This window comes from Salvelinus namaycush, chromosome 2, assembly GCF_016432855.1.
Source record: "Salvelinus namaycush isolate Seneca chromosome 2, SaNama_1.0, whole genome shotgun sequence".
In the NCBI taxonomy this organism is placed as follows: domain Eukaryota; kingdom Metazoa; phylum Chordata; class Actinopteri; order Salmoniformes; family Salmonidae; genus Salvelinus; species Salvelinus namaycush.
This window is the reverse complement of record NC_052308.1, coordinates 6148775-6220863: the sequence shown is the minus strand read 5'-3', so window position 1 is coordinate 6220863 and position 72089 is coordinate 6148775. Positions and strand designations below refer to the sequence as shown.

The following is a 72089-nucleotide window of genomic DNA, read 5'->3' as shown; positions in this document are numbered from 1 at the left end:
CTAGTGATACTGTTATGTTTGTGAGCCAGGTCGTGGAGGACAGACAGACAGGTCGTGGAGGACAGACAGACAGGTCGTGGAGGACAGACAGACAGGTCGTGGAGGACAGACAGACAGACAGGTAGTGGAGGACAGACAGACAGGTCATGGAGGACAGACAGACAGGTCGTGGAGGACAGACAGACAGGTAGTGGAGGACAGACAGACAGACAGGTAGTGGAGGACAGACAGACAGGTCATGGAGGACAGACAGACAGGTCGTGGAGGACAGACAGACAGGTCGTGGAGGACAGACAGACAGGTCGTGGAGGACAGACAGACAGGTCGTGGAGGACAGACAGACAGGTCGTGGAGGACAGACAGACAGACAGACAGGTAGTGGAGGACAGACAGACAGGTCGTGGAGGACAGACAGACAGGTCGTGGAGGACAGACAGACAGGTCGTGGAGGACAGACAGACAGGTAGTGGAGGACAAACAGACAGGTCGTGGAGGACAGACAGACAGGTCGTTGAGGACAGACAGACAGGTCGTGGAGGACAGACAGACAGGTCGTGGAGGACAGACAGACAGGTAGCGGAGCCCTTTCAGAGACAGTAGAGCTGCCAAGCCAGGCAACATTTCTGTTATTATGAACAAACTCCACCAATGGCTGTGTTGTATTTGATACGCAGTTCAGAAACTGCCCTACATTTCACACTGAGAAATGTTGTTTTTGTTTAATGGTGTGATATTGTTGTTGTGTAAAGGTGGTTGTTGTGCTGATTATGTTTTCACTTTGAATCTGGGTCATCTTGGATATCAGGGGTCGGCAGGATAGCCTAGTGGTTAACGCGTTGGACTAGCAACCGGAAGTATGCTGGATTGAATCCCCGAGCTGACAAGGTACAAATCTGTAGTTCTGCCCCCTGAACAAGGCAGTTAACCCACTGTTCCCTGGTAGGCCGTCATTGTAAATAAGAATTTGTTCTTAACTGACTTGCCTAGTTAAATAAACGTCAGTGTCAATTACCTATCTAGCCTCGGCTTCATTAGCATTGAGTAAACTCTCTCTACTCCCTAGAAACCGTCTTAATGGTCAATATCACCAATACTGAACATGGTGGAAAACCTAGTCAGGGCTGGGTCTCCTGTTCTTCAGCTATATACTGTCAGAATAAGGCCTTGGTAATTGTCTACGCCCCAGAGACAGAGCTGTGTCTCTCTTTGTTCACTGTATAGACATGCGTGCGGTAAGAGTCTGGATGGACTCGCGGGCGCCCGCCAGCAGCATGGGAGGTAGAGACGTGGTGAATATGAAGCCTGCAGCGTAGCTACGGACCGTGTCCACCAGGGCATCGGTACTGGCGATGTAGCCTCCAACACAGCCAAACGCCTTGCCTGGAAGAACATATCATTAACACTAATTAGGACAAAATAAACACACTTTTTGGGGGGAGGGGAAGGGGGCGTTATTGGATGTTAAAGGAGACTTTCTGTCACGCCCTGACCATAGAGAGCCCTCGTGGTGACGGTCCACGGCCCGGAGTTCTCTATGGTGTTTTAGGTCAAGGCGTGACTAGGGGGGGTTCTAGGTGTTATGTTTCTATGTTGGTGTGTGTGTGTATGGTTCCCATTTGGAGGCAGATGAATATCGTTACCTCTAATTGGGGATCATACTTAGTGTGTCCTTTTGCCCACCTGCATTGTGGGATATTGTTTTGTATGAGTGCCTATGTGCGCTACGTGTTTCACGATCGTTATATCTTTGTTGTTTTGGAAGTTTCACTATCATTAAAATGTGGAACTCTAGTCACGCTGCGCCTTGGTCCAATTATTCATACGACGGTCGTAACACTTTCTAGTCCATTAGAAAGTCCCCAGCGTGGTGTTCACCAGCTGTTCTGTCTGGTCATCTTGCTTCTATTCCAACAGACAAAGACCTCACCAGATTGTCCCAGTGTGTGATGATTGGTCTCCCAGCAGTCCCCAGGCTAAGAGGAAATGTAAGAAGCACCGTGGTCTCCTAGCAACAGGTCGTGAACAGATCCTAGTTCCTGTTTCTCCAGTGTCCCAAGGAGCGCTAAGCAACAACCTCAACCACCTGTATTCGAGCCCAGACATCTGCTTCATCTCAGTCGCCACCATGGCCTTTTTTTTGCCTTCACCTCCCTTATCTCACCTCACTTGCTCACATTGTATATAGACTTATTTTTCTATTGTGTTATTGACGGTACGTTTGTTTATTCCATTTGTAACTCTGTGTTGTTGTTTGTGTTGCACTGCTTTGCTTTATCTTGGCCAGGTCGCAGTTGTAAATGAGAACTTGTTCTCAACTTGCCTACCTGGTTAAATAAAGGTGAAATAAATAAATAAAAATCTCAGGGTTTCAGATAAACAAAGACGGGTTCGGCCCCACCGCGTGCACCTCGTTTACAAAGTGATGGCTCCAAACTCATGGGCCACATCACACAACTCATCCAGAGGACACACCGCTCCTTTAAGACAAGATACACAGTATTATATTTCAACAGGAGGCATTTTAAACAAGATTACAGTAGGACACAACTCTCCTTTAAGAGGCAAACGATTAATATCATATAATCCGTTTCATAGAGGTTGGAGAGTATAGAAGCACATTATCTAAACATTATATAAACAGGGCAGTCTTCATTTTTAAACATATTTTAGAAGTCGTTTTAGTCTTAAAATATATATAAACTCAGCAAAATAAGAAACGGCCCTTTTTCAGGACCCTGTCTTTCAAAGATAATTCGTACCAATCCAAATAACTTCACAGATCTTCATTGTGAAGGGTTTAAACACGGTTTCCCGTGCTTGTTCAATTAACCATAAACAATTAAGACACTAACAGCTTACAGACGGTTAGCAATTATGGTCACAGTTATGAAAACTTACGACACTAAAGAGGCCTTTCTACTGACTCCGAAAAACACCAAAAGAAAGATGCCCAGGGTCCCTGCTAATCCGCGTGCTTGTGCCTTAGGCATGCTGCAAGGAGGCATGAGGACTGCAGATGTGGCCAAGGCAATAAATTGCAATGTCCGTACTGTGAGACGCCTAAGACAGCGCTACAGGGAGACAGGACGGACAGCTGAATGTCCTCACAGTGGCAGACCACGTGTAACAACACCTGCACAGGATCGGTACATCCGAACATCACACCTGCGGGACAGGTACAGGATGGCTACAACAACTACACCAGGAACGCACAATCCCTCCATCAGTGCTCAGACTGTCCGCTATAGGCTGAGAGAGGCTGGACTGAGGGCTTGTAGGCCTGTTGTAAGGCAGGTCCTCACCAGACATCACTGGCAACAACGTCGCCTATGGGCACAAACCCATCGTCGCTGGACCAGACAGGACTGGCAAAAAGTGCTCTTCTCTGACGAATCGCGGTTTTGTCTCACCAGGGGCGATGGTCGGATTCGCATTTATCATCGAAGGAATGAGTATTACTTTAAAGCCTGTACTCTGGAGAGGGATCGATGGAGATGGAGGGTCCGTCATGGTCTGGGGCGGTGTGTCACAGCGTCATCGGACTGAGCTTGTTGTCATTGCAGGCAATCTCAACGCTGTGCGTTACGGGGAAGACATCCTTCTCCTTCATGTGGTACCCTTCCTGCAGGCTCATCCTGACATGACCCTTCAGCATGACAATGCCACCAGCCATACTACTCATTCTGTGCGTGATTTCCTGCAAGACAGGAATGTCAGTGTTCTGCCATGGCCAGCGAAGTGCCCGGATCTCAATCCCATTGAGCGCATCTGGGACCTGTTGGATCGGAGGGTGAGGGCTAGGGTCATTCAGAAATATCCGGGAACTTGCAGGTGCCTTGATGGAAGAGTGAGGTATCAAATCAAATCAAATCAAGTTGATTTTATATAGCCCTTCGTACATCAGCTAATATCTCGAAGTGCTGTACAGAAACCCAGCCTAAAACCCCAAACAGCAAGCAATGCAGGTGTAGAAGCACGGTGGCTAGGAAAAACTCCCTAGAAAGGCCAAAACCTAGGAAGAAACCTAGAGAGGAACCAGGCTATGAGGGGTGGCCAGTCCTCTTCTGGCTGTGCCGGGTGGTAACATCTCATAGCAAGATCTGGCAAATCTGGTGCAGTCAATGAGGAGGAGATGCACTGCAGTACTTAGTATCTGGTGTGGCCACCAGCTGCATTGACTGTTACTTTGATTTTGACCCCCCCCCCTTTGTTCAGGGACACATTATTCCATTTCTGTTAGTCACATGTCTGTGGAACTTGTTCAGTTTATGTCTCAGTTGTTGAATCTTGTTATGTTCATACAAATATTTACACGTTAAGTTTGCTGAAAATAAACACAGTTGACAGTGAGAGGACATTTCTTTCTTTGCTGAGTTTATATATATATATATACACTACCGTTCAAAAGTTTGGGGTCACTTAGAAATGTCCTTGTAGCCTCCCGGGTGGTGCAGTGGTCTAGGGCACTGCATCGCAGTGCTAGCTGCGCCACCAGAGTCTCTGGGTTCGCGCCCAGGCTCTGTCGCAGCCGGCCGCGACCGGGAGGTCCGTGGGGCGACGCACAATTGGCATAGCGTCGTCCGGGTTAGGGAGGGTTTGGCCGGTAGGGATATCCTTGTCTCATCGCGCTCCAGCGACTCCTGTGGCGGGCCGGGCGCAGTGCGCGCTAACCGAGGGGGGCGGGTGCACGGTGTTTCCTCCGACACATTGGTGCAGCTGGCTTCCGGGTTGGAGGCGCGCTGTGTTAAGAAGCAGTGCGGCTTGGTTGGGTTGTGCTTCGGAGGACGCATGGCTTTCGACCTTCGTCTCTCCCGAGCCCGTACGGGAGTTGTAGCGATGAGACAAGATAGTAATTACTAGCGATTGGATACCATGAAAATTGGGGAGAAAATGGGATAAAATAAAATAAAAAATAATAATAATAAAAAAAAAGAAATGTCCTTGTTTTGGAAAGAAAGATTTTGAAAGAAATTACTATTGTAGCTGGAAACGGCTGATTTTTAATGGAATATCTACATAGGCGTACAGAGGTCCATTATCAGCAACCATCACTCCTGTGTTCCAATGGTACGTTGTGTTAGCTAATCCAAATTCATCATTTTAAAAGGCTAATTGATCATTAGAAAACCCTTTTGCAATTATGTTAGGACAGCTGAAAACTGTTGTCCTGATTAAAGAAGCAATAAAACTGGCCTTCTTTAGACTAGTTGAGTATCTGGAGCATCAACATTTGTGGGTTCGATTACAGGCTCAAAATGGACAGAAACAAATAACTTTCTTCTGAAACTCATCAGTCTATTCTTGATCTGAGAAATGAAGGCTATTCCATGCGAGAAATTGACAAGAAACTGAAGATCTCGTACAACACTGTGTACTACTCCCTTCACAGAACAGAGCAAACTGTCTCTAACCAGAATAGAAAGATGAGTGGGAGGCCACGGTGCACAACTGAGCAAGTGGACAAGTACATTAGAGTGTCTAGTTTGAGAAACAGATGCCACACAAGTCCTCAACTGGCAGCTTCATTAAAAAGTACCCGCAAAACACCAGTCTCAACGTCAACAGAGAAGAGGAGACTCCGGATGCTGGCCTTCTAGGCAGAGTTCGTCTGTCCAGTGTCTGTGTTCTTTTGCCCATCTTAATCTTTTCTTTTTATTGGCCAGTCTGAGATATGGCTTTTTCTTTGCAACTCTGCCTAGACGGCCAGCATCCCGGAGTCGCCTTTTGACTGTCTTTCATTCTGTGTTTGAAATTCACTTCTCGACTGAAGGACCTTACAGATAATTGTATGTATGCGGTACAGAGATGAGGTAATCATTAACATAATTATTTTGAATCACCATTATTGCACACAGAGTGAGTTCATGCAATTTATCAGACCTGATAAGCAAATGTTCACTGCTGAACTTATTTAGGCTTTCCATAACAAAGGGGTAGAATACTTGACAAGACATTTCAGCTTTTTATTTGTTATAAATACATTTAATAAATACACTTTGACATTATGGGTTATTGTGTTCAGATCAGTGACACAAAAATCTCGATTTTAGGCTGTAACATCAAAATATGGAAACAGTAAAGGGGTGTGAATACTTTGAAGGCTCTGTAATACAGGGAGTTGTCACGCCCTGACCTTAGTTCCTTTTTTATGTCTCTATTTTGGTTTGGTCAGGGCGTGAGTTGGGGTGGGCATTCTGTCTGGTGTTCTATGTTGTCTATTTCTGTGTGTTTGGCCGAGTGTGGTTCTCAATCAGAGGCAGCTGTCTATCGTTGTCTCTGATTGAGAACCATACTTAGGTAGCCTGTTCCCACCTGGGTTTGTGGGTAGTTGTTTTCTGTGTTTTCACCATACAGAACTGCTTCGTTTATTCGTTCGTGCTCTTTGTTATTTTGTTCAATTGATTTATTAAAATACATATTATGGACACTTACCACGCTGCGTATTGGTCCGATCCTTCCTCCTCATCCTCAGTTCTATTCCCAGGACGAGAATCGTTACAGGAGTTTATAGACAAGGAAACAGCAAACACACCAACAGCCGTAAAGAGGTGACAATAACGCTTGGCCCTCAGATCCTCAAAATGTTCTAGCTCTGCACCATTGTGAGCATCTTGACTGGCTGCATCAACACCTGGTGTGACAACTGCTTGGCATCGCTACAGAGCATGGTGTGGATGACCCAGTACATCACTGGCACGGAGTTCCCTGCCATCCATGATCTCTATACCAGGTGGTGTCAGAGGATGGCACTAAAAAATGTCAAAGAGTCATAGACAGTTCACTCTGCTAGGAACCTGAACAGTTTCTACCCCCCAAGCCATAATACTACTAAATAGTTACCTGGACTATCTGCATTTACCCTTTATGCACTATTTTATTTAACTAGGCAAGTCAGATAAGAACAAATTCTTATTTACAATGACGGCCTAGGAACAGTGGGTTAACTGGTCTAGGAACAGTGGGTTAACTGGCCTAGGAACAGTGGGTTAACTGGTCTAGGAACGGTGGGTTAACTGGTCTAGGAACAGTGGGTTAACTGGTCTAGGAACAGTGGGTTAACTGGCCTAGGAACAGTGGGTTAACTGGTCTAGGAACGGTGGGTTAACTGGCCTAGGAACGGTGGGTTAACTGGTCTAGGAACAGTGGGTTAACTGGCCTAGGAACGGTGGGTTAACTGGTCTAGGAACAGTGGGTTAACTGGTCTAGGAACGGTGGGTTAACTGGTCTAGGAACAGTGGGTTAACTGGTCTAGGAACAGTGGGTTAACTGGTCTAGGAACAGTGGGTTAACTGGCCTAGGAACAGTGGGTTAACTGGTCTAGGAACGGTGGGTTAACTGGCCTAGGAACGGTGGGTTAACTGGTCTAGGAACAGTGGGTTAACTGGCCTAGGAACGGTGGGTTAACTGGTCTAGGAACAGTGGGTTAACTGGTCTAGGAACGGTGGGTTAACTGGTCTAGGAACAGTGGGTTAACTGGTCTAGGAACAGTGGGTTAACTGGCCTAGGAACAGTGGGTTAACTGGCCTAGGAACGGTGGGTTAACTGGTCTAGGAACAGTGGGTTAACAGGTCTAGGAACAGTGGGTTAACTGGCCTAGGAACAGTGGGTTAACTGGTCTAGGAACAGTGGGTTAACTGGTCTAGGAACAGTGGGTTAACTGGCCTAGGAACGGTGGGTTAACTGGTCTAGGAACAGTGTGTTATCTGGTCTAGGAACAGTGGGTTAACTGGTCTAGGAACAGTGGGTTAACTGGTCTAGGAACAGTGGGTTAACTGGCCTAGGAACAGTGGGTTAACTGGTCTAGGAACAGTGGGTTAACTGGTCTAGGAACAGTGGGTTAACTGCCTTGTTCAGGGGCAGAACGACAGATTTTTTTATCAGCTCTGGGATTCGATCTAGCAACCTATCGGTTACTGGCCCAACGCTCTAACCACTTGGCTACCTGCTGGTTACTGGCCCAACGCTCTAACCACTAGGCTACCTGCTGGTTACTGGCCCAACGCTCTAACCACGAGGCTACCTGCTGGTTACTGGCCCAACGCTCTAACCACTAGGCTACCTGCTGGTTACTGGCCCAACGCTCTAACCACTAGGCTACCTGCTGGTTACTAGTCCAACACTCTATCCACTAGGCTACCTGCTGGTTACTAGTCCAACACTCTATCCACTAGGCTACCTGCTGGTTACTAGTCCAACACTCTATCCACTAGGCTACCTGCTGGTTACTAGTCCAACACTCTATCCACTAGGCTACCTGCTGGTTACTAGTCCAACACTCTAACCACTTGGCTACCTGCTGGTTACTGGCCCAACGCTCTAACCACTAGGCTACCTGCTGGTTACTGGCCCAACGCTCTAACCACTAGGCTACCTGCTGGTTACTGGCCCAACGCTCTAACCACTAGGCTACCTGCTGGTTACTGGCCCAACTCTGTAACCACTAGGCTACCTGCTGGTTACTGGCCCAACGCTCTAACCACTTGGCTACCTGCTGGTTACTGGCCCACCGCTCTAACCACTAGGCTACCTGCTGGTTACTGGCCCAACGCTCTAACCACTTGGCTACCTGCTGGTTACTGGCCCACCGCTCTAACCACTAGGCTACCTGCTGGTTACTGGCCCACCGCTCTAACCACTAGGCTACCTGCTGGTTACTGGCCCAACGCTCTAACCACTTGGCTACCTGCTGGTTACTGGCCCAACGCTCTAACCACTTGGCTACCTGCTGGTTACTGGCCCACCACTCTAACCACTTGGCTGCCTGCTGGTTACTGGCCCACCACTCTAACCACTTGGCTACCTGCTGGTTACTGGCCCAACGCTCTAACCACTAGGCTACCTGCTGGTTACTGGCCCAACGCTCTAACCACTTGGCTACCTGCTGGTTACTGGCCCACCGCTCTAACCACTAGGCTACCTGCTGGTTACTGGCCCACCGCTCTAACCACTAGGCTACCTGCTGGTTACTGGCCCACCACTCTAACCACTTGGCTACCTGCTGGTTACTGGCCCACCGCTCTAACCACTAGGCTACCTGCTGGTTACTGGCCCAACGCTCTAACCACTTGGCTACCTGCCACCACTAACTGACTCATCACATACGCTGCTGCTACTGTTTGTGTCACTTTATTCCCAGTTCTATGTACATATCTACATCAATGACCTCGTACCCCTGCACATCAACTCAGTACTGACACCCCTTTTATATAGCAGAGTTATTACTCAATGTGTATCTATTGTTTTACTTGATTTCTCTCTGCATTGTTGGGAAGGTCCTGCATTTCACTGTTAGTCTACACCAGTTTAAAGCATGTGACTAACACAATTTGTTTTGATTCATAGGCTGCATTTAAACAGGAAGTCCAATTCATATCTTTTTCCCCCCACTAAATTGGGCTTTTGACCAATGCATTGGACAGACAAGTGTAAGGCGTGAGATGCAATTGTAATTATGTGGTGAGGAGAGAGCAAGAGAGGGTGAAGGAGGCTTGCAGCACTGGGCATTTTATGACATGCATAATCTGAATTAGAACAGAATTATATCTACGGAGGAGCGGCTTCTATGAAGGAACATTGAACGTCATTTTAACCAGAGGTAGCTAGCTAGCTCACAAGCTTGTGTATACAGCGCGGCACCAGAATTAAACTAAAACAAGTCTTACTTTTTAGTAGTTAAATTCAATGTGAAACGTGATGAGAGTATCCTTAACTAGCAATGAAAAAGTGAATCCAGTCTTGTCCAATTAAAAATCTCCCTGATTTCTGAATCACTCTTGAAACATTAGTAGGCTATGCTTTGGGGTGTGAGGGACAGGTAGCCTATACACGGAAAGATTGTCAGCCGACAGATAGACATTGGAATAAGTTTGAGTGACAGCTTTGCATAGACTGTTTTTGTCAGACTGGGGGGGGGGGGGTCTTGAATGTAAGAGATTATTAAACGGTTCCCGTGCATTTTAGTTCTGTTCCAGAACTGTATTCATTGCTTTCGTTCCTGGTTCTGATTCTGTTCCTCGAAAAATGCCCTTTGTTTTCAGTTCTGTTCACTGAACCGGTTCCAACCCCTGGTCAAAAGACCATTTAGTGGGATAAGAAGAACAGTGTATAATCCGAGTCAGGCTGTCTATATAGTAATGTCAGGACCCAGAACTGTCACGAGGCTACTTCCTATTCAGCGTGTAGAAAACCTCTGACATCTGGGGATGCCATCTATGATGCAAGCCTGATCCCAAAGCTGTCGGTCATGGCAACTCCACATGCAGTGACAAGGAGTAGACACTAGAGCACCAAGACTGGTACGCCGGCTACCATCGTGAATAGTAAGTATCTAGGACACTATTGGTTATAACCTCCGAGGTGGACTTCATGTCCAAACAACCTTAAATGTGACCAAGTGAACGTGACAATAAACAGAAACATTCAAGTTATATTTATTTAGACAATCTAGTGCCCATGGAACACTCAATAATAAGTTATGACACTTATAAAATACAAATATAGATATTCTATGACGTCACAAACGGTACCCTATTCCCTTCCTAGTGTGCTACTTTTGACGAGAGCCCTACGGCCCCCGGTGGAAAAAGTAGTGCACTAGCAAGGTAATAAAAAAAAGGTGCCAATGACAGTGACGGAGGAATGAGGTTTGAGTGTATTCTGTAGGTGTCATCACGCGTGAGCTGAGATGGAGTGACTCAGGCCTCTGAAGTAAGACTGTTCTCTCTCCGTCATCAGCTCAAAGTGCAGCGGCTGCCGGCAGAAGTTACACTCTGCTGAAGACTGGGACTTCAGAGGTAGACCGGACTCCTTCCACGTCTGAACCAGCTTCTCTGAAGAGGGGACAAATATTGTTTTTTTAAAAAGGAGGATGTACTTGGCTATTTCAGTATGTTTCATGCTAACTGAAAAAACCACCAATGTTTTACAAAACAAATCAAGTTAATCTTTTACTAGGGGGCTCTTCACACAAATATTATTTGTCCAGCCACAGAAGTATACTTTAGTTGTATATCTGGATAAACATGGCGTTGACGTGGGAGTTGAACCATTGACCCCCCCCCCTCAAAACATTCCCTTCAGTTTTGTGCCTCGTACTGAACACGACAAGAGGTTCACAACAAAACGTTTGAGAAACCATTGACCGCAGTCAGTTCCTGTTTACTCGCCCGCTAGACGGAACATGTCTCTTACCGACAAAGTACGTCATCATCTGGGGGGTGTGGTGTGGCGTGGGGGCGATGCGTAGAAGCTCCTCCCCCCGGGCGACCGTGGGATAGTTGATGGCCTGGACGTAGATGTTGTAACGACTCATCATGATGTCAGAGACCTCCGTGTTCTTCTCCGCGTCGGACACCTGCAATAAAATCAATGCATCCATGTAAGACCACGTTGAGTACGTCCACAGTGACACTGTTGAGGTCTATCAATAAATCACTGTGTTTTAGGTCAACGTGTCATAAGGTTAAGGTTGTCAATAAACAGTGACAAGGCTGATGGAGGACAACGCTAAGCTCTCTAGGTGTGAGAATGGGCAGGGCCAGGAGTTTTGGTCAGGGATAACTCCGGGCTCTAGTTACGCTATGATCATGTAATGTGCAGCATCCTGCCGGTCAGGTACACCGAGTGGACAAAACATTAAGAACCCCCCCCCCTCCCCCCCCATCCTTATGCCTTCAGAACAGCCTCAATTCTTCAGGGCATGGACTCTACAAGGGGTCGAAATTATCCTACAGGGACACTGGGCCATGTTGACTCAAACACTTCCCACAGTTCATTTGTGTCCAGTTGGCTGGATGTCCTTTGGGTGGAGGACCATTCTTGATACACACAGGGAACAGTGGAAAGTGAGAAACCCAGCAACGTTGCAGTTCTTGACACAAACCGGGGCACCTGGCACCTACTACCATACCCGGTTCAAAGGCACTTAAATATTTTATCTTGTACATTCACCCTCTGAATGATACACAATCCATGTCTCCATTGTCTCAAGAATTAAAAATCCTTCTTTAACCCATCTCTCCTCCCCTTCATCTACACTGACTGAAGTGAATTTAACAGGTGACATCAATAAGGGATCATAGCTTTGACCTGGATTCACCTGGTCAGTCTGTCATTTGGGAAGATTAAGGGCTTGATTGTATTAAAATCAGCGCACCTGAAATTTAAAGGTAATTTCTGACTGAGCTGACACATGCAGCGGTTACCGTGAATGCAGTCTCAATGAAAGCGGAAACATTGCCTTTAAAAATGTCATTCACGCTATAGTGCTGAACCCCTAAGTTGTAGTGATTCTCACCCTGACAGGGATGATGTGAGAGGGACAGTGGACGACGGGCAGTCCAGAGTCCATGAGCATCTGTCTCAGCAGCTTAACGTTACGCTGGTGTTTCCTCCGGAGGGCGCGGCCCTCCTCCCCTTTTAGGATCTGGATGGACTCGCGGGCGCCCGCCAGCAGCATGGGAGGTAGAGACGTGGTGAATATGAAGCCTGCAGCGTAGCTACGGACCGTGTCCACCAGGGCATCGGTGCTGGCGATGTAGCCTCCAACACAGCCAAACGCCTTGCCTGGAAGAACATATCATTAACACTAATTAGGACAAAATAACAAATTAAACACATGGTTTTCTTTGTGGTTTTTTTAGGCGTTTTTGGATGTTTAAAGGAGACTTTCTAGTCCATTAGAAAGTCCCCAGCGTGGTGTTCACCAGCTGTTGTCTGGTCATCTTGTTTCTATTCCAACAGACAAAGACCTCACCAGATTGTCCCAGTGTGTGATGATTGGTCTCCCAGCAGTCCCCAGGCTTAGAGGAAATGTAAGAAGCACCGTGGTCTCCTAGCAACAGGTCGTGAACAGATCCTAGTTCCTGTTTCTCCAGTGTCCCAAGGAGCGCTAAGCAACAACCTCAACCACCTGTATTCGAGCCCAGACATCTGCTTCATCTCAGTCGCCACCATGGCCTTTTTTTTGCCTTCACCTCCCTTATCTCACATTGTATATAGACTTATTTTTCTACTGTATGTTTGTTTTACTCCATGTGTAACTGTGTTGTTTGTGTTGCACTGCTTTGCTTTATCTTGGCCAGGTCGCAGTTGTAAATGACAACTTGTTCTCAACTTGCCTACCTGGTTAAATAAAAAGGTGAAATAAATAAAAATCTCAGGGTTTCAGATAAACAAAGACGGGTTCAGGGATGTGAATGGAACATAGACACATCGTTGTCTAGGAGACCGGGCAGTTTCAAACTACAACTGAATGGAGGATAAAGCAGGAATTCCTCATTTCTCAGGACAAAATCACATCCCTGATTTGTAAAGCCAAGTGAATGGACTTCCAGGTTTAAACATAATTCCCTAGGGCCACGTTGCTTGTTATTTGAGTACTGACCCAGTGTTCCAGAGATGATGTCCATCTTGTGCATGATGCCGTCTCGGTCCCCGATACCTCCTCCCCTAGCGCCGTACAGCCCCACCGCGTGCACCTCGTCTACAAACGTGATGGCTCCAAACTCATGGGCCACATCACACAACTCATCCAGAGGACACACCGCTCCTTTAAGACAAAATACACAGTATTATATTTCAACTCTCCTTTAAGAAACAAACGATTAATATCATATAATCCGTTTCATAGAGGTTGGATAGTATAGAAGCACATTATATAAAACAGGGCAGTCTTCATTTTGGAGACTATTTTAGAAGTCGTTTCAGTCTTAAAATATATAAACTCAGCAAAAAAAGAAACGTCCCTTTTTCAGGACCCTGTCTTTCAAAGATAATTCGTACAAATTCAAATACTTCACAATGAAGATCTGTGAAGCTGTTTAAACACGGTTTCCCGTGCTTGTTCAATGAACCATAAACAATGCACTGCAGTACTTAATGCAGCTGGTGGCCACACCAGATACTGACTGTTACTTTTGACCCCCCCTTTGTTCAGGGACACATTATTCCATCTCTGTTAGTCACATGTCTGTGGAACCTGTTCAGTTCATGTCTCAGTTGTTGAATCTTGTTATGTTCATACAAATATTTACACATGTTAAGTTTGCTGAAAATAAACGCAGTTGACAGTGAGGACATTTTTCTTTGCTGAGTTTATATTTTATACTTTTCAGCCTTCATTAGTTTCAGTTATAAGTCAACAAACTCTGGACAAAATGATTCTAGTTTTAGTCAGTGCACCCCCCCCCCCCCAATAAAATAATAAAAAATGAGCTATGCAGAAATCATGTTGCTATTTCCTGATTGCTAAAATTCTAGTAGTTCGCCTAATTTCAGTTTGTGACAAAACAAGCATAGTGTAGAGAATCATAGTACCATCTAAACCACTGAAATATATTTTCCATATTCAAAAATATTGTATTTTAATCTGGTGAATACATTAAATAAAATAAAAAACAAAACTACATTTTACAGGAAGCATAGAATAGTGCACAAAAGAGATCTACCACTTCTTAAAACTTGCTTTCAATGAGTGACAGATCTATATAACCCATTTCTATGTTCATTTGGTCAGGTCTCCCCCCCCCCAAAAAAAGTTACATATTGCTGATTTAATATCTACTGCATCAAGTAAAAAAAAAACACCAAATGTAAACCTATATAGTGCACTACTTTTGACCAGAGACCTATGGGCCCTGCCCTCCCTGGTCAAAAGTAGGGCACTATATAGGGAATAGGTACCCTATTAGGACACATTACAAGAACTCCACTCACCATCCATGGAGTGGACCGTCTCGAAGGCCACGATCTTTGGAGAGGAGGGGTCTGACTTCAGCAGCAGCTCTCTCAAATGGTCGGGGTCATTGTGACGGAAGATGAACTTCTTGGCTCCGCTGTTCCTGATGCCTTGGATCATGGAGGCGTGATTCCCTGCATCGGAGTAGATCTCACAGCCTGGAGAGAGAGGGGGGGAAAAACAGGCTGTTCAGTACCATGACCCAGATTAACTCTAAAATGTGCAAACTCTGCACACCTGGGCGATGCAAAAAAAATAAAAATACAAACCAGCCCATTGTTACCTGGCAGTACAGTTTATCAAGTTTATTTTTTTTATATAGCCCTTCGTACATCAGCTAATATCTATGATGATATTTATGATGCTAGAGCAGGTGAGTAATGGGACATGGTTACCTGGAAGTACAGTGTATGATGCTAGAGCAGGTGAGTAATGGGACATGGTTACCTGGAAGTACAGTTTATGATGCTAGAGCAGGTGAGTAATGGGGCATGGTTACCTGGCATCATCTTGGCCAGGGTGAACAAGGTGGAGTCATTGGCTACGAAGCAGGAAGTGAAGAGGAGCGCAGCGTCCTTCCTGTGGAGGTCTGCTAGTTCCTGCTCCAGTTCCACGTGGAACTTACTGGTCCCAGAGATGTTCCTGGTTCCTCCAGCACCACTGCCGTGCTTATGCAACGTCTCCCTGGAAACAACAGCGGGTAAAGTCAACAGCTGCCCCGGAACCATGATTACCCAACGTCTGGCAACACACCCAGGTAAACAGGCCAATTAACAAGCTCACACCTTCACCGAGTCATTAACAGACCGCCCTTTGTGGTTATCTACATATAACCCAAGGGATAGTTGATTGGTCCTCAGGGGGGGAACAGTGAAACTAAGACAGTCTGTCATCTCTCCTCAGGGATCAATAGGCAGCATGAGAAAAATGAAATGTTTTGAAATTGAATGAAAACTGGGAGGTTGTCAACTACTAATCTGGGGGAAGAAAAATGCATTTTTTTTGTTTCAAATGGGTTTTCCTACTGTGTGTTCTACTAAACACGACCCACCCATCAAAACCACCTGTCTGTTCACCTCATCTATCCATCCATCCACTCATCGCCAGTTGGCCAGCTACTTACGTGATGGAGTTGACGACCCGTGGATGTCTGCTCATGCCCAGGTAGTCATTGGAGCACCACACAGACACGTCTCTCCTGTTGCTAAGGGAATCGGTGTAGTCGTCACCCATGGGGAAGTCCGTGGCTCGCCGGTTAACCGTCTTAAAGACACGGTACGTGTGGTCACTCTTCTTCTCCTCAATCTTCCTCTCAAAGAACTCATCGTAGTGGAAGTTAGAGACTGAGAGGAAGGAAACAAGATTACAAGACCAGGTAAAAGATCATTTCCTGTTTCAGTAAAAAAAGGGAACATTTCAAAACGACTTAAACATCCCGTCAACTTTATATCTGCAAGGCGTTGTCGACGACAACGCCTCTACCTTTAATTTCCGCCAACCAACCTAGCCATATGATGTGGTAATTTAAAAAAGTCCTGCCAACCCATCAGTATAAAACGTCACCTTTTAACTTACCAGCTTTGGCGCTCTAATTAAATGATGAACATATTGTCATTATGGAAAAAGTATAAACACAAAAATAGCTTGGTCCAAAATCAAAATGTTTGCACCAAAAATACAATCTGTTTAAAATGTATTTAGGATTTATGCCAATCTAGCAAGGCAGGCAACTAAAAGCAACTTTTCAGAGACAAAGATGTGGTTTGTTAGCTAACTCATAATTACCAGAACTAATCTGACAACATTTTGTTCAACCATTGCAAACTTTTTAAAATCACCATAAATGGAAAACACATTAAAAAAAGGTAATGATTACATCTATGGTGACTTTGTGAACGTGAAGAAATTAATGCAATGTCACGTCGCCATGACACCGATCACAACACATTCAAAGTTTAACGTCACTTGTCCCAAGTGTTGCGATCGATGTCATGGCGACGTGACATTGCATTAATTTCTTCACGTTCACAAAAGTCCAGCCAAGACTAATGCTGACAAGAATGGTTAACATAGTTGTTTGAAAAGGAACCATAAACATTATCCAATTCTTTTTTCAGGACACATACTACAAATCCTATAAAAACAGCCTTATATGCTTCAGGCTGCACAATTAACTTCCCTACAGGGACAATAAAGTTTCGATTTGAACAGTCTGGTCATGTGACTCACAGCTGGGCATGTTCTCCTGCAGCAGTTGGGACACTCTGATTGGACGTTGCTTCAGCAGCTTCTTCATCAGATTGGAGGTGTTGACCGGACCAGAGGAGCTGGCCAGCACCTGGGCTGGGGTCACATCTGGAGAGACACCGTGATTAGCGATGACTGAATAAGACAAAGTTTATTTTATTATTTCTATGGGCTGTATCTGACAGACAGGTCATGGCTAGACCATAGATGTACTCTACATGACAAAAAGTATATGCTCGTCAGATGTATGAAAGTCATTGAGCTCTTCAGTACAGGCCATTCTACTAACTATGTTTCTCTATGGAGATTGCATGGCTGTGTGCTTGATTTTATACATCGGTCACCAACGGGTGTGGCTGAAATAGCCAAATCCACTAATTTGAAGGGATGTCCACATACTTGTGAATATATAGTGTATATAAATTAACTCTGCTATGGGCTGAACAGTAATGTCAGTGTAATTGGCAGAATATCCCCGATGAGAAAGGGCATTCAAAAAGACACGGAAAACATGTATAGTATTTATTTTGTATGGCTTTAATGGCCGACATCTGTATTAGTCGAATAATGTCAGCCTCCAGGTTATTAGGACTATTGTTATGTACCTCAGAATAATAAAGTAGACGTTTAATTGTGAACCTTAACCTGTAATAAAGCCTATTATGCCTCTGTATTAGTAGCAAAAGGAATCTAACTCGAGGTGGTTTAACCCCTTGTTTACCTTTCTGGACGGTGCGGATCTCCTGCACGTCCTCCTGCAGCTGGATGCTGGCCTGGCGCACCACACCGCTGTTCTGGCCCATCTCAGCCGCCAGGAAGGGGCACTTTGAGGCCCCCGAGGCCTGGCCAGAGGGGGGAATGGGGTGGCTCTGAGGCAACTTGGTGGTAGTGCCCCCATTGGTTCCTAAAAAGGACAGAAGATACTAGGGTTAGGAGATGAAGAGCAACACACACAGCTTTGAAACTACACCATACTCTGTCCTGGGGGATCTCCCTGGGTATACATTTTGTTTTTTTGCCCTAGAACTACACAGCTGGTTTAAATAATTAGAGCTTGATGAGTTGGTTATTGGCATCAACAGTTTTCCCATGAGACATAGCTGTACTCCCATTGACTGTTGTAAACGCCATAGAAGTCATAAACCCATGTCTCAGGGCGAGACTTTTCCCCTGATCGTGTGATCTGACCACCATGAAAACTCCTGCCTCTACATAACCCAGCAAGGTGCAGTCTAAGATGGATATCCCGCCACTTACCTCGTGTCTGGGCTGAAGTCACGGTGTCCTCAGTCTTCTGCAAGCTAGCTGAGGAGGAGCAGAGAGAGCGGGCCAGAGGCTTGGAGGCCAGGTTCATCATCACAGGACACTTCTGGGCATAGACCACCAGGGACTTCCGGGCCTGCTGGAAGAAGGACTGGGGCACGAGGGACAGGAACGGGCAGGTGCGAGTTAAGATCTCCATCCTTACTGTGATTGTCAAAGCCTGAGAGGAAACAAAAGGTGACGATTAGGATAGACAGCATGTCTCCTTTAGAGCCCAACCAGGAGAGACAACATGTCTCCTTTAGAGCCCAACCGATATAGCCAATCACCCATGTTGTAGGCCGATATTAACCTTTTAACGCTATACAATGTACCGGTCGATAACGGATAATCAATAGGATGAAAGGTGAATGTCATGTGATCTGAACACTAGTGACCATTCTCATAATGTCCTTCTTCTTGGTCACAATGTATGAAATCAACAATTGAAGACTACTTATTGGAGAGTTACTCTTTTGGATGGCAATTTATGAGAATTCAGTGTGGAAACATGGTACTCATTTCCCTGCTGTAAAACAGTCTTTCAGCAGTTATCACGGTGTCAGACCCAAATTAACATACCTTGGGGCTTTAATCTCCTTTGAAATCAGACTTTTACAAGTGTAAGTAAAAAAAGTAAATAAATGAGAAATTCTACTAATGCACATGGCACAAACACGTATCGTCTCATAAAGTAATGTTTGGTTAGCTTTTGGAAAATTTTTAATAAAAACATTTTCCTTCTTTAGAAGTTTCAGCCAGGCAGGCTAACATTAGCTAATTAATTTGTTAGCTATCATACAGTAGGCGAATATTCATAATGATATATTTAATGTAAGTAGACATTCAATCATAATAGACTTTAGCGCATATAAAGCACCCACAATCTACCGGTGGATGAAAACAAAATCGCGGAACGAACGACTGACGAATTTCCAGACAAGGGCGGTCCATTTAAAAAGCATTCCTTCCTCCCTCGCCTTGCAAGTGTATACTCGTCAAATGTCATCGGAAGTGTCCATTTAATTTGAGGGTGTGTCTTTTAGGTGTTTGGAATGCAGCCCAAGTGTTCCTACATTTACATTTAAGTCATTTAGCAGACGCTCTTATCCAGAGCGACTTACAAATTGGTGCATTCACCTTATGACATCCAGTGGAACAGCCACTTTACAATAGTGCATCTAAATCTTTTAAGGGGGGGGTCAGAAGGATTACTTTATCCTATCCTAGGTATTCCTTAAAGAGGTGGGGTAGACAGCCTCCCTTTATTGGAAACCTCCAAAATGTCTCGTCTCGGACCGTATTGTTCCAGTAGGGAGGGTAAACATTCAGACCGCTCTAAGACACTAATGAAGCTCTGTATACAGCCTCCAGTTAAATTGTGTTTGAGATATTTTAACCAGTTAATTACATCTTTACTCGTGAGTGGGCAACATACCAGCATCCAAAATTGACATGTTGAATTATTTTGCGCTATTTTCTCTAATGTAATCGGGACAGTTTGCATTACTACTTTAGGACAAGTTCTCATTTTCCCATCATACAAGCGAGTGAAATTACACAATTTGTACCTCCGATTGTCAATATCAAAGTAAGCTTAACATCTGTGATTTGGTACTGTTGATTTTATTTATACACGCCTGTCCGTCACAGGACTTAAAACGCAGCTGTCCATTTCAGACATTTCAGACTAAGAATTTATGGCGCCCTCTTTAAGAAAATAGCCATTGCCCTCAAACGAATACACGTATTTGACAGTCAAGCCAGCACTCAAATGAGATCCAATTCCTGTCTATGTAGAACGACCTGTGGAGATGAAGTTATCCAGTCAAGAATAAAATAAGTTTCATTGTTCGTTTTGTCCGTCTACCGTAAACACTGTCCAACAGGTAGCCTGAAGGTTCAGAGTGTTGAACCAGTACTAGTGACCGAAAAGTCGCTGGTTTTTGAATTCCTGAACTTGATTAGGGTGTGGGGGAAAAAATGATTGGTCATTGTGCCCTTGAGCAAGGCTCTTATCCAGAGACACATACAGGTGCAATTAGGGTTTAGAGTCTGCTAAATGACTCACTACTGGTGGTGGCTCTGGATCAGAGAGTCTGTTAAATATTTAGTATTTTACAAACGAATTAAATTACACTGCTGTGTAATCTGACAGGCCAAATTAAGTCAAGTGAGCCTAAAATACCAGCAGTTAGTTGTAAATCAATTCAAAACAAAAGTTTCATATCTACCGGGTTAAGTAGCTACATTTACGATGTCATAACTCGCATGCTGACCACACCGTTTAAGTTTGCGTTGCAAAACACAGTTACATGTTATTCAATCATTTCACGCACGTCAAAGAGCGTCTGCGTAGCTAGCTAATTTACCATACATGTTAGATACTTTTCGACCTGTCCCCAAATGAATACAGTTGGTTCAGAGTTGGTTTTGATACACCTGCGTGTCTTGATCGCGTCCGGTGTGGATGGACAAAATTAACATGAGCGCGATGGTGGACGCACACGCCCAGACGTCAGCATGTTACCCAATGAATCACGTTAGCAATATTATTTTCATTTTAAGAGAAATAAAGAGTTTCACGTTACCTAATGAACTAACAAGCTAAGTATGGTCCGTGCTAAACGGGTATCCTTAGGACGCCCCATTGCTAGGGAAGGGTTATGGTCGTCCGCAGGATCTCGGATAGCACTGACAACCTAATCATTGGCCCCGGTTAGCCCTTGCAAGACGACTGGAACTGAATTATTCCGCTGCTCTATACATTAATTCGCTACATACTTCATTGCGGATAAGAAACGAACATCCGTGGCCGTGATGTAACGTTAACATTTGACCGGAGCAAAGATTCTGGGTAGCCACGCAAGGTTAGCCCCACTAACTAGCATACCGGGCACGCTAGCTAACGAAACCGGATAAATTAAGGACGAATGGCTATATCTGGTTTGCTTACCTCGCTCGGTGTGTTTCGGGTCACCCTCTCACGACTGAATAAAGAAATTGAAAGATTGCTTGGCAAGTTCTTAACGCTGTTTCAGTATAAATATAACTCTAATGCTTCGTTATCCTGCACTGAGGACGAACGAAAGGACAGAGATATGCAACCGGCTTATAAGAGCGACTGCGACTATTAAGTATCGCGAGAAGGTGAGTGTTTACGTCATAGCACCCGTCCCAGACAGTCCAGGCTACCGTCACTAGTTACCACAGCCACAAAGTCATAACCCCCCCCCCGCCTGTTTCTTCAATGTCGCTTCTTACAATGTTTTTAAATGTAACCTTCATTTAACTAGGCAAGTCAGTTAAGAACAACTTCTTATTTACAATGACGGCCAACCGGGGAACAGTGGGTTAACCAACTGCCTTGTTCAGGGGCAGAACGACAGAGTTTTACCTTGTCAGCACGGGGGATTCGGTCTGACAACCTTTCGGTTACTGGCCCAACGCTCTAACCTGCCCCAATGCTACCTGCCGTCCCAAATGTAATTGTAAACCAACCCTTAAGTTAAACCACATTGCTAACCTTAAATGATGACCAAAAAGCTCATTTTTAGTTTTCATGATTTTTTTTAACAATATAGCCAATTTAGATGTTGCGGCTGTGGTACTAGTGGAAACCGCAGTACCCCCTTGCCCCCAGATAATGTTCCATTATTTAAAATCAACATGTATGACTCACTCATATCATCTTATCAATTTTTTTTATAAACAATTAGCCTACGTGTAGCTAAACATACATTTATGAAGTCTGCATTTAGAGTTTGTGGTCGAATACATGTTTTTGTAATTGTTGTCTTGGGAAATAAAATAACTTTATTGAAAGAGAATGGTCCTATGTTGTATTTGGTAATACAGTTTAAATTGAATTGACTACACACAATTTTGACCTTCCGTTGTTGGTAAAACTTCAGAGACCGTTAAAATGTGTTACTGAAGATGTGGAAGTGCTGAAACAAAAAGTTGACTGTGATTTGTTGTGTGAGTGCTCCCTTTAGTGTCAGAGCTGCAATGTAGCAACATTGCATCGTGTCCTTATTTTGACTTGATCAAATCAATTAGCCGAATGATATTCTGGATATGTGAAGCATCTTTCAACATTCAACAATTTTTCTGTAAATGTTGTCTGTAAATTGAAGCTTGTAGAGAACTTGTGTGTTGAATGTTAAAAATGTTTAAATGCCCATCAAAACAATGGACAACCCTGCAGTCAGCAGAACTGTCTTTGTTTCCAGCCATTACATTTGTGTGTAATATTCAAAAGCAATACGCTCAGATCAACTACTTACAGATGGAATTAATGACAAGACCAACCACTTACAGCTGCCACTTCTTCTGTGGAATTTTTTAATGGAAGTTGGCAACCAACTTTAAGGTGCATTACCGCCACCAACTGGCCTGGAGTGTGGACCAGAGACAGGGAAGGTATAAATCCTACCCAATAATCTCGTAACATCCCCTGAAGATTTCTCCAGCAGTTCACTTAATCCTGGCTCTTCAACCCCATTACTCCTCAAAACTAATAACAATCGCTCCCTTTCCCTCACATATTTCTGGCACTGAAATAGAACATGTTCCACTGTCTTCATCTTCTCCTGACAATGATCACACCTCTCAGTCGGATGTTTTCCCCACCAATTTCAATGTACTGTTGAGTCTTGTGTGTCTCAGTCTCAGCCTTGTGATTACACTTTCCTCCCTTCTCTCTCAGCCTGAAGACCTTCCTGCCTCCACCTTTTCTTGGATCTTATACAGGTGTCTTCCTTTTCCCTTCCCTGTTTCACAACTCTTGCCGTTTGATTTTAACCACAGTTTTTTTTCAACAACTCCTTGGCTTCTGCTTAACTGATTGACAATTCTTTCTGAACATTAGGATCAAGATTGAATGGCGGGAACCCATTTACTGAGATTACTGAGATAAATAACTGAGAGAAACCGGTAAATTATAACAAGTTATTTATATGAACAGCATGGCGTGAAATGGAACTGTTACATTTTATGTGATGTCTAAATCTGGCTTCTCTACGGCCTCTGCATGATGAATCATTAATGCTCAGGATGGAGGGACAGACGGCCCATCTCAGGATGGAGGGACAGTCGGCCCATCTCAGGATGGAGGGACAGTCGGCCCATCTCAGGATGGAGGGACAGACGGCCCATCTCAGGATGGAGGGACAGACGGCCCATCTCAGGATGGAGGGACAGACGGCCCATCTCAGGATGGAGGGACAGACAGCCCATCTCAGGATGGAGGGACAGTCGGCCCATCTCAGGATGGAGGGACAGTCGGCCCATCTCAGGATGGAGGGACAGACGGCCCATCTCAGGATGGAGGGACAGACAGCCCATCTCAGGATGGAGGGACAGACGGCCCATCTCAGGATGGAGGGACAGACAGCCCATCTCAGGATGGAGGGACAGACAGCCCATCTCAGTATGGAGGGACAGTATGAGCCACGGTTTGAAAAACTACGTGGTCAAACGAAGCATCGGACGTTATTGATCACGTGATAATGTTACTTTGAAACAGGCTGCGTTTCAAACTCATAAAAGACACTCCCTCCTCCACTTACTCTTGCTTTACGCCCTTATCCTCGCCTTATGCCCTTGGGGGAATCCCCGCGGCCATATTTGTTGTTGGTCCAAATGATTAGCCAAGCAAGGGAAGTTAGCAAGGGAAGCCCCTCAGCCCTCGTTTTTTAATGGAGTTTGCGAGTGTACAATTATGTTCACTTCGGGGCCTGAAACGCCCCATAATTCAATTCGCGATGATTGTACATCCGCTAACAAAAGTCCGCCAAAACGTCAATATGGAGTCAACATACAAGTGTAAGTAAAAACGAATGTAAATAAGTAATAAATTGTGCTACTAATGACGGCACAAACACGTCTCGTAAAAGTAAATATGTTTTTGTTTGGTGAGCTTTTGGAAACTGTAGAAATAAAAATGTTTCCTTCTTCATAAGTTTCAGCTAGGCAGGCAAACGTTAGTTAGCTAATTCATTTGCTAGCTATCATACAGTAGGCGTATATAAATAATTATATAGTTCTTATAAGTAGACATGTAATCATAATTGACTTGTAAGGCGGTCAATGAGTGTCGAATTTGGTCAACAACGGAAATGTATGGCTTATTTGCTGGGTGAGGTTTATTTGATTGAATAGATGTTACGTAATGCTTAGGTTGTTATGAGTGTACTGTTATAAATATAAATAGGACACGTGACATCACCGACATCAACTTTTAGGAAAAAAAACATTATATCTGTCACGCGGGACTAGGTGGGTGAAAGAATCAGACGCAGAGAGAGAGCCGCTTGGAAAAAATATTCCTTTTTACTCTTTCACAAAAATGATAAGCCCGAACATCCAGGGCGCAGAGAAACACTTGCCAACAACCCAAAACACACACGTAACAAAAACAATCCCGCACAAAACAAGGGCGGGTCTACCTACTACATATAGGGAAGCTCATTAACCCAAAACAGAAACACAGGTGGAACTAATAAGACAAAACAAACAGACAAACGAAAAAGGGATCGGTGGCGGCTAGTAGGACGGTGACGACGACCGCCGAGCGCCGCCTCGAACAGGCAGGGGAGTCAACTTCGGCGGAAGTCGTGACAATATCTGAGTTGTCTCGAGATGGTTATTCATGGTATCATGCTTGAATACAGGCGGTTGATGTCAACAACCCTCATCGAATATTCAAAAAATAATAATAATAATAATTAGATGTATCTACCAATCCAAAGAAAGGATAGGTGGGGTCTCTATCTAAAACGGGCCCTTTGCTGCTGTTTGATGGCTGTAGGAAGAGTTTGACATACTGGTGTGAAGAAGAAGTGAGTAGGGGGATGTGACGATCCACGGCGAACGATCCACGGCATGCGCACGTAAATACATGAATGATTTCTTACTCCGAACGGGCGGTGGTTCGTGTGCAAAGTATATGATTACTGTGAGAGTAGTTCCTAAAATGTATCAACGATAAGTGTCTCTTTTTCTCACTCCCTCCATGTCATTGTATAACAAGCCGCCTGTAACGGCTTTCTTCCTGGGGTGAAGGAGAGGACCAAAATGCAGCGCGGCTAGTGTTCAACATGATTTAATAAAGAAGAGACAATAACGTGAACACTATACAAAATAACAAATGTGAAAACCGAGACAGTCCTATCTGGTGCAGAACACAAAGACAGAAGACAGGAAACAATCACCCACAAAATCCCAACACAAAACAAGCCTCCTATATATGATTCTCAATCAGGGACAACGATTGACAGCTGCCTCTGATTGAGAACCATATTAGGCTGGACACAGAAACAGACAAACTAGACACACAACATAGAATTCCCACCCAGCTCACGTCCTGACCAACACTAAACAAGCAAAACACATAAGAACTCTGGTCAGGACGTTACACCGCCCTATTGTGCCAGTCCGCTAGGGACCTTTTTCTTATGTATTAAGTGTGTATGTTTATTCTGTGTTATTATTTAGTTAGCTATTAAATAAATAATTAAACCAATTTGGGTAGTACTGAATCATAAGTAAGGCTGGGGTGTCTGCAGATCCAAGAAGGTTACAACCATTCAGAATGATGTTTTGATAAGACGTTATGATTTAATACGTTGACTTTTTTATGGATGTGATAAAGACCTTTAGAGTTTAATTCAGGAGATGGTAACTCTCTAAAACAACCACTCTCGTGGTGCCCCAAATTCCTAATGAGTTCATTGTTACATGATTAATTAAAAAAAAAATCAGGTAACAATTAAACATAGTTAGTTTCTTATTTAAATAACAGTCATCAGATTAATGAAAGTAATGTCACGACAGATGTTTTACCAGGTCTCCTAGATGGAGGGTCAGGGTTATACCAGGTCTCCTACATGGAGGGTCAGGGTTATACAAGGTGTCCTACATGGAGGGTCAGGGTTATACAAGGTGTCCTACATGGAGGGTCAGGGTTATACCAGGTGTCCTACATGGAGGGTCAGGGTTATACCAGGTCTCCTACACGGAGGGTCAGGGTTATACAGCAGGTCTCCTACACGGAGGGTCAGGGCTATACAGCAGGTCTCCTACATGGAGGGTCAGGGTTATACAAGGTGTCCTACATGGAGGGTCAGGGATATACAGCAGGTGTCCTACACGGAGGGTCAGGGCTATACAGCAGGTCTCCTACATGGAGGGTCAGGGTTATACCAGGTGTCCTACATGGAGGGTCAGGGTTATACCAGGTGTCCTACACGGAGGGTCAGGGTTATACAGCAGGTCTCCTACACGGAGGGTCAGGGATATACAGCAGGTCTCCTACACGGAGGGTCAGGGTTATACCAGGTGTCCTACACGGAGGGTCAGGGTTATACCAGGTGTCCTACACGGAGGGTCAGGGTTATACCAGGTGTCCTACACGGAGGGTCAGGGTTATACCAGGTGTCCTACATGGAGGGTCAGGGCTATACAGCAGGTCTCCTACACGGAGGCACGTGAAAGAGTTAAAGGAGCGATGGGAGCAGAAGATATGGTTGTAGATGCTCTGCAGACTGTTGAGATGCAGTGTTGTTCAACAGTTGAGGGAAACTGAGATGTTGATGAATGAATGAAAGAAATGTTATTTTCGTGTCAAATCACCAATTAGCAGCCCATCCCTTATGGGATTAATAGACACATAAACAAACATGACAATAATTCACTGTGGTAATTCAATGATCATTCTTCTTCTGGGTTTCTCTGTATTGCGCATTACATTAAGAGTGAGACAAATTTAAGGTAAAAATCAATACATAATACTAAATAAGGTTATCCAAACAATAATTATATCCCTAGAGCAGTAAAATAATATACAGTTGAAGCACGGAAGTTTACATCCACTTAGGTTGGAGTCATTAAAACTTGTTTTTCAACCACTCCACAAATGTCTTGTTAACAAACTATAGTTTTGGCAAGTCGGTTAGGACATCTACTTTGTGCATGACACAAGTCATTTTTCCAACAATTATTTACAGACAGATTATTTCACTTATAATTGTCACGCCCTGACCATAGATGTCAGTGATTGGGTGCAGAGATGTAGCGGAGTCAGGCGCAGGACACAGTTTAGAGTAAAACAACTGAGTTTACTCACATAAAACAAACAAGCAATATTCCAATAAGGAAAATACAAACTAACACCTACAACAACCACTAAGACCCCAACAATCACGGACAGAACAGAAAGCCAGACGGTTAAATAAGGAACATGAAATGGGATTTGAAACCAGGTGTGTGTAATACAGACAAAACAAAACGAAAATGAAACATGGATCGGTGGTGACTAGAAAGCCTGTGACGTCGACCGCCGAACAAGGAGAGGGGCCGACTTCGGCGGAAGTCGTGACAATAGAGAGCCTTCTATGGTATAGTAGGTCAGGGTGTGACTGGGGGGTATTCTAGTTTTTTATTTCTATGTGGGGTTCTAGGTTATTATTTCTATGTTGGTGATTGGTATGATTCCCAATTAGAGGCAGCTGGTAATCGTTGTCTCTAATTGGGGATAATATTTAGGTAGCCTTTTTCCACCTGTGTTTTATGGGGTATTGTTTTTAGTTAGTGCACGTAGCATCTCTGTAGTCACTGTTCGTTTATTATTTATTTGTTTTTGTCTTTGCTTAGTTTCACTTTCTAATCAATAATGTGGAACTCAACATCCGCTGCGCCTTGGTCCGACATTTATTCCAGAGAACTTCACAATAATTCACTGTATCACAATTCCAGTGGGTCAGAAGTTTACATACACTAAATTGGCTGTGTCTTTAAACAACTTGGCTTTAGAAGCTTCTGATAGGCTAATTGACATAATTTGAGTCAATTGGAGGTGTACCTGTGGATGTATTTCAAGGTGTACCTTCAAACTCAATGCCTCTTTGCTTGACATCATGGGAAAATCAAAATAAATCAGCCAAGACCTCAGAAAAAGAATTGTAGACCTCCACAAGTCTGGTTCATCCTTGGGAGCAATTTCTAAACGCCTGAAGGCACCACGTTCATCTGTACAAACAATAGTACGCAAGTATAAACACCATGGGACCACGCAGCCGTCATACCGCTTAGGAAGGAGACGCGTTCTGTCCACTAGAGATGAACGTACTTTGGTGCGAAAACTGCATATCAATCCCAGAACAACAGCAAAGGACCCTGGGAAGATGCTGGAGGAAACAGGTATAAAAGTATCTATATCCACAGTAAAACGAGTCCTATATCGACATAACCTGAAAGGCCGCTCAGCAAGGAAGAAGCCACTGTTCCAAAACCACCATAAAAAAGCCAGACTACGGTTTGCAACTGCACATGGGTACAAAGATCATACTTTTTGGAGAAATGTCCTCTGGTCTGATGAAACAAAAATAGAACTGTTTGGCCATAATGACCATCGTTATGTTTGGAGGAAAAAGGGGGAGGCTTGCAAGCCAAAGAACACCATCTCAACCGTGAAGCACGGGGGTGGCAGCATCACATTGTGGGGTTGCTTTGCTGCAGGAGGGACTCGTGCACTTCACAAAATAGATGGCATCATGAGGTAGGAAAATGATGTGGATATATTGAAACATCATCTCAAGACATCAGTCAGGAAGTTAAACATTGGTCACAAATGGGTCTTCCAAATGGACAATGATCCCAAAGCATACTTCCAACGTTGTGGCAAAATGGCTTAAGGACAACAAAGTCAAGGTATTGGAGTAGCCATCACAAAGCCCTGACCTTAATCCTATAGAAGATTTTTGGGCAGAACTGAAAAAGTGTGTGCGAGCAAGGAGGTCTACAACCTGATTCAGTTACACCAGCTCTGTCAGGAGGATGGGCCAAAATTCACTCAACTTATTGTGAGAAGCTTGTGGAAGGCTACCCGACGCGTTTGAACCAAGTTATACAATTTAAAGGCAATGTTACCAAATACTAATTGAGTGTATGTAAACTTCTGACCTACTGGGAATGTGATGAAAGAAATGAAAGCTGAAATAAATCATTCTCTGCTATTATTCTGACATTTCTCATTCTTAAAATAAAGTGGTGATCCTAACTGACCTAAGACAGGGAATTTTTACTAGGATTAAATGTCAGGAATTGTCAGACAAACTGAGTTTAAATGTATTTGGCTAAGGTGTATGTAAACTTCCGACTTCAACTGTACACACGTACCATTAACCACATAAAAGATACATATTTTTACAATTTAATTATACGTTGCCCTTTTTCTTGTGTTCCTTGATCTAAATATTCAGAAATACCCAATGGACAAAAAAACATTTCAGTTTCTCCTCATCCCTCAACCACATAATGCCAGGGTCTGTCTCGTGTGCTTTCTGGAATAAGAGCAAGTGTATATTGTGGTAGAAAAGGCAGTAGAGGATAAAATTAGTTTCATTCTCTATTTATTCGAGGTCACAATAGTTACATAGTCTTTCCTCTTCCATTTCACCACACTACCGACCTGTTTCAATACACCGAGGCAGTATCTCTGATCTGACCTGTTTCAATACACCGAGGCAGTGTCTCTGATCTGACCTGTTTCAATACACCGAGGCAATATCCCTGATCTGACCTGTTTCAATACGCAGAGGCAATATCCCTGATCTGACCTGTTTCAATACGCAGAGGCAATATCTCTGATCTGACTTGTTTCAATACGCAGAGGCAATATCCCTGATCTGACCTGTTTCAATATGCAGAGGCAATATCTCTGATCTGACCTGTTTCAATACGCAGAGGCAATATCTCTGATCTGACCTGTTTCAATACGCAGAGGCAATATCTCTGATCTGACCTGTTTCAATACGCAGAGGCAATATCCCTGATCTGACCTGTTTCAATATGCAGAGGCAATATCCCTGATCTGACCTGTTTCAATACGCAGAGGCAATATCCCTGATCTTACCTGTTTCAATACGCAGAGGCAATATCCCTGATCTTACCTGTTTCAATACGCAGAGGTGATATCCCTGATCTGACCTGTTTCAATATGCAGAGGCAATATCCCTGATCTGACCTGTTTCAATATACAGAGGCAACATCCCTGATCTTACCTGTTTCAATACGCAGAGGCAATATCTCTGATCTTACCTGTTTCAATATGCAGAAGCAATATCCCTGATCTTACCTGTTTCAATACGCAGAGGTAATATCCCTGATCTTACCTGTTTCAATATGCAGAAGCAATATCCCTGATCTGACCTGTTTCAATACACAGAGGCAATATCCCTGATCTGATCTGTTTCAATACGCAGAGGCAATATCCCTGATCTTACCTGTTTCAATACACAGAGACAATATCTCTGATCTTACCTGGTTCAATACGCAGAAGCAATATCCCTGATCTGACCTGTTTCAATACACAGAGGCAATATCCCTGATCTGATCTGTTTCAATATGCAGAAGCAATATCCCCAATCTTACCTGTTTCAATATGCAGAAGCAATATCCCCGATCTAACCTGTTTCAATACGCAGAGTCAATATCTCTGATCTTACCTGTTTCAATATGCAGAAGCAATATCACTGATCTTACCTGTTTCAATACGCAGAGGCAATATCCCTGATCTGACCTGTTTCAATATGCAGAGACAATATCCCTGATCTGACCTGTTTCAATATGCAGAAGCAATATCCCTGATCTGATCTGTTTCAATATGCAGAGACAATAACCCTGATCTGACCTGTTTCAATATGCAGAAGCAATATCCCCGATCTAACCTGTTTCAATATGCAGAGGCAATATCCCTGATCTGACCTGTTTCAATATGCAGAGACAATATCCCTGATCTTACCTGTTTCAATACGCAGAGGCAATATCCCTGATCTGACCTGTTTCAATACACAGAGGCAATATCCCTGATCTGACCTGTTTCAATATACAGAGACAATATCCCTGATCTTCCCTGTGCACATAGCGATCTCTTGCTTTTAGGTAGGTTATACATAATATATCTCTCACACACAAATTCACCCTTAAACAAACAAAAGGTTCTCAATTTGGGTTTATGATTAATCTCCTCCACCCATTTCCCCCCCCATTTTGCATCAACAGTTGTTTTAAATCATATGTATGTCTCCCTTCATTTGGTTTTCGTACAGATGTTCACAGTCAGACTGTTGAAAAAGGTCAGACATTTCGGTTGCCCAGACTCCCCTTATGGATAGATCCCATTGAAAAACTGTACTAGCTATTCTGGCAGTTGGCATATCCAACAGTCTGAGTGTGAAGAAGGTGGATTGTATGGTATTTATCACACATGTAATTCATTGTACTGCACAAACAAACAACAAGTCCAAGAAACTGGACATTATAGTATCTGTGGCTGAAAGGTTTTTGGGTTTCCAGGAAGTCACTATCAAAACATTCCAAAGAATACTGTCCGAAGATGCTCTTCATTCTCAGGCCCCAGAGCCTGTAGGGATGGACGTTGGTAGTTGAATCTGAATAATGAGTACATTGAGTTTTGTTTTTGTTTATTTTTATTGTGTTAAATATTTGGGCTGATATACAGCCAAAACAGTAAATGGCGGCATGGACATATAGAATTAGTTTTAATATCAAAGAAGACCCTGTACACTAGGTGGCGGCAAAACACCAATAGCTGTAGTCTGACATAAAACTTGAAGGAAGAAGAAGGAAGAAGAAGGATAGGGGGGGAGCTAGACAGCCTGCGGTGCCGCTTTGTGGACAACAACTCCCATTGTTGGGCGGAGAGACAAGTCTCTTGTTGGTATATCCATTATCTTCGTTTGAAAAACATCGTGTCGCATTGGTATGCGTTGAATACTGCCTCAATCTCCCATCGCTAGTTGGTTTAGCATTTTGGTAGGGACATAGAAAGTAGCTATCGTACCGGGGGTCGTGTTAGCATCGGAATTAACGGAGCCATGGCGAAAAGTCTGTCCCTTGTTACTGTCATTTTGTGTGGGTCTCTGATCCCTTTCGTAACAGGTGAGTTTGGCAATCTACAACGAACAAACATTTTTGTTGAACTTTATATCAGTCTGATATTTGTTCGTTTTTTTTCTTCTCCAGAGCTAGCCTAGCTAAGTGAAATGACATCATCTGCCGTTTGCATTGCTCAATGTCTGAGGTGGGGCGAGTCTGTCTAACATGCTCATGTCTGTTGCTAGCTACATACATTATGACTAGTTATGGCATGACTTTGCCTTTGTATTAAAGCGGGTTTCAGACGTCCAGTGGCATATCGCCGAGTACCCCGACAAGTGCAGCACTTGTCTCTAGTCAAAGCGGTTAGTGCCTTCACACACGACTCAAAGGCGCTCCGTGGTCAGTCAGAGGTCTGCGTTGGCCGTGCCGTATTGACGGTGATATGGCCTCTGCAGAAGTCAGGACATTCATACTTCCTGTGCTGCCCTGGGCATGGCAGAGTTGTTGCCTTGGAAGTGGGTTTGTTTCTATACAGGACCTCCAGCGTTCACCTACCGTCAACCAATCATGTGAATGCTCAGTCCTCCGCATTGTTAAAGATGTGGAGAGGTGCAAAGCGTTGCGGTATAATTCACAGAGCCTGTGTGCATACGGAGGCGCCGCGTTTTGCGTCACATCATCCATCTGGTGCCTCCGACCACATTTTCAGATTGTTTATTTATTTATTTCACCTTTATTTAACCAGGTAGGCCAGTTGAGAACAAGTTCTCATTTACAACTGCGACCTGGACAAGATAAAGCAAAGCAGTGCAACACAAACAACAACACAGAGTTACACATGGAATAAACAAACGTACAGTCAATAACACAATAGAAAAGTCTATATACAGAGTGCAAATGGAGTAAGGAGGTAAGGCAATAAATAGGCCATAGTTGCGAAGTAAATACAATTTAGCAATTTACACTGGAGTGATATATGTGCAGATGAGGATGTGCAAGTAGAAATACTGGTGTGCAGAAAAACATATTTTGTGATGAGGTAGGTAGAGTGTTGGAGGCTATTTTGTAAATGAAATCGTCAAGGATCGGTAGGATAGTCAGTTTTACGAGGGTATGTTTGACAGCATGAGTGAAGGAGGCTTTGTTGCGAAATAGGAAGCCGATTCCAGATTTAACTTTGGATTGGAGATGCTTACTGTCATGCTTAACATGTTTCAATATTTATTTGAGACTAAATTGATTTTATTGATGTATTATATTAAGTTAAAATAAGTGTTCATTCAGTATTGCTGTAATTGTCATTATTACATATATATATATATATATATATATATATATATATATATATATAAACACTTATTTTAACTTAATATAATACATCAATAAAATCAATTTAGTCTCAAATAAATAATGAAACAGGTTCAATTTGGTTTAAATAATGCAAAAACAAAGTGTTGGAGAAGAAAGTAAAAGTGCAATATGTGCCATGTAAGAAAGCTAACGTTTAAGTTCCTTGCTCAGAACATGAGAACATATGAAAGCTGGTGGTTCCTTTTAACATGAGTCTTCAATATTCCCAGGTAAGAAGTTTTAGGTTGTAGTTATTATGGGACTATTTCTCTCTATACCATTTGTATTTCGTAGACCTTTGTCTATTGGATGTTCTAATAGGTACTTTAGTATTGCCAGCCTAATCTCAGGAGTTGATAGGCTTGAAGTCATAAACCGCGCAATGCTTGAAGAATTGCGAAGAGCTGCTAGCAAATGCAGTAAAGTGCTGTTTGAATGAATGCGTACGAGCCTGCTGCTGCCTACCACTGCTCAGTCAGACTGCTCTATCAAATCATAGACTTAATTATAACATAATAACACACAGAAATACGAGCCTTAGGTCATTAATATGGTCAAATCCGGAAACTAACATTTGGAAAACAAAACGTTTATTCTTTCAGTGAAATACGGAACCGTTCCGTATTTTATCTAACGGGTGGCGTCCATAAGTCTAAATATTGCTGTTACGTTGCACAACCTTCAATGTTATGGCATAATTACGTAACATTCTGGCAAATTAGTTTGCAACGAGCCAGGCGGCCCAAACTGTTGCATATACCCTGACTCTGCGTGCAATGAACGCAAGAAAAGTGACACAGTTTCCCTAGTTTAATATTGCCTGCTAACATGAATTTATTTTAACAAAATATGCAGGTTTAAAAAAAATATACTTCTGTGTATTGATTTTAAGAAAGGCATATATGTTTATGGTTAGGTACATTCGTGCAACGATTGTGCTTTTTTCCCGCAAATGCGCTTTTGTTAAATCATCCCCCGTTTGGCGAAGTTGGCCGTCTTTGTTAGGAAGAAAAAGTCTTCCAGGCGGCCCAAACTGCTGCATATACCCTGACACTGTTGCACAGAACGCAAGAGAAGTGACACAATTTCCCTAGTTAAAATAAATTCATGTTAGCAGGCAATATTAACTAAATATGCAGGTTTAAAAAGATATACTTGTGTATTGATTTTAAGAAAGGCATTGATGTTTATGGTTAGGTACATTGGTGCAACGACAGGGCTTTTTTCGCGAATGCGCTTGTTAAATCACCCGTTTGGCGAAGTAGGCTGTGATTCGATGATAAATTAACAGGCACCTCATTGATTATATGCAACGCAGGACAAGCTAGATAAACTAGTAAGATCATCAACCATGTGTAGTTGACTAGTGATTATGTTAAGATTGATTGTTTTTTATAAGATACGTTTAATGCTAGCTAGCACCTTACCTTGGCTCCTTGCTGCACTCGCATAACAGGTAGTCACGCAGTCTCCTCATGCAGTGCAATGTAATCGGCCATGGTCGGCGTCCAAAAATGCCGATTACCGATTGTTATGAAAACTTGAAATCGGCCCTAATTAATCGGCCATTCTCTAGTTTACAGTCTAGCCAGACACCTAGGTATTTATAGTTGTCCACATATTCTAAGTCCGAACCGTCCAGAGTAGTCACCCGCAGCAAGAGCGACATCATTGATGCATACAGAGAAAAGAGTCGGCCTGAGAATTGAACCCTGTGGCACCCCCATAGACTGCCAGAGGTCCGGACAGCAGGTACTCCGTTTTGACACATTGAACTTTATCTGAGAACTAGTTAGTGAACCAGGCGAGGCAGTCATTTGAGAAACCAAGGCTGTTGAGTCTGTCAATCACCGTATAGTCGAAAGCCTTGGTCAGGTCAATGAATACGGCTGCACAGTACTGTCTTTTATCGATGACGGTTATGATATCGTTTAGTACCTTGAGCGTGGCTGAGGTGCACCCGTGACCAGCTCGAAAACTGGATTGCATAGTGGAGAAGGTACGGTGGGATTCGAAATGGTCGGTGATCTGTTTATTAACTTGGCTTTCGAAGACTTTAGAGAGGCAGGGCAGGATGTATATAGGTCTATAACAATTTGGGTCTAGAGTGTCACCCCCTTTGAAGAGGGGGATGACCGCGGCAGCTTTCCAATCTTTAGGGATCTCGGACGATACGAGAGGTTGAACAGACTGGTAATAAGGGTTGCAACAATGGCGGCGGATAGTTTTAGGAAGAGAGGGTCCAGATTGTCTAGCCCAGCTGATTTGTACGGGTCCAGGTTATGCAACTCTTTCAGAACATCTGCTATCTGGATTTGGGTGAAGGAGAAGCTGGGGAGGCTTGGGGAAGTAGCTGTGGGGGGTGTGGAGATGTTGGCCGGGGTAAGGGTAGCCAGGAGGAAAGCATGGCCAGCCGTAGAGAAATGCTTATTGAAATTTTCGGTAATCATGGATTTATCGGTGGTGACCGTGTTACCTAGCCTCAGTGCAGTGGGCAGCTGGGAGGAGGTGCTCTTGTTCTCCATGGACTTTATAGTGTCCGGAAACTTTTTGGAGTTAGAGCTACAGGATGCAAATTTCTGTTGGAAAAAGCGAGCCTTTGCTTTCCTGACTGTGTGTATTGGTTCCTGACTTCCCTGAACAGTTGCATATCGCGGGGACTATTCGATGCTATTGCAGTCCGCCACAGGATGTTTTTGTGCTTGTGAAGGGCAGTCAGGTCTGGAGTGAACCAAGGGCTGTATCTGTTCTTAGTTCTACATTTTTTGAAAGGGGCATGCTTATTTAAGATGGTGAGGAAATTACTTTTAAAGAACGACCAGGCATCTTCGACTGATGGGATGAGGTCAATATCCTTCCAGGATACCTGGGCCAGGTCGATTAGAAAGGCCTGCTCGCTGAAGTGTTTTAGGGAGCGTTTGACAGTGATGAGGGGTGGTCGTTTGACAGCGGACCCATAGCGAATGCAGGCAATGAGGCCGTGATCGCTGAGATCCTGATTGAAAACAGCAGAGGTGTATTTGGAGGGCAGGTTGGTCAAGATAATATCTATGAGGGTGCCCATGTTTATGGATTTAGGGTTGTACCTGGTGGGTTCCTTGATGATTTGTGTGAGATTGAGGGCATCTAGCTTAGATTGTAGGACTGCTGGGGTGTTAAGCAAATCCCAGTTTAGGTCACCTAACAGAACGAACTCTGAAGATAGATGGGGGGCAATCAATTCACATATGGTGTCCAGGGCACAGCTGGGAGCTGAGGGGGTCTATAACAGCGGCAACAGTGAGAGACTTATTTCTGGAGAGATTTGGGCATAGACCTGGAAAGTATGACAGAACTTTGCAAGCTATCTCTGCAGTATATAGCAACTCCTCCCCCTTTGGCAGTTCTATCTTGATGGAAAAAGTTGTAGCTGGGTATGGAAATCTCAGAATTTTTGGTGGCCTTGCTATGCCAGGATTCAGACACGGCAAGGACATCAGGGTTGGCAGAGTGTGCTAAAGCAGTGAGTAAAACAAACTTAGGGAGGAGGCTTCTGATGTTGACATGCATGAAACCAAGGCTTTTTCAATTACAGAAGTAAACAAATGAGAGTGCCTGGGGACACGCAGGGCCTGGGTTAACCTCCACATCACCCGAGGAACAGAGGAGGAGTAGGACGAGGGTACGGCTAAAGGCTATCAAAACTGGTCGTCTAGTGCGTTGGGGACAGAGAATAAAAGGAGCAGATTTCTGGGCGTGGTAGAATAGATTCAGGGCATAATGTGCAGACAGGGGTATGGTGGGGTGCTGGTACAGTGGAGGTGAGCCCAGGCACTGAGTGATGATAAGAGAGGTTGCATCTCTGGACACGCTGATTATACTGGGTGAGGTCACTGCATGTGTGGGAGGTGGGACAAAGGAGGAATCTAAGGCATGTACAGTGGGACTAGGGGCTCCACTGTAAACTAAAACAATGATAACTATCATAAACAACAGTATACAAGGCATTGACATTTGAGAGAGACATAAAGCGAGGTATAAAGTAATCACAGGTGTTGATTGGGAGAGCTAGCTAAGACAACGGGTAAGACAACAACCGCTAATCAGCTAAGACAACAACAACAGGTAAAATGGCGATGAATGGGCAGAGAGGGTCGGTTAACTACACACAGGGCCTGATTGACAGAGTCGAAAGCCTTGATCAAGATCAAGCATAAGTTGGCTCTCACAAGGGGACAGCCCAGTCTATGCGATGGCCTGCCGGTGACCATAGCAACAAAATAAACAACGCGTAACGACATAAGCATGGGTAAAAATGTATTAACATGCAACATAAATTATTAATAAAAAAATGGATTAGAGTACAATTTTTCTGTTAAGCGTGACTGCTAGTGTTAGCCAGCTAGCTAGCTACGTAGAGTGGTCATGTTAGCTGGTCCTGTTGGAGGTATGTCACCACACAGGCAACGTTTTCTACTGTGATTGTCAACAAAGACGCCGCTGCTTGCTTCCATGGGCAGAGCACATTGGCCGAGCATCGGTGACTGCTCTGCCTGGATATAATTTAGTCCCCCCCCCCCCTCCCTGACCGCTGATCAGGCTGTGCCCTCTGTGTCAGGCAGTGCAGAAGCGGGAGGGGTTCACCGACACAGCTGATATAACCTAGACCAGTGGTTCCCAAACTTGTTATAGTCCCGTACCCCTTCAAACATTCAACCTCCAGCTGTACCCCCTCTAGCACCAGGGTCAGCGCACTCTCAAATGTTGTTTTTTGCCATCATTGTAAGCCTGCCACACACACACTATACGATACATTTATTAAACAGAAGAATGAGAGAGTTTGTCACAACCCGGCTCGTGGGAAGTGATAAAGAGCTCTTATAGGACCAGGGCACAAATAATAATATAATCAATAATTTCGCTCTTACATACAAAACCGTATTTGTTTCTTGAAAATTGTAAATAACTCACCACAGGTTAATGAGAAGGGTGTGCTTTAAATTGATGCACATAACTCTGCAATGTTGGGTTGTATTGGAGAGAGTCTCAGTCTTAAATCATTCTCCACACACAGTCTGTGCCTGTATTTAGTTTTCATGCTAGTGACGGCCGACAATCCACTCTCACATAGCTACGTGGTTGCAAAGGGCATCAGTGTCTTAACAGCGTGATTTGCCAAGGCAAGAAACTCTGAGTGCAGCCCAATCAGAAACCTGGCAGTGGCTTCTGATTTTAAATTCATTTTTGTTATGAGAATTATGTTCTCCTGTTCATTAACCAATTTAATTACTCAGTCTGCGCTATCAGGATTTGTATGATACTGATAGAAATGAAACAATAGTTAAATGTTTATTCACGGAACGTTCTGACGTGCACAGTACACAGACTTCAAATTATAGTGACACACATACTTCCACACAAACCATCAAGTATCTGCCCGCCAATAGAGTTTAAGGGTGAGAATAGCGTCTTCCTGCCCTCCCCTAAGATAGGGAGAGACCTGGGACTGGGAAGTTCTCAGTGTCCCAGCCAAGGTCGGCCCCGAATCTGGCTCAGACAAGACAGTCTGTTATCAAGATACTAGACACATTGTCCCCAAAACGTTGATTCTGACTAAGAACTATACTCCAGGATATATTATTATTCCCCTGACTAAAACCACACACAGTATTATAATAATCGAATGATTCTAATCAATTTCATACAATCATATGTCTAATCCATTTCATACAATCACATGGTTTCAGACTTATGGTTTCAGGAGTGTAATATTCTAATCATTTATTAAAACACAATTAAAAACATTTCCTTATCAATTTTTCACAGAACTGCATGTTGCAATTTCGATGAGGCTCTCTTGTGCAGTTATCGGTAAGTGGACTGGAGGCAGGGCATGAAAGAGATAACGAATCCAGTTGTTTGTGTCGTCCGTTTCGAACAAGTACCTGCGTAATTGTGCACCCAGCTCACTCAGGTGCTTCGCTATAAAATGTTAAATGGTCGCTGCCCTTATCATTGCGTAGTGCAGAAAATACACTAGTTCAGGGGCCTTGCTTTAACAAAGTTAACCATTTTCACTGTAGTGTCCAAAACGTCTTTCAAGCTGTCAGGCATTCCCTTGGCAACAAGAGCCTCTCAGTGGATGCTGCAGTGTGCCACGTAACCACTCCACTATGTCTCCCTGTCATGGCTTTTGCTCCATCAGTACAGATACCAACACATCTTGACTACCAAAGTCCATTTGATGTCACAAAGCTGTCCAGTACTTTGGATATTGGAGGATATTGTACTGGTAACATCCAAACCTCTCCTCTGGCGCACGGAGGACAACTGCAGGTCCCCTCCTGGTAACATCCAAACCTCTCCTCTGGCGCACGGAGGACAACTGCAGGTCCCCTCCTGGTAACATCCTGCAGAGCAGCAAACCTCTCCTCTGGCGCACGGAGGACAACTGCAGGTCCCCTCCTGGTAACATCCAAACCTCTCCTCTGGCGCACGGAGGACAACTGCAGGTCCCCTCCTGGTAACATCCAAACCTCTCCTCTGGCGCACGGAGGACAACTGCAGGTCCCCTCCTGGTAACATCCTGCAGAGCAGCAAACCTCTCCTCTGGCGCACGGAGGACAACTGCAGGTCCCCTCCTGGTAACATCCAAACCTCTCCTCTGGCGCACGGAGGACAACTGCAGGTCCCCTCCTGGTAACATCCAAACCTCTCCTCTGGCGCACGGAGGACAACTGCAGGTCCCCTCCTGGTAACATCCTGCAGAGCAGCAAACCTCTCCTCTGGCGCACGGAGGACAACTGCAGGTCCCCTCCTGGTAACATCCAAACCTCTCCTCTGGCGCACGGAGGACAACTGCAGGTCCCCTCCTGGTAACATCCTGCAGAGCAGCAAACCTCTCCTCTGGCGCACGGAGGACAACTGCAGGTCCCCTCCTGGTAACATCCAAACCTCTCCTCTGGCGCACGGAGGACAACTGCAGGTCCCGTCCTGATCCTCCTTTCCATCCTCATGAAGTTTTGCAGGACACACGCCTGAATTCCCCCACGAGGCAGTCCCAAATGGCCCTGGTAACACTCGCAGCAATGCACCCAACCGTGCACTGCCCTACACGGTAACTGTAGGCAATCGTTTTGTCGGAATCTCCAGTTGCAAGGTATCTGTAGGAATATGTAAGATAATGTCATTATTTGACTTTTACATCACCAGGTCATTGTTGATTACTAAAGTATAGTATCCCTGATAACAAATCAGGATATAACGTTGGATAGATAGATGCATGTGACAACAGAAAGATCATATCAAGGATAGCATCACAAATGAATACATAAATACCACTTGAAGCTTGATGATAAATTGATAATTTAAGTCAGCTGTGCAGTGCTAAGGCAGAAACAGAAATGTATACCCCAGGACTGAGAACCGCTGTTCTTCATTGGGACCTCATCTGCAGACATGCTTTCATAACTCTCTGTATCTGAGGACAGAAAACATCACATGTTACTCGTATCTTTTTCATTTCTTTCTAGGGACTAGAACTACACAAAAGTACCAGCCCTATCCAGAATAACCTGCTCTCCCTTTTTTGACAGCTGGAGTTGCTATCTGTGGCTGTTTAGCTAGCAAATACATTTGGAGTTTTTGTTTTTGATTTACAATAATACATGCATCAAGTTAGGTGATATTTAATTACCCTAGCTAGCTGTAAAGTTGCCTTTTTTTTACATTTTCGAAATGTATTTACAAACTTGAATAGGTTCTCCCAGCCATGTAAAGTTGCCTTTTTTTACATTTTTGAAATGTATTTACTTACTTGAATAGGTTCTCCCAGTGTACGATTGGAGACAGGGCAACAACTTTTTTCACCAGAGCGGTTTAGAGCACATTACTATTTACCTGTGAATCAATTCATGAATAGGCATTCCCCAGGGCAGCTGTCTAGGCCCCTTACTTTTTACAATCTTTACAAACGACATGCCTCTGGCTGTGTATCTATGTATGCGGATGACTCAGCACTATACACGTCAGCGACTAAAATGACTGCAACACTTAACAAAGAGCTGCAGTTTGTTTCAGAATGGGTGCAAGGAATAAGTTAGTCCTAAATATTTCGAAAATGAAAAACATTGTATTTGGGACAAAACACCCACTGAACCCTAAACCTCAACTACATCTCATAATGAATAATGTGGAAATTGAGCAAGTTGAGGTGACTGAACTGCTTGGAGTAACCCTGGGTTGTAAGCTGTTATGGTCAAAATGTTGATACAACAGTAGATAAGATGGGGAGAAGTCTGTCCATAATAAAGCACAGCTCTGCCTTGACAACACTATCAACAAGGCAGGTCCTACAGGCCCTAGTTCTGTCGCACCTGGACTATTTCTCAGTCGTGTTGTCAGGTGCTACAAAGAGGGACTTAGGAAAGTTGCAATTGTCTCAGAACAGGGCAGCACGGCTGGCCCTTAAATGTACACGGAGAGCAAACATTTAATAATATGCATGTCAATCTCTCCTGGCTCAAAGTGGTGGAGAGATTGACTTCATCACTACTTTTATTTATGAGAGGTATTATGTTGAATGTACCGAGCTGTCTGTCTAAACTACTGGCACACAGCTCAGACACCCATACATACCCCACAAGACATGCCACCAGAGGTCTCTTCACAGTCCCCAAGTCCAGAACAGACTATGGAAGGCACACAGTACTACATAGAGCCATGATTACATGGAACTCTATTCCACATCAGGTAACTGATGCAGCAGGAGAATCAGATTTAAAAAACATTAAAAAAACACCTTTATGGAACAGCGGGGACTGTGAAGCAACACAAACATTGGCACAGACACATGCATACACACACACACGATAACATACACACATACACATGGATCTAGTACTGTAGATATGTGGTAGTAGAGTAGGGGCCAGAGGGAACACAGTGTGTTGTAATGTTTTTAAAATTGTATATTAATTTTGCTGGACCCCAGGAAGACTAGCTGCTGCACACTATATTCCTCTGTAAACTGGTCATCTATGTACAGTTGAAGTTGGAAGTTTACATACACCTTAGCCAAATACATTTTAACTCAGTTTTTCACAATTCCTGACATTTAATCCTAGTAAAAATTCCCTGTCTTAGGTCAGTTAGGATCACCACTTTATTTTAAGAATGTCAAACAATTTGAGCTTCTTCTTTTAAAATCCACCTTTCCAGAAACAAGTCTCTCACCGTTGCTGCTTACTATAGACTTACTATAGACCCCCAGCTGTGCCCTGGACACCATATGTGAATTGATTGCCCCCCATCTATCTTCAGAGCTCGTACTGTTAGGTGACCTAAACTGGGATATGCTTAACACCCCGGCAGTCCTACAATCTAAGCTAGATGCCCTCAATCTCACACATATTATCAATGAACCTACCAGGTACAACCCTAAATCCGTAAACATGGGCACCCTCATAGATATTATCCTAACCAACCTGCCCTCCAAATACACCTCTGCTGTTTTCAATCAGGATCTCAGCGATCACTGCCTCATTTCCTGCGTCCGTAATGGGTCTGCGGTCAAACGACCACCCCTCATCACTGTCAAATGCTCCCTAAAACACTTCAGCGAGCAGGTCTTTCTAATCGACCTGGCCCGGGTATCCTGGAAGGATATTGACCTCATACCAACAGTAGAGGATGCCTGGTTATTCTTTAAAAATGCCTTATTCACCATCTTAAATAGGCATGCCCCTTTCAAAAAATGTAGAACCAGGAACAGATATAGCCTTTGGTTCACTCCAGACCTGACTGCCCTTGACCAGCACAAAACATCCTGTGGCGTACTGCATTTGCATCGAACAGCCCCCGCGATATGCAACTTTTCAGGGTAGTTAGGAACCAATATACACAGGCAGTTAGGAAAGCTAAGGCTAGCTTTTTCAAACAGAAATTTGCATCCTGTAGCACTAATTCCAAAAAGGTTTGGTACACCTTAAAGTCCATGGTGAATAAGAGCACCTCCTCCCCACGATAAATCTACGATAATCGAGAATTTCAATAAGCATTTTTCTACGGCTGGCCATGCTTTCCACCTGGCCACCCCAACCCCGGTCAACAGCCCTGCACCCCCCACAGCAGCTCGCCCAAGCCTCCCCATTTCTCATTCACCCAAATCCAGATAGCTGATGTTCTGAAAGAGCTGCAAAATGTGGACCCCTACAAATCAGCCGGGCTAGACAATCTGGACCCTTTTTTTTCTACAATTATCCGCCACAATTGTTACAACCCCTATTACTAGCCTGTTCAACCTCTCTTTCTTATCGTCTGAGATCACCAAAGATTGGAACGCTGCCACGGTCATCCCCCTCTTCAAAGGGGGAGACACTCTAGACCCAAACTGCTACAGACCTATATCTATCCTACCCTGTCTTTCTAAGGTCTTGGAAAGCCAAGTTAACAAACAGATCACCAACCATTTCGAATCCCACCCTACCTCCGCTATGCAATCTGGTTTCTGAGCTGGTCATGGGTGCACCTCAGCCACGCTCAAGGTACTAAACGATATCATAACCGCCATAGATAAGACAATACTGTGCAGCCATATTCATCGACCTGGCCAAGGCTTTCGACTCTGTCAATCACCACATTCTTATCGGCAGACTCGACAGCCTTGGTTTCTCAAATGACTGCCTCGCCTGGTTCACCAACTACTTCTCTGATAAAGTTCAGTGTGTCAAATCGGAGGGCCTGATGTCCAGGCCTCTGGCAGTCTCTACGGGGGTGCCACAGGGTCAATTCTCAGGCCGACTCTTTTCTCTGTATACATCAATGATGTGGCTCTTGCTGCTGGTGATTCTCTGATCCACCTCTACGCAGATGACACCATTCTGTATACTTCTGGCCCTTCTTTGGACACTGTGTTAACTAATCTCCAGACGAGCTTCAATGCCATACAACTTCCGTGGCCTCCAACTGCTCTTAGATGCAAGTAAAACTAAATGCATGCTCTTCAACCGATCACTGCCCACACCTGCTCGCCCGTCCAGCATCAATACTCTGGACGGTTCTGACTTAGAATATGTGGACAACTACAAATACCTAGGTGTCTGGTTAGATTGTAAACTCTCCTTCCAGACTCACAGTAAGCATCTCCAATCCAAATTTAAATCTAGAATTGGCTTCCTATTTCGCAACAAAGCATCCTTCACTCATGCTGCCAAACATACCCTCGTAAAACTGACTATCCTACCGATCCTTGACTTCGGCGATCGTTGGCTGGCCATCACTTCATATCCGTCGCCAAACCCACTGGCTCCAGGTCATCTACAAGTCTTTGCTAGGTAAAGCCCCGCCTTCTCTCAGCTCACTGGTCACCATAGCAGCACCCACCCGTAGCACGCGCTCCAGCAGGTATATCTCACTGGTCACCCCCAAAGCCAATTCCTCCTTTGGCCGCCTTTCCTTCCAGTTCTCTGCTGCCAATGACTGGAACGAACTGCAAAAATCACTGAAGTTGGAGACTCATATCTCTCTCACTAACTTTAAGCTGCAGCTGTCAGAACAGTTCACAGATCACTGCACCTGTAAACAGCCCATCCAACTACCTCATCCCCCATACTGTTATTTATTTGATTTATTTTGCTCCTTTGCACCTCAGTATCTCTACTTGCACACTCATCTTCTGCCACTATGGCCTATTTATTGCCTTAACTCCCCTTTTCTTACCTCATTTTCACACACTGTATATAGACTTTTTATTTTAATTTTATTATTGACTGTATGTTTGTTTACTCCATGTGTAACTCTGTTGTTGTTTGTGTCGCTCTGCTCTGCTTTATCTTGGCCAGGTCGCAATTGTAAATGAGAACTTGTTCTCAACTAGCCTACCTGGTTAAATAATGGTGAAAAAAAAAATCATTTTCTCTACTATTATTATTTTTTTATTTCAGCTTTTATTTCTTTCATCACATTCCCAGTGGGTCAGAAGTTTACATACACTCAATTAGTATTTGGTAGCATTGCCTTTACATTGTTTAACTTAGGTCAAACGTTTCGGGTAGCCTTCCACAAGCTTCCCACAATAAGTTGGGTGAATTTTGGCCCATTCCTCCTAACAGAGCTGGTGTAACTGAGTCAGTTTTGTAGGCCTCCTTGCTCGCACACGCTTTTTCAGTTCTGCCCACAATCTTTCTATAGGATTCAGGTCACTCCAATACCTTGACTTTGTTGTCCTTAAGTAGTTTTTCCACAACTTTGGGAGTATGCTTGGGATCATTGTCCATTTGGAAGACCCATTTGCGACCAAGATTTAACTAACTGACTGATATCTTGAGATGTTGCTTCAATATATCCACATAATTTTCCTCCCTCATGATGCCATCTATTTTGTGAATTGCACCAGTCCCTCTTGCAGCAAAGCACCCCCACAACATGATTCTGCCACCCCTGTGCTTCACTGTTGGGATGGTGTTCTTCAGCTTGCAAGCCTCCCCCTTTTTCCTCCAAACATAATGATGGTCATTATGGCCAAACAGTTCAATTTTTGTTTCATCAGACCAGAGGACATTTCTCCAAAAAGTATGATCTTTGTCCCCATGTGCAGTTGCAAACCATAGTCTGGCTTTTTTTATGGCGGTTTTGGAGCAGTGACTTCCTTGCTGAGCGGCCTTTCAGGTTGTCGATATAGGACTCATTTTACTGTGGATATAGATACTTTTTTACCTGTTTCCTCCAGCATCTTCACAAGGTCCTTTGCTGTTGTTCTGGGATTGATTTGCACGTTTCACAGCAAAGTACGTTCATCTCTAGGAGACAGAACGTGTCTCCTTCCTGAGCGGTATGACAGCTGCATGGTCCCATGGTGTTTATACTTGCATACTATTGTTTGTACAGATGAACGTGGTACCTTCAGGCGTTTGGAAATTGCTCCCAAGGATGAAGCAAACTTTTGGAGGTCTACAATTTTTTTAATGAGATCTTGGCTGATTTCTTTTGATTTTCCCATGATGTCAAGTAAAGAGGCACTGAGTTGGAAGGTAGGCCTTGAAATACATCCACAGGTACACCTCCAATTGACTCACATTATGTCAATTAGCCTATCAGAAGCTTCTAAAGCCATGGCATCATTTTCTGGAATTTTCCAAGCTGTTTAAAGGCACAGTCAACTTAGTGTATGTAAACTTCTGACCCACTGGAATTGTGATAATCTGTCTGTAAACAATTGTTGGAAAAATGACTTGTGTCATGCACACAGTAGATGCACACTAACGGACTTGCCAAAACTATAGTGTGTTAACAATACATTTGGCGAGTGATTGAAAAACAAGTTTTAATGTCTCCAACCTAAGTGTATGTAAACTTCCAACTTCAGCTGTATACACGTCACAAGACCCACTGGTTGATGCTTATTTATAAAACCCTCTTAGGCCTCACTCCCTCCTATCTGAGATATCTACTGCAGCCCTCATCCTCCACATACAACACCCGTTCTGCCAGTCACATTCTGTTAAAGGACCCCAAAGCGCACACATCCCTGGGTCGCTCCTCGTTTCAGTTCGCTGCAGCTAGCGACTGGAACGAGCTACAACAAACACTCAAACTGGACAGTTTTATCTCCATCTCTTTATTCAAAGACTCAATCATGGACACTCTTACTGACAGTTGTGGCTGCTTCGCGTGATGTATTGTTGTCTCTACCTTCTTGCCCTTTGTGCTGTTGTCTGTGCCCAATAATGTTTGTACCATGTAGTGCTGCTTCCATGTTGTGTTGTTGACATGTGTTGCTGCCATGCTATGTTGTCATAGGTCTCTCTTTATGTTGTGTTATGGTGTCTCTCTTGTCGTGATGTTTGTTTTGTCCTATTTTATTTTTTATCCCAGCCACTCAACACTGAGTTGTGGTAGTCTTGTTGGGGTTATTTGTGCATATTTGATTACATGCAAATGTCTAGTTCAGCAGTTTACACATTATGACTTCAGCCTCATTAAAAACCTTACTTGGCAAAATATAGCTAGCTTTCCTCGCTTTTTGGTTAGCTACCTAGCCAACATTAGCTATCATCTGACTGGTGTTATGTTAGCTAGCTAATCAAAAGAAAAACACATTTATTGGCTAGCTACCATTCTTTGCCTGTTCGTTAGCTAGCTAGCTTTCAGTTGACTACCGGTGTTAGCTAACTACAGAGGCTAGCTGCTGGCCTTTGGACAAGCAACCTAACATTAGCTAGCTAGCTAATAAAAAATATGTTTGCATTTGATTAATCTCAGCTTGAATACCACCTTACAGCCAGCTGTCTACTGTAGCCTAGGTTTGTTCACATTCTTATGACTGGCAGCCTGGTGCAAGCAGCTGTTTCGTTGTTGAGCAACAGACCTGGTGTTTAGAAATCTGTGCTTCGGCTATAAAATATGTTGGCATTGTCAGAAATGCTACAAAAAGTTAGCACATCTTTGGTTCTTAATGGACTGAAGTTTAGCACGTGAGAGAGATGTTTAAATTATACATTTTACCAAAACTGTTACCCCCTACAAACATATTCAGTCCGAATACATATATAATATATATATATATATATATATATAAATGGTGTAACTTTAAGGACGTTGTGGTCTCATTCCTATCTGACTTCTAGATATTGAGCTAGATCGAAGCAAGAATTATTATGATTTTTTTCTTCCTAAAGCTAACCACCCTGTTAAAAATCCGGTATGTTGTTCTCTATAACGGCCGAGCGGCTCTTGACGAGAGGTGGGCAGTGTACTGTGTACCTCCAAATTAAGTTGATTTTGTGACATTTTCATCGATTTGTGTCATGTTGGCTTAGATATGATGGTAGGGAGATTTGAATTGAACATTGAGCTTCAACCAATCCTTACTATAGTGACACCGACCGGCACGACTATAATATAGTTGGTTCACAGTTTGATATTTTAACCTGCGTTTCATGCTCGCGTCTGGTGTGTATGGGCACAATCAACATGATGGTACATGCGCGCGTGCCCGGTGTAGACAGCACTAACACCCGATATAATAAAATAATCAATTGATAGAACCTCAATGTAGTCTGTAGATAATGAATCGCGCAAGAATTATACATTTATAATTCCCTAAACCTGCCCGCCCTGTTATAAGGGACTGTGAGTTATGAGTCATCCTGCGCTTCACAATTTTTACATTTTTTTATTTAACCTTTTTTATTTATGTAGGCAAGAAAAAATTCTTATTTACAATGACGGCCTACTGGGGAACAGTAGGGCAGAACGACAGATTTTTACCTTATCAGCTCGGGGATTCAATCCAGCAACCTTTCGGTTACTGGCCCAACGCTCTAACCACCAGGCTACCTGCCTCGCGACATAATGTAACTCCTAGGGTGTGTTGGAAATTTGTTTTACTTGATTACATGTTTTACCTTTTTTTTTTTTTATATATATTTATTTTATTTTGAAGACATTTTGTTGAGGTGATTCATGTAGTAGTTTCCAGGCTATTTCTGCAACTGTAAGCAGGTTACTTAGTAAATATAACGGCGTATTGTCGAAGACTGGTCCACTTCTCACAAATACTTAAGATTTGTATTATAAACTAAAACAATTCAACAGTAATATCACCTTTCCATAATGTGATTAATTATTGGCGGCCATATTGGATTATGTACCAAAAAATTATAATAGGGGTGCCCATGCCCCAATTTTTTGCGGCACCCTTTCTAATATCAATTAAAGCATCCCAAAGCTGACGCTTTATTCCGCTCCGTAACGGTTTCAGCACTTTTTGATGCTAAGGGCCCTGGACTATATGTTCTGTCACTGTCAAACACGATTGAATGTAGAATTGGCTGAAGTATGATCTAGCTAGCTAGTTAACTATCATTATTTTTTTTGCAATATCCACTGCCTGTTATTGGGTGACGAACAATAACTTGACTTGTGTAGTTAAGCTGGTTGGAATGCATGCTACGTTAGCTTGTCACTAACTAGCTAAAAATAAGGAAAAATAATTCTGCTTCCATGTCGTATTTATATATACAGTCATTGCTTTCACCCCATTCCTGGGTTGTGTAATGTTAAATGATGAAATATGCGTATTGTGAGGGCATTTGGTCAAGAGTTACTCGTTTTATAACTGTCTTTGCGCCCGATTTTGTGTGAAGGCCAGCTATTCTTCTACCCGCCACGTCATGAACGTCACAGTGCCCTCTGGTGGCTGTATGAGTATCAACCTCCATTTTTTTTTTAGGCTTCAGATCATTTCCAACTTTCTAAAAGTCAACTAATATCGAACTTGTAGAGCCATCATCATCAGCCTGGGCTCCAGTCTGTTTGTGCCACTTTGCTACTCTTTGGCAAGGAGTGGCATGATGGCACAAACGTATCTGGCATCAGGCTACCTTCACCCACACCAATAACTCTGTTGTTCTATACCTGTCAACGTTGTTGTTGCTGTGTGTCTTTCGAACACAATTCCCAACCTATAATGTATTTTCTACCCAGCTGTGTCCAACTCCCAACCTATAATGTATTTTCTACCCAGCTGTGTCCAACTCCCAACCTATAATGTATTTTCTACCCAGCTGTGTCCAACTCCCAACCTATAATGTATTTTCTACCCAGCTGTGTCCAATTCCCAACCTATAATGTATTTTCTACCCAGCTGTGTCCAACTCCCAACCTATAATGTATTTTCTACCCAGCTGTGTCCAACTCCCAACCTATAATGTATTTTCTACCCAGCTGTGTCCAATTCCCAACCTATAATGTATTTTCTACCCAGCTGTGTCCAATTCCCAACCTATAATGTATTTTCTACCCAGCTGTGTCCAACTCCCAACCTATAATGTATTTTCTACCCAGCTGTGTCCAACTCCCAACCTATAATGTATTTTCTACCCAGCTGTGTCCAACTCCCAGCCTATAATGTATTTTCTACCCAGCTGTCCAACTCCCAACCTATAATGTATTTTCTACCCAGCTGTGTCCAATTCCCAACCTATAATGTATTTCTCTTTTCTACCCAGCTGTGTCCAATTCCCAACCTATAATGTATTTTCTACCCAGCTGTGTCCAACTCCCATCCTATAATGTATTTTCTACCCAGCTGTGTCCAACTCCCAACCTATAATGTATTTTCTACCCAGCTGTGTCCAATTCCCAACCTATAATGTATTTCTCTTTTCTACCCAGCTGTGTCCAATTCCCAACCTATAATGTATTTTCTACCCAGCTGTGTCCAACTCCCAACCTATAATGTATTTTCTACCCAGCTGTGTCCAACTCCCAACCTATAATGTATTTCTCTTTTCTACCCAGCTGTGTCCAATTCCCAACCTATAATGTATTTCTCTTTTCTACCCAGCTGTGTCCAATTCCCAACCTATAATGTATTTTCTACCCAGCTGTGTCCAACTCCCAACCTATAATGTATTTCTCTTTTCTACCCAGCTGTGTCCAATTCCCAACCTATAATGTATTTTCTACCCAGCTGTGTCCAATTCCCAACCTATAATGTATTTCTCTTTTCTACCCAGCTGTGTCCAATTCCAACCTATAATGTTATTTCTCTTTTCTACCCAGCTGGAGAGGACTGTGAAGCCTACCTAAATGCCTTCGGCCATTACCAGACCAAACGGGACTGCAGTACATACCAGTGGTGCTGTGGAACGTGTGACAATAGATACTGCTGCAGTAGCCTGTCCCTCAGGCTGAGTGAGTCTGAACAGGACCGCTGCATATTCAGGTAGGAGGACAAAATGTCCCAAATCAAATGGCACCCTATGCCCCATAGGGCTCTGGTTAAAAGTAGTGCACTATATAGGGAATTGGGTACCATTTGGGACTGACTCGAGATATAACCACTGACCAGGTAGTTCAGTGTACTGGGATTATGTACTAACCTTGTCTGAGACCTGAAGAACATGGACAGTCTCGGTACTAAAGCTGAAACCCCCCGAGCCACCAACACTGACCAGGTAGTTCAGTGTACTGGGATTATGTACTAACCTTGTCTGAGACCTGAAGAACATGGACAGTCTCGGTACTAAAGCTGAAACCCCCCGAGCCACCACCACTGACCAGGTAGTTCAGTGTACTGGGATTATGTACTAACCTTGTCTGAGACCTGAAGAACATGGACAGTCTCTGTACTAAAGCTGAAAACCCCCGAGCCACCAACACTGACCAGGTAGTTCAGTGTACTGGGATTATGTACTAACCTTGTCTGAGACCTGAAGAACATGGACAGTCTCGGTACTAAAGCTGAAACCCCCGAGCCACCACCACTGACCAGGTAGTTCAGTGTACTGGGATTATGTACTAACCTTGTCTGAGACCTGAAGAACATGGACAGTCTCTGTACTAAAGCTGAAACCCCCCGAGCCACCACCACTGACCAGGTAGTTCAGTGTACTGGGATTATGTACTAACCTTGTCTGAGACCTGAAGAACATGGACAGTCTCTGTACTAAAGCTGAAACCCCCGAGCCACCACCACTGACCAGGTAGTTCAGTGTACTGGGATTATGTACTAACCTTGTCTGAGACCTGAAGAACATGGACAGTCTCTGTACTAAAGCTGAAACCCCCCGAGCCACCACCACTGACCAGGTAGTTCAGTGTACTGGGATTATGTACTAACCTTGTCTGAGACCTGAAGAACATGGACAGTCTCTGTACTAAAGCTGAAACCCCCCGAGCCACCACCACTGACCAGGTAGTTCAGTGTACTGGGATTATGTACTAACCTTGTCTGAGACCTGAAGAACATGGACAGTCTCTGTACTAAAGCTGAAACCCCCCGAGCCACCACCACTGACCAGGTAGTTCAGTGTACTGGGATTATGTACTAACCTTGTCTGAGACCTGAAGAACATGGACAGTCTCTGTACTAAAGCTGAAACCCCCCGAGCCACCACCACTGACCAGGTAGTTCAGTGTACTGGGATTATGTACTAACCTTGTCTGAGACCTGAAGAACATGGACAGTCTCGGTACTAAAGCTGAAACCCCCGAGCCACATTAGCCTCGTTGTTGTTTCACGTTCTGTTATGGTGTCAACCTCAACAACACCCCCGCCTTCCTTTCCTCTTTCCGACCGAGGTCAGATCAGTAATGAATCGCCCCTTTCAGTAGATGTGGGCTCTGTCACAACCTCCGTCGTAAAAAGAAATGCACAAAGACTAGACCACCCCACAGATGAGTTAGGACCCTGGGACTGAACACCTCCCTCTGCAACTGGATCCGGGACTTCCTGACGGGCCGACCCAAGGCGGTGAGGTTAGGCAACAACACCTCTGCCACGCTGACCCTTAACACGGGGGGGCCCCACAGGTGTGTGTGCTTAGTCCCCTTGCTGTACTTCCTGTTCACTCACGACTTCATCCACGGGGCTGCAGTGATGAGGGTCTCGAGCTTCAAGTGCCTCGGTGTCCAAATCGCTAAGTAATTAAAATGGTCCACATACGCACACAGTCGTGAGGAGGTTGAAGAAAAGGTTTGGGCCCTCAAATCCTCAAAGTTCTACAGCTGCACCATTTGAGAGCATCTTGACTGGCTGCATCACCGCCTGGTATGACAACAGCACCGTCCTCGATCGCATGGACGCTACAGGGGGTGGGGACTCTATGGCTTGTGTGGCTGGAGTCTTAACTATGTTCCCGGCCCTTAATTTCACGCTGCCTGATAGAGATCCTGGATGGCAGGGAGCTCGGCCCCAGTGGTGTACTGGGCTGAGGACTGTTCTCTCTGCTTACACACGGCAAGCGGTACCAGAGCATCAAGTCTGACACCAGCAGGCTCCTGAACAGCTTCTATCCCCAAGCCGTAAGACTGTTTAATAGATAACAAAATGGCTACCTGGACTGTCTGAGTTGACCGTTGTATATTATTTTTGCACACTCACAGAACACTACACACTGACTCTCTCTCACACACACACACACACACACACACACACACACCATCATATACTCTGCTGCTACTCATTTGATCATATTATCCTGCTGTTATTTACATTTCTGGTGTGTTTTTTGTTCTACATTGTATGTTATCTTTAGTGCCACGTTGATATTGATTACTGCAGTGTTGTGTTTAGAGGCAATAAAGGCATTTCACTGGACTTGTGACATTAAAACTTCATTAAAACTTCCAACCATGTTGCAGAAATCTGCTCTAAAGCAGTGTCCACACCTATCGAATGTCGCGATCATAATATAACAGCCGTATCTAGGAGAAACAAAGTTCCAAAGACGAGACCTAAAATAGTGTGTGAGCGATCATACGAGAGGTTTTGCAAAATGATTCCTATGTTGAAGACGTGAAAAATATTTGTTGGTCTGATGAGCGTAATGTGGAACGTCCTAACGCTGCACTTGAAGTGCACTCTTAGTGGACAGGTAAGAGCCTATCAAGAAACTGACTGTCAGAACTGCCAAATCCCCATGTATAGATGATGAATTGAAAAAAATGTTTGCTAAGAGGGATGAGGAAAAAGGGAATAGCAAATAAGTCATTGACAACACAGCAGACTGGCAAACATTACAGTACATTGAGAAATCACGTAACTAAACAAAAAGGAGAAACTATGGAATGATAGAAGAAAGTATGGAGCTTTTTGATAGCTTTATTTAAAGTACTTTTTACTAACTCAACTCCATCCTTCACTGAGGCAGATGGTTCATTCAGAACAAAACTCTTTGATATTTGCCAACCACCTTTTTAACTTTTTTGTTGTTGACAAGATTAGCGAACTTAAGCATGCCATGCAAACAACAAAGCCGTCATAGTTATGCATGTTCCTAGGCCGTCATTGTAAATATGAATTTGTTCTTAACTGAGTTGCCTAGTTTAAATAAAGTTAAAATAAAAATGCATAACGGACCAAATTATGAAAGAAGAACACAGTAGATATGAATTCCGCAAAGTTAGTGTGGAATAGCAACCATTTGTTCACCTATCTATAAATAAGGACAAACCACCTGGAACCCGACAACCTGGATGGTAAATTACTGAGGTTGGCAGCAAAATACATTGACTCCTATTTGCCACATCTTCAATCTAAGCCGAGAAGATAGTGTGTCCTCAGGCCTGGAGGGAGTCAAAGGTCATTCCTCTGAAAAGCACATTTTAAATGGTTCAAACCAATCAGCCTGGAGGTTAGCAAACTTCTGTATTTTAAAATCGTGTTCGACCAAGTACAATGTCATTTTACAGAAAACAAATTTAAAAAAAAAACAGACTTTCAGCATGCTCATAGGGAAGGGCAATCAACATTCTCAGCACTGACACAAATGACTGATGATTGGCTGAAAGAAAGTGATAAGACTGTGGGAGCTGTTTTGTTAGACTTCAGTGCAGCCTTGGACCATTTTGTTTGTTTGTTTTTACTAATGACCTTCCGCTGACCTTGAATAAAGCCTGTGTGTCCATGAACGCTGATAACTCAACAGTGTACACGTTGGCTGTAACAGTACAGTACAATAAACAACTGACACCCTTAATATAGAGCTCCGGTCAGATTCAGAATGGGGTAACTAAATATAGGCTGGTGCTTAATATGTCAAACTAAAAGCATCATTTTTGTGGACAAATCACTTGCTCAACACTAAACCTCATCTGGATCTATTATTGAATAATGTGGCTATTGAGCATGTTGAAGAGCCTAACTGCTGGGTGTCACCCTACATAGCAAGCTAAAATTAATGACTTTTTTCCCCCTTCTCCTCAATCTACACACCCCATAATGACAAAGCAAAAACTGTTTTTTTAGAAATGTTTGCAAATGTATAAAAAATAATCATCTGAAATATCACATTTACATAAGTATTCAGACCCTTTACTCAGGACTTTGTTGAAGTACCTTTGGCAGAGATTACAGCCTCGAGTCTTCTTGGGTATGACGCTACAAGCTTGGCACACCTGTATTTGGGTAGTTTCTCCATTCTTCACTGCAGATCCTCTCAAACTCTGTCAGATTGGATGGATTTATTAATGAAATCAGTAACCGTCTCAGTGTACACGTCAATATTATTCTCAGAAGGTACCCGGAACATATCCCAGTCTGCATGATCAAAGCTATCTTGAAGCGTGGATTCCGATTGGTCAGACCAGCGTTGAATAGTCTTTAGAATGGGTGCTTCCTGTTTTGAGTTTCTGCCTATAGGAAGGGAGGAGCGAAATGGAGTCGTGGTCAGTTTTGCCGAAGGGACGGCGGTGGAGGGCCTTGTATGCATTTCGGACGTTGGAGTAGCAGTGGCTTAGTGTTTTAGCAGCGCGAGTGCTACAATCAATATGCTGATAGAATTTAGTTATCCTTTTCCTCAAATTCTTAAAATCCGCAGCTACAATAAATGCAGCCTCAGGATATGTGGTTTCCAGTTTGCATGAAATCCAGTGAAGTTCCTTGAGGGCCGTCGTGGTATCGGCTTGAGGGGGGGATGTACACGGCTGTGACGACCAAAGAGAATTCTCTTGGGAGATAATGCGGTTGGCATTAGGTCAGGTGAACAAAAGGACTTGACTTCCTGTATGTTGTTACAGTTGTGAAACATACACCCTCGCCTTTCTTCCTGATGAGATGAGAGATGTTTATCCCTGTCGGTGCGATGTACTGAGAATCCAGGTGGCTGTACCGACTCCGACAGAGTATCCCGATTGAGCCATGTTTCCTTGAAACAGAGCATGTTACAATCCCTGATGTCTCTTTGGAAAGCAACCCCTTTGCCCTGATCTCTTCAACTTTGTTATCTAGAGACTGGACATTAGTGAGAAATATACTCGGAAGCGGTGGGTGGTGCGCGTCTGACTAGAAGACCGCTCCGACTCCCTCTTCTCCGGCGACGTTGTTTTGGGTCTCTGGAATCAGTTCAAATGCCCTGGGTGGTTCGGACAACGGATCCGCTTCGGGAAGGTCGTATTCCTGGTTGTAGTGCTGGTAAGTTGATGCCGCTCTGATATCCAATAGTTCTACCCGGCTGTATGTAATAACACATAAGATTTTCTAGGGTAACAATGTAAGAAATAATTCATTAAAAAAAAACAAATACTATAAAGTTTCCTAAGGGCTAGAAGCCAGGCAGCCCTCTTTCGGTGTCATTTTCCACTTCCCTTACCAAGGCCCTTCTTTCCCGATTGCTCAGTTTGGCCGGGCGGCCAGCTCTGGGAAGAGTCTTGGTATTACCGAACTTCTTCCATCTTGGTCACCTCCCTGACCTCAGGGGGCAGCTATCTCTAAGAAGAGTCTTGGTGGTTCCAAACTTCTTCCATTTAAGAATGATGGAGACCACTGTGTTCTTGGGGACCTTCAATGCTGCAGACATTTTTTGGGACCTTTCCCCAGATCTGTGTCTCGAGGGACTACGGATAATTCCTTCGACCTCATGGCTTGGTTTTTTCTCTGACATGTACTGTCAACTGTGGGACCTTATATAGACAGATGTGTGCCTTTCCAAATCCTGTCCAATCAATTGAATTTACCACAGGTGGACTCCAATTTGTAGAAACATCTCAAGGATTATCAATGGAAACAGGATGCACTTGAGCTCAGTTTTGAGTCTCATAGTAAAAGGTCTGAATACTTATCTAAATTAATAAGTTAACATTTCCAAAAACCTGTTGTTGCTTTGTCATTATGGGGTATTGTGTGTAGATTTGAGGATTACATTTTTTATTTAATCCATTTATAGAATAAGGCTGTAACGTAACAAAATGTGGAAAGGGGGGAAGGGGTCTGAATACTTTCCGAATACACTGTATGTTTCACTGACTGATGGTATGTCTCTCTCTCTCTATTCCAGTGGCAATATGAGCACTTTGACCATCTCGTCATTCGTAGTGACAGCTGTCATCTTCATGATCAGTTTAATCTGTTGCTGTGTGTGTCCCTGCTGCTGCTTGTACAAAATGTGCCGGAAGCCCAGACGTAAGTCTCTCCTTGCACCATCACAACATGAATACTAACATGTTAATAACTCCAAGATTGATTTAAATGTAAAAAGTATATGCTTTAATTGTTTTTCTCAAGTGTGTGCACTCCTCTCCACGCCTCTTGTAGTAGTCTGGGGGTCAGTTCAGACTGTAGTATCTCTGTAGTATCTCTGTAGTCTGGGGGTCAGTTCAGACTGTAGTATCTCTCTGTAGTCTGGGGGTCAGTTCAGACTGTAGTATCTCTGTAGTCTGGGGGTCGGTTCAGACTGTAGTATCTCTGTAGTCTGGGGGTCGGTTCAGACTGTAGTCTCTCTGTAGTCTGGGGGTCGGTTCAGACTGTAGTCTCTCTGTAGTCTGGGGGTCGGTTCAGACTGTAGTCTCTCTGTAGTCTGGGGGTCGGTTCAGACTGTAGTCTCTCTGTAGTCTGGGGGTCGGTTCAGGCTGTAGTCTCTCTGTAGTCTGGGGGTCGGTTCAGACTGTAGTCTCTCTGTAGTCTGGGGGTCGGTTCAGACTGTAGTCTCTCTGTAGTCTGGGGGTCGGTTCAGACTGTAGTCTCTCTGTAGTCTGGGGGTCGGTTCAGACTGTAGTCTCTCTGTAGTCTGGGGGTCGGTTCAGACTGTAGTCTCTCTGTAGTCTGGGGGTCGGTTCAGACTGTAGTCTCTCTGTAGTCTGGGGGTCGGTTCAGACTGTAGTCTCTCTGTAGTCTGGGGGTCGGTTCAGACTGTAGTCTCTCTGTAGTCTGGGGGTCGGTTCAGACTGTAGTCTCTCTGTAGTCTGGGGGTCGGTTCAGACTGTAGTCTCTCTGTAGTCTGGGGGTCGGTTCAGACTGTAGTCTCTCTGTAGTCTGGGGGTCGGTTCAGACTGTAGTCTCTCTGTAGTCTGGGGGTCGGTTCAGACTGTAGTCTCTCTGTAGTCTGGGGGTCGGTTCAGACTGTAGTCTCTCTGTAGTCTGGGGGTCGGTTCAGACTGTAGTCTCTCTGTAGTCTGGGGGTCGGTTCAGACTGTAGTCTCTCTGTAGTCTGGGGGTCGGTTCAGACTGTAGTCTCTCTGTAGTCTGGGGGTCGGTTCAGACTGTAGTCTCTCTGTAGTCTGGGGGTCGGTTCAGACTGTAGTCTCTCTGTAGTCTGGGGGTCGGTTCAGACTGTAGTCTCTCTGTAGTCTGGGGGTCGGTTCAGACTGTAGTCTCTCTGTAGTCTGGGGGTCGGTTCAGACTGTAGTCTCTCTGTAGTCTGGGGGTCGGTTCAGACTGTAGTCTCTCTGTAGTCTGGGGGTCGGTTCAGACTGTAGTCTCTCTGTAGTCTGGGGGTCGGTTCAGGCTGTAGTCTCTCTGTAGTCTGGGGGTCGGTTCAGGCTGTAGTCTCTCTGTAGTCTGGGGGTCGGTTCAGGCTGTAGTCTCTCTGTAGTCTGGGGGTCGGTTCAGGCTGTAGTCTCTCTGTAGTCTGGGGGTCGGTTCAGGCTGTAGTCTCTCTGTAGTCTGGGGGTCGGTTCAGGCTGTAGTATCTCTGTAGTCTGGGGGTCGGTTCAGGCTGTAGTATCTCTGTAGTCTGGGGGTCGGTTCAGGCTGTAGTATCTCTGTAGTCTGGGGGTCGGTTCAGGCTGTAGTATCTCTGTAGTCTGGGGGTCGGTTCAGACTGTAGTATCTCTGTAGTCTGGGGGTCGGTTCAGACTGTAGTATCTCTGTAGTCTGGGGGTCGGTTCAGACTGTAGTATCTCTGTAGTCTGGGGGTCGGTTCAGACTGTAGTATCTCTGTAGTCTGGGGGTCGGTTCAGACTGTAGTATCTCTGTAGTCTGGGGGTCGGTTCAGACTGTAGTATCTCTGTAGTCTGGGGGTCGGTTCAGACTGTAGTATCTCTGTAGTCTGGGGGTCGGTTCAGACTGTAGTATCTCTGTAGTCTGGGGGTCGGTTCAGACTGTAGTATCTCTGTAGTCTGGGGGTCGGTTCAGACTGTAGTATCTCTGTAGTCTGGGGGTCGGTTCAGACTGTAGTATCTCTGTAGTCTGGGGGTCGGTTCAGACTGTAGTATCTCTGTAGTCTGGGGGTCGGTTCAGACTGTAGTATCTCTGTAGTCTGGGGGTCGGTTCAGACTGTAGTATCTCTGTAGTCTGGGGGTCAGTTCAGACTGTAGTATCTCTGTAGTCTGGGGGTCAGTTCAGACTGTAGTATCTCTGTAGTCTGGGGGTCAGTTCAGACTGTAGTATCTCTGTAGTCTGGGGGTCGGTTCAGGCTGTAGTCTCTCTGTAGTCTGGGGGTCGGTTCAGGCTGTAGTATCTCTGTAGTCTGGGGGTCGGTTCAGGCTGTAGTATCTCTGTAGTCTGGGGGTCGGTTCAGGCTGTAGTATCTCTGTAGTCTGGGGGTCGGTTCAGACTGTAGTATCTCTGTAGTCTGGGGGTCGGTTCAGACTGTAGTATCTCTGTAGTCTGGGGGTCGGTTCAGACTGTAGTATCTCTGTAGTCTGGGGGTCGGTTCAGACTGTAGTATCTCTGTAGTCTGGGGGTCGGTTCAGACTGTAGTATCTCTGTAGTCTGGGGGTCGGTTCAGACTGTAGTATCTCTGTAGTCTGGGGGTCGGTTCAGACTGTAGTATCTCTGTAGTCTGGGGGTCGGTTCAGACTGTAGTATCTCTGTAGTCTGGGGGTCGGTTCAGACTGTAGTATCTCTGTAGTCTGGGGGTCGGTTCAGACTGTAGTATCTCTGTAGTCTGGGGGTCGGTTCAGACTGTAGTATCTCTGTAGTCTGGGGGTCGGTTCAGACTGTAGTATCTGTGTAGTCTGGGGGTCAGTTCAGACTGTAGTATCTGTGTAGTCTGGGGGTCAGTTCAGACTGTAGTATCTCTGTAGTCTGGGGGTCAGTTCAGACTGTAGTATCTCTGTAGTCTGGGGGTCAGTTCAGACTGTAGTATCTCTGTAGTCTGGGGGTCAGTTCAGACTGTAGTATCTCTGACCCTGTGTTATAAGTACTTTGTGACCCTATATAAGCACATCTGCTGATGTAAAAAGGGCTTTATGATTAGATGTGGTGATACAGGAAGTGGTTTGACCACTCCCACTTTGATCCCGGCCAGCAGGATGTGCGTCCCGAATGGCAACCTATTCCGTTTGTAGGGCACTACCCTGATCAAAACTAGGGCACTACCCTGATCAAAACTAGGGCACTACCCTGATCAAAACTAGGGCACTACCCTGATCAAAACTAGGGCACTACCCTGATCAAAACTAGGGCACTACCCTGATCAAAACTAGGGCACTACCCTGATCAAAAACTAGGGCACTACCCTGATCAAAAACTAGGGCACTACCCTGATCAAAAACTAGGGCACTACCCTGATCAAAAACTAGGGCACTACCCTGATCAAAAACTAGGGCACTACCCTGATCAAAAACTAGGGCACTACCCTGATCAAAAACTAGGGCACTACCCTGATCAAAAACTAGGGCACTACCCTGATCAAAAACTAGGGCACTACCCTGATCAAAACTAGGGCACTATATAGGGAATAGTGACATTTGGGACGCACAGGCCCAGCTCAGCTCTCCCTGGAGTGGGCGGGTTGTTTTCAAACAACACCCAATTGTGTAAGTCACTTCCTCCTTGCAGTGGAACAGAAATCCACTGTTAGTAACCGAGCCCTTAGTGGAACTAAACAGCTCTTCCTCTTTTTTGACTTCTGGGAAAGATACAACTCAAAGTGATGTCTTTTTTCTTTTCTTTTTTTATTCCAAACTCTGTATTTATACACTTCTGATTCATCCAATGATTCAACAAGACATCACCAGAATGTATTAATTTAACCTTTTTATTTTGAACTGAAACACAAAGATGGGCGGGAGGTATATTTGGAAACTGGCAGCATTGCGTAAGAGTGGAATGTTACCAGGTTGTTTGGCAAAACATTTTTTTTGTAATAAATGAACCTCCTCTAGAAATGTGTGTGAGCCTGTGGCATTATGGGACAGATATCCTCCTGAAAACCTGATGCTGTTCTGACGGGTTTCTCACCGCTCTTTCTGATCGTCAGACTGTGTTGCTGCTGCCTACATATTGCCGCCTGTACACACACACGCGCGCGCGCGCACACACACACACACACACACACACACACACACCCTCTCTCTACTGCTATCTCCTGTCTTTGAGTATGACATGTATCTGTCAGACAACCCCTCTGCTTCCCACCTACACTCTATGGTTAACACTGAGGTATTCCATACACACTGGGTCTCTTCTCATCCCACCTAAACTCGTCTTGACTAGTGAACCATAAACAAAGGAGACGTAAACTGTCTGAGGGTGAAGGTCTGTGTAGTGGCTTCAAACTAATGTCTCTAATAGCCTGCTTGGCTGAAACGTATTCCTACATGTTTAGTTGTATTTTTTTCCCTTTGCTCTCAACTACCCTGAGAGAGACCCAGGTGTACCTTTTTACAGGGTACTTTCTATTTACCCCTGGTGTATCTCTCCTCCCCAGCGGTGATCGCCACGACCGCCCACACAACGGTGGTGAATACCCACTACCCCCAGCAGCCTGTCCAGCCCTATCAGGGGGCCCCCCAGTACCCTGCCTACCAGACCGTGCCGGTCCAGCCTGGGTATGGGGTTCAGCCTCAACCCGGCTATGGAGGTGGCCAGCCCATGCCCACAGCACCAGGCTACCAGGGACAGCCTTTCCAGCCAGGACCACCCCCTCCCTACCAAGAGACTGGTAAGTGTCAGGAGAGTCTGTTGTCAGGATCGTGTTTAGTGGGGCACACCGAAGCAGAACGGTTTATGACAGAAAATGGCATGTTATGATCATGATAGTATTAGATGTAGTACTTAGGTATGTGGTAATGTATTACTTAGTTGTGTGGTAATGTATTACTTAGTTGTGTGGTAATGTATTAGTTAGTTGTGTGGTAATGTAGTACTTAGTTGTGTGGTAATGTATTAGTTAGTTGTGTGGTAATGTAGTACTTAGTTGTGTGGTAATGTAGTACTTAGTTGTGTGGTAATGTAGTACTTAGTTGTGTGGTAATGTATTAGTTAGTTGTGTGGTAATGTAGTACTTAGTTGTGTGGTAATGTATTAGTTAGTTGTGTGGTAATGTATTAGTTAGTTGTGTGGTAATGTATTACTTAGTTGTGTGGTAATGTATTAGTTAGTTGTGTGGTAATGTATTAGTTAGTTGTGTGGTAATGTATTACTTAGTTGTGTGGTAATGTATTACTTAGTTGTGTGGTAATGTATTACTTAGTTGTGTGGTAATGTATTACTTAGTTGTGTGGTAATGTATTACTTAGTTGTGTGGTAATGTATTAGTTAGTTGTGTGGTAATGTAGTACTTAGTTGTGTGGTAATGTAGTACTTAGTTGTGTGGTATTGTATTAGTTAGTTGTGTGGTAATGTATTAGTTAGTTGTGTGGTAATGTATTACTTAGTTGTGTGGTAATGTATTACTTAGTTGTGTGGTAATGTATTACTTAGTTGTGTGGTAATGTATTACTTAGTTGTGTGGTAATGTATTACTTAGTTGTGTGGTAATGTATTACTTAGTTGTGTGGTAATGTATTACTTAGTTGTGTGGTAATGTATTAGTTAGTTGTGTGGTAATGTATTACTTAGTTGTGTGGTAATGTATTACTTAGTTGTGTGGTAATGTATTACTTAGTTGTGTGGTAATGTATTACTTCGTTGTGTGGTAATGTATTACTTAGTTGTGTGGTAATGTATTAGTTAGTTGTGTGGTAATGTATTAGTTAGTTGTGTGGTAATGTAGTACTTAGTTGTGTGGTAATGTATTAGTTAGTTGTGTGGTAATGTAGTACTTAGTTGTGTGGTAATGTAGTACTTAGTTGTGTGGTAATGTATTAGTTAGTTGTGTGGTAATGTATTACTTAGTTGTGTGGTAATGTATTACTTAGTTGTGTGGTAATGTATTACTTAGTTGTGTGGTAATGTAGTACTTAGTTGTGTGGTAATGTATTAGTTAGTTGTGTGGTAATGTATTACTTAGTTGTGTGGTAATGTATTACTTAGTTGTGTGGTAATGTATTACTTAGTTGTGTGGTAATGTATTACTTCGTTGTGTGGTAATGTATTACTTAGTTGTGTGGTAATGTATTACTTAGTTGTGTGGTAATGTATTACTTAGTTGTGTGGTAATGTATTACTTCGTTGTGTGGTAATGTATTAGTTAGTTGTGTGGTAATGTATTACTTAGTTGTGTGGTAATGTATTAGTTAGTTGTGTGGTAATGTAGTACTTAGTTGTGTGGTAATGTAGTACTTAGTTGTGTGGTAATGTATTAGTTAGTTGTGTGGTAATGTATTAGTTAGTTGTGTGGTAATGTATTAGTTAGTTGTGTGGTAATGTATTACTTAGTTGTGTGGTAATGTATTACTTAGTTGTGTGGTAATGTATTACTTAGTTGTGTGGTAATGTATTACTTAGTTGTGTGGTAATGTATTACTTAGTTGTGTGGTAATGTATTACTTAGTTGTGTGGTAATGTATTACTTCGTTGTGTGGTAATGTATTACTTAGTTGTGTGGTAATGTATTACTTAGTTGTGTGGTAATGTATTACTTAGTTGTGTGGTAATGTATTACTTAGTTGTGTGGTAATGTATTACTTCGTTGTGTGGTAATGTATTACTTAGTTGTGTGGTAATGTATTACTTCGTTGTGTGGTAATGTATTACTTCGTTGTGTGGTAATGTATTACTTCGTTGTGTGGTAATGTATTACTTCGTTGTGTGGTAATGTATTACTTCGTTGTGTGGTAATGTATTACTTAGTTGTGTGGTAATGTATTACTTCGTTGTGTGGTAATGTATTACTTAGTTGTGTGGTAATGTATTACTTCGTTGTGTGGTAATGTATTACTTCGTTGTGTGGTAATGTATTACTTCGTTGTGTGGTAATGTATTACTTCGTTGTGTGGTAATGTATTACTTCGTTGTGTGGTAATGTATTACTTAGTTGTGTGGTAATGTATTACTTAGTTGTGTGGTAATGTATTACTTAGTTGTGTGGTAATGTATTACTTAGTTGTGTGGTAATGTATTACTTCGTTGTGTGGTAATGTATTACTTCGTTGTGTGGTAATGTATTACTTAGTTGTGTGGTAATGTATTACTTAGTTGTGTGGTAATGTATTACTTAGTTGTGTGGTAATGTATTACTTAGTTGTGTGGTAATGTATTACTTAGTTGTGTGGTAATGTATTACTTAGTTGTGTGGTAATGTATTACTTAGTTGTGTGGTAATGTATTACTTAGTTGTGTGGTAATGTATTACTTAGTTGTGTGGTAATGTATTACTTCGTTGTGTGGTAATGTATTACTTAGTTGTGTGGTAATGTATTACTTAGTTGTGTGGTAATGTATTACTTAGTTGTGTGGTAATGTATTACTTCGTTGTGTGGTAATGTATTACTTCGTTGTGTGGTAATGTATTACTTAGTTGTGTGGTAATGTATTACTTCGTTGTGTGGTAATGTATTACTTCGTTGTGTGGTAATGTATTACTTCGTTGTGTGGTAATGTATTACTTCGTTATGTGGTAATGTATTACTTAGTTGTGTGGTAATGTATTAGTTAGTTGTGTGGTAATGTATTACTTCGTTGTGTGGTAATGTATTACTTCGTTGTGTGGTAATGTATTACTTAGTTGTGTGGTAATGTATTACTTAGTTGTGTGGTAATGTATTACTTAGTTGTGTGGTAATGTATTACTTCGTTATGTGGTAATGTATTACTTCGTTGTGTGGTAATGTATTACTTAGTTGTGTGGTAATGTATTACTTAGTTGTGTGGTAATGTATTACTTAGTTGTGTGGTAATGTATTACTTCGTTGTGTGGTAATGTATTACTTCGTTGTGTGGTAATGTATTACTTCGTTGTGTGGTAATGTATTACTTCGTTGTGTGGTAATGTATTACTTAGTTGTGTGGTAATGTATTACTTAGTTGTGTGGTAATGTATTACTTAGTTGTGTGGTAATGTATTACTTAGTTGTGTGGTAATGTATTACTTAGTTGTGTGGTAATGTATTACTTCGTTGTGTGGTAATGTATTACTTCGTTGTGTGGTAATGTATTACTTCGTTGTGTGGTAATGTATTACTTCGTTGTGTGGTAATGTATTACTTCGTTATGTGGTAATGTATTACTTCGTTATGTGGTAATGTATTACTTCGTTGTGTGGTAATGTATTACTTCGTTGTGTGGTAATGTATTAGTTAGTTGTGTGGTAATGTATTACTTCGTTGTGTGGTAATGTATTACTTCGTTGTGTGGTAATGTATTACTTAGTTGTGTGGTAATGTATTACTTAGTTATGTGGTAATGTATTACTTAGTTGTGTGGTAATGTATTAGTTAGTTATGTGGTAATGTATTACTTCGTTGTGTGGTAATGTATTACTTCGTTGTGTGGTAATGTATTACTTAGTTGTGTGGTAATGTATTACTTCGTTATGTGGTAATGTATTACTTCGTTGTGTGGTAATGTATTACTTCGTTGTGTGGTAATGTATTACTTCGTTATGTGGTAATGTATTACTTCGTTGTGTGGTAATGTAGTACTTCGTTGTGTGGTAATGTATTACTTAGTTGTGTGGTAATGTATTACTTCGTTATGTGGTAATGTAGTACTTCGTTGTGTGGTAATGTATTAGTTAGTTGTGTGGTAATGTATTACTTCGTTGTGTGGTAATGTAGTACTTCGTTGTGTGGTAATGTATTACTTCGTTGTGTGGTAATGTATTACTTCGTTGTGTGGTAATGTATTACTTCGTTATGTGGTAATGTATTACTTCGTTATGTGGTAATGTATTACTTCGTTGTGTGGTAATGTATTACTTAGTTGTGTGGTAATGTATTACTTCGTTGTGTGGTAATGTATTACTTCGTTGTGTGGTAATGTATTACTTAGTTGTGTGGTAATGTATTACTTCGTTGTGTGGTAATGTATTACTTAGTTGTGTGGTAATGTATTACTTAGTTGTGTGGTAATGTATTACTTCGTTGTGTGGTAATGTATTACTTAGTTGTGTGGTAATGTATTAGTTAGTTGTGTGGTAATGTATTACTTCGTTGTGTGGTAATGTATTACTTAGTTGTGTGGTAATGTATTAGTTAGTTGTGTGGTAATGTATTACTTCGTTGTGTGGTAATGTATTACTTCGTTATGTGGTAATGTATTACTTAGTTGTGTGGTAATGTATTAGTTAGTTGTGTGGTAATGTATTACTTAGTTGTGTGGTAATGTATTACTTAGTTGTGTGGTAATGTATTACTTAGTTGTGTGGTAATGTATTACTTCGTTGTGTGGTAATGTAGTACTTCGTTATGTGGTAATGTAGTACTTCGTTATGTGGTAATGTATTACTTCGTTGTGTGGTAATGTATTACTTCGTTGTGTGGTAATGTATTACTTCGTTGTGTGGTAATGTATTACTTCGTTGTGTGGTAATGTATTACTTAGTTGTGTGGTAATGTATTAGTTAGTTGTGTGGTAATGTATTAGTTAGTTGTGTGGTAATGTATTAGTTAGTTGTGTGGTAATGTAGTACTTCGTTGTGTGGTAATGTATTAGTTAGTTGTGTGGTAATGTATTAGTTAGTTGTGTGGTAATGTATTAGTTAGTTGTGTGGTAATGTATTAGTTAGTTGTGTGGTAATGTATTACTTCGTTGTGTGGTAATGTATTACTTCGTTGTGTGGTAATGTATTAGTTAGTTGTGTGGTAATGTATTACTTAGTTGTGTGGTAATGTATTACTTCGTTGTGTGGTAATGTATTACTTAGTTGTGTGGTAATGTATTACTTAGTTGTGTGGTAATGTATTACTTCGTTGTGTGGTAATGTATTACTTAGTTGTGTGGTAATGTATTACTTAGTTGTGTGGTAATGTATTACTTCGTTGTGTGGTAATGTATTACTTCGTTGTGTGGTAATGTATTAGTTAGTTGTGTGGTAATGTATTAGTTAGTTGTGTGGTAATGTATTAGTTAGTTGTGTGGTAATGTATTACTTAGTTGTGTGGTAATGTAGTACGTTAGTTGTGTGGTAATGTATTAGTTAGTTGTGTGGTAATGTATTAGTTAGTTGTGTGGTAATGTATTAGTTAGTTGTGTGGTAATGTATTAGTTAGTTGTGTGGTAATGTAGTACTTCGTTGTGTGGTAATGTATTAGTTAGTTGTGTGGTAATGTATTAGTTAGTTGTGTGGTAATGTATTACTTCGTTGTGTGGTAATGTATTACTTAGTTGTGTTGTGGTAATGTAGTACTTCGTTGTGTGGTAATGTATTAGTTAGTTATGTGGTAATGTAGTACTTCGTTGTGTGGTAATGTATTAGTTAGTTATGTGGTAATGTAGTACTTCGTTGTGTGGTAATGTATTAGTTAGTTATGTGGTAATGTATTAGTTAGTTGTGTGGTAATGTATTAGTTAGTTGTGTGGTAATGTAGTACTTCGTTGTGTGGTAATGTATTAGTTAGTTGTGTGGTAATGTATTACTTCGTTGTGTGGTATTAGTTGTAGTTGAAAACAGAGGAGGTGGAAAGTGAAGCTTATTTGTAAGTGAAAAAAGGAGGAACCGTCTGGTGTGTTCTCCGTGTCTCTGGTGTGGTGTGTTTAATGTCCTCTCTCTCTCTCTACCAGGTCCAGCCTATCCTCCTGCTATCCCAGTGTCTTATAGTCAGGCTGGGTTCAGTCCAGGACAGCTATCTTACCCCCTCCAGGCTCCAGCCCAGCCTCAGCCAGCCTATCCCTGTGCACCTCCCGCCCAGCCCGACTTCCTCTCTGCACAGCCTGCCTACAACCCTGCCTTCATGGAGCCCCAGCCTCCCAAGACTGGCAACTGAAGAAGCTCCTCCCCTCCCATTCTCCATCCACCCGCTCTCGTCAGACAGACAGACAGACAGACAGATGGGAAAGAAACAGACAGACAGACAGACAGACAGATGGGAAAGAAACAGACAGACAGACAGACAGATGGGAAAGAAACAGACAGACAGACAGAAACAGACAGACAGAAACAGACAGACAGAAACAGACAGACAGAAACAGACAGACAGAAACAGACAGACAGAAACAGACAGACAGACAGAAACAGACAGACAGAAACAGACAGACAGACAGACAGACAGAAACAGACAGACAGACAGAAACAGACAGACAGACAGAAACAGACAGACAGACAGAAACAGACGGGAAAGAAACAGACAGACAGACGGGAAAGAAACAGACAGACAGACGGGAAAGAAACAGACAGACTGGCTGACTGACTGGTGGGATAGAAACTGGCTGACTGGCTGACTGACTGGTGGGATAGAAACTGGCTGACTGACTGGTGGGATAGAAACTGGCTGACTGACTGGTGGGATAGAAACTGGCTGACTGACTGGTGGGATAGAAACTGACTGACTGACTGGTGGGATAGAAACTGACTGACTGACTGACTGGAGCCATACATAGTCATGATCCGGTCAATTCACTAAGCTGTTCTCTCCTTATCAATATGACTCTGACCTGTTCTCACCTTATCAATATGACTCCGACCTGTTCTCTCCTTATCAATATGACTCTGACCTGTTCTCACCTTATCAATATGACTCCGACCTGTTCTCTCCTTATCAATATGACTCCGACCTGTTCTCTCCTTATCAATATGACTCCGACCTGTTCTCTCCTTATCAATATGACTCTGACCTGTTCTCACCTTATCAATATGACTCCGACCTGTTCTCTCCTTATCAATATGACTCCGACCTGTTCTCACCTTATCAATATGACTCCGACCTGTTCTCTCCTTATCAATATGACTCCGACCTGTTCTCACCTTATCAATATGACTCCGACCTGTTCTCACCTTATCAATATGACTCCGACCTGTTCTCACCTTATCAATATGACTCCGACCTGTTCTCACCTTATCAATATGACTCCGACCTGTTCTCACCTTATCAATATGACTCCGACCTGTTCTCTCCTTATCAATATGACTCCGACCTGTTCTCTCCTTATCAATATGACTCTGACCTGTTCTCACCTTATCAATATGACTCCGACCTGTTCTCTCCTTATCAATATGACTCTGACCTGTTCTCACCTTATCAATATGACTCCGACCTGTTCTCACCTTATCAATATGACTCCGACCTGTTCTCACCTTATCAATATGACTCCGACCTGTTCTCACACGTGGGATTGAACTGAACTATGGCTGTATCCCAAATTGCACCCTATACGGTGCACTACCCTGGTCAAAAGTAGTGCACTACATAGGGAATAGGGTGCCATTTGGGACCAATCCTGTGTGTTGACTTTGTTTTAGGGCCAGGAGTTTTCCTGGTTGCCTCGTAACCTGGCCAGGAGACTTTGGTTCAGGGTATATTTAGGGCCTGGTCAAGCCTTGGGTTTCATCTCAAATGGTATCTTATTCCCTATATAGTGCACTACTTTTAACCAGGACCAATGGTCATGGTTGTGGTCTAAAGTGGTGCACTATATAAGGAATATGGTGCCATTTGGGAATAACTCCGGGCCCCTGTGTTAAGGGTACTGTCTCATGTTATTCTTGTTAGAGTATGTTCATTACAAACCACACGGAGGAAAACTACCTTGGTTTCTGTTGCAAAGTGTTTTTTCTGATGAACCACAACCCAGGATAAAATTATAAACATCTGTCATTTCCATCAAGTTACTTTATTTTTTTTTTACCAGAGCCTTATTTACCAGATTAATCATGTTAAAAACTCTGTTTCATAGGCCGTTGGTGCTTATTTTGGTAACCTTGCGGTGAAAGCACAGTGATACATGAAGATCCCCTCTCTGCTACCAGTCTTTAGTGTGCAATGCAAAACACCGGTGTCATCAGATAAACAAAAAGTCATATTCTGATTTTTCTTCTTTTTTAAACAACAGATTTTACGCTGTAGATGACAGCCAAGAATGAAACGTCTGAATACTGCGTAAATGTAGTTTAGTGGTAAAACGTTCTATTAAAACGTATCCTATCAAGTTCACAAAGCGGGTACAGAAACTGAAAGCAAGAAACCTTTTGGGCCTTTTTTTTTTTTACCACAAATTCTTCACCAAATATGAGATTTAGTTATTTTTTTTAATTAAACGATCTGTCTTTTTTGTTGTCTCTCTCTCGTTTCCATGCAGGTTGTATTTAGACGTTAAATCAGTGTTGACCGCTATTGGCTGTGTCCCTAACGGGCATCTTAATTCCCACAAAGGGCACCGTGTTCGGGAATGGCATTCTTCACTGAACCAGGAAGTCCCATTTCAGGCAGTCTCTTTTTCCAAGAAGGCAGCAGTAGTCAGGATGAAGGCATCAAACAAACTTTGTTAAATCTTCACAACAACTGAAATGTCTCAGTATAGGGTGTAGTATTAGGGTATCGTTTGACATAGCCCGTTTTTAGGAATGTTAAAACGTCCACTATAATATGCCTTTGTGGCTAACACTTGACACCCAGCGTCATAACACGTTATGACATTTGTTATAACCATGCCATAACAGTTGACATAACTTGTCCATAACACTGTCAAGACATATTTAGACCTGTTGTGACATATTGTGTTATTTTATGGCTGGTTATAACACCTACATAAGAGTCCAAACCTACAACACAAGGCAAAGCATTCCATTTATACCATAGCCTACATGCCAACATTGTTTGTTATATATATATATATTTTTAAATTACCATATTAAATTGTAATTGCGTACACATTGATGTCAGACATGCACCTACCCCCCCAATGCTCTGTTTCTGATGACTGGGATGAATTCAGGAGCAGGCCCAGGTCACACCCTCTGTGTGACTGATGACTGACATAAGGACTTGTACGTGATAGTCCTGTCTGGCTTATATGATTATGATGGTCGTAATGCTTCATGACAATGTTATAAAGTATATTTTCTACAAGTTATTTAAAATATGAAAAATCATGACATTAAGGAATTCATTACTACAACAACAATAAAATATTTAAGAAACAAACTTTCAAATGAAAGAACTTCTTGTCAGGAAAAAAACTAATTTGAATAAATGTGGGTTTTGACACTACTATGTAGGTGTTATAACCAGCCATAAAATAACACAACAGGTCTAAATATGTCATGACAGTGTTATGAACATGTTATGACAGCTGTTAGGACATATGACATGGTTATGACGTATTAGCACACCGGGTGTTAAGTGAAGTGCCAGCGCCTTGTGTTTCCACTCATGCTGTGAGATCAGTTAAAAGCTTTCTGCACCAAGCCTTTACAGGTGAACCTAGCTGAATGAAATGCCTTCCAATCTCTTTCTATAAGTGACCTCTTTTGCTTCTTTCTCTGTATAGCCTCTGTCAATTTTCATGTCCCAAATGGCAACCAATTCCCTATATAGGTGCACTACTTTTGACCAGGGTCCTAGTAGTGCTCTAAATGGGGAATAGGGTGCCAGTGAAAAGTCAGGGGTTCTGTCCAGGAAGGAACAGTCAGATAGTGACAAGTCAGGGGTTCTGTCCAGGAAGGAACAGTCAGATAGTGACAAGTCAGGGGTTCTGTCCAGGAAGGAACAGTCAGATAGTGACAAGTCAGGGGTTCTGTCCAGGAAGGAACAGTCAGATAGTGACAAGTCAGGGGTTCTGTCCAGGAAGGAACAGTCAGATAGT

General features: G+C 43.2%; 2 protein-coding genes across 3 annotated transcripts; one reads left to right on the top strand and one right to left on the bottom strand.

The window, feature by feature from the left end:
- Positions 1-10412: 10412 nt before the first annotated feature.
- Positions 10413-21382, bottom strand: LOC120058273 (5-aminolevulinate synthase, nonspecific, mitochondrial-like). Of its 2 annotated transcripts, XM_039006817.1 has the most exons (11): positions 21243-21382; positions 18242-18467; positions 17706-17888; positions 16967-17092; positions 15861-16080; positions 15237-15421; positions 14716-14895; positions 13385-13549; positions 12296-12564; positions 11191-11353; positions 10669-10829 (listed from the first exon to the last, which is right to left on the bottom strand). In XM_039006817.1, exons 2-11 carry the CDS (start codon positions 18444-18446, stop codon positions 10669-10671), a joined length of 1857 nt encoding a protein of 618 aa, XP_038862745.1. In that variant the 5' UTR covers positions 18447-18467; positions 21243-21382. The 2 variants fall into 2 exon arrangements, with proteins under 2 accessions (XP_038862754.1, XP_038862745.1); XM_039006826.1 differs by lacking the exon at positions 21243-21382 and having other exon boundaries at positions 10413-10829; positions 18242-18446.
- Positions 21383-31948: 10566 nt separating this feature from the next.
- Positions 31949-68396, top strand: LOC120024169 (protein shisa-4-like). Its single transcript, XM_038968340.1, has 5 exons — positions 31949-32251; positions 51086-51248; positions 57301-57425; positions 61897-62130; positions 68073-68396. Exons 1-5 carry the CDS (start codon positions 32188-32190, stop codon positions 68273-68275), a joined length of 789 nt encoding a protein of 262 aa, XP_038824268.1. The 5' UTR covers positions 31949-32187; the 3' UTR covers positions 68276-68396.
- The last annotated feature ends 3693 nt before the right edge of the window (positions 68397-72089 follow it).

Excerpts from the sequence above, each read along its gene's own strand:
- LOC120024169 (XM_038968340.1), top strand. The coding sequence starts at position 32,188 with ATGGCGAAAAGTCTGTCCCTTGTTACTGTCATTTTGTGTGGGTCTCTG. Across the intron at positions 32,252-51,085 it reads TCTGATCCCTTTCGTAACAG|CTGGAGAGGACTGTGAAGCC; the intron begins GTGAGTTTGGCA and ends TTTTCTACCCAG. Across the intron at positions 51,249-57,300 it reads CAGGACCGCTGCATATTCAG|TGGCAATATGAGCACTTTGA; the intron begins GTAGGAGGACAA and ends TCTCTATTCCAG.
- LOC120058273 (XM_039006817.1), bottom strand. The coding sequence starts at position 18,446 with ATGGAGATCTTAACTCGCACCTGCCCGTTCCTGTCCCTCGTGCCCCAG. Across the intron at positions 17,889-18,241 it reads GACTTCAGCCCAGACACGAG|GAACCAATGGGGGCACTACC; the intron begins GTAAGTGGCGGG and ends TGTCCTTTTTAG. Across the intron at positions 16,081-16,966 it reads GCAGGAGAACATGCCCAGCT|TCTCTAACTTCCACTACGAT; the intron begins GTGAGTCACATG and ends CCTTCCTCTCAG.